This window comes from Malaclemys terrapin, chromosome 12 (assembly GCF_027887155.1).
Source record: "Malaclemys terrapin pileata isolate rMalTer1 chromosome 12, rMalTer1.hap1, whole genome shotgun sequence".
Lineage (NCBI taxonomy): Eukaryota > Metazoa > Chordata > Testudines > Emydidae > Malaclemys > Malaclemys terrapin.
Window position 1 is genome coordinate 41,727,726 of NC_071516.1, and position 72,089 is coordinate 41,799,814.

Consider the following 72,089-nt stretch of genomic DNA (forward strand, 5'->3'; position numbering starts at 1 on the left):
CTGACAAAGTGGGTATTCACCTACAAAAGCTTATGCTCCAAAACATCTGTTAGTCTATAAGGTTCCACAGGACTCTTTGTCGCTTTTTACAGATCCAAACTAACACAGCTATCCCTCTGCTACTTAACACTAATCTTATTTGTATTTCTAGTTCTTCCTTTTTATTCCCCATATCTCTTGCATGAGAAGACATACATCTAAGATGACTGTTAGATTTCCCCTCTATGTTCCCACTTGTGTCTCCATTCCTCATGCTGCGATATCCCATGTTTCCCTGAGATTCCAACCCTCCACCCAGGTCTCCATGTTCTAGACTACCAGTGGGATTTTGTTTCCTTCCCCCTTCAAACGTAATTTAAAGCCAGCCTCATTAGGTTAGCCAGTCTGTAGCCAAAGATACTTTTCCCTTTCTTCAATAGATTGACCCCAACTCTGCTCAGCAGCCCTTCTTCCCATAAGAGCTTCCCATGGCTGAGGAAGCTGAAGCCCTCCTGGCAACACCATCTGCACAGCCAGGCATTCACCCCATGGATGTGTCAGTCTCTGCATGGGCCCCTACCCTCATCCGGGAGTATCGATGAGAACACCACCTGCACCCCCAAACCCTTTACCCTCACTTCCAGAGCCCAGTAGTCACAGCTTATCTTATCAGGGTCATACATCGCAGATACCATTACTTCCCACATGGATGTAGTAGTAGTAGTCAGAGGGACAGATGAGCCTCGAGAATCCTTCCATAATGTCTCAGATACAGGCCTCTGGCAGGCAGTACACCTCCTGGGAAGCCAGGTCAGGCAGGCAGATGGCCAGAGACAATAAAGTGACCCTTCCAGTCAGGGCAGCATGACCTAATGTCCAGAGTCAATGAATTTGCCACACTCTGTGGAATTGTGAGGTCTATTGAACCATTGGGGAATGGAGGCACCACTCAGGGGTGTGTGGTGCCCAGGGTAAGGGGACTCAGGGCCTCTCTTCTTCTCCGAGTCCCAGCCCTGGGCCCTGGAAGTGATCAGGGTACTCACCACCGAGTCAGTGGGCATCCTCCTGAAATACACTGACTGGTTCCCCAGTTCACTCACTGGAGAAAAGTCTAAGTCACCTGGGCTGCTTCCTACCCTTTCTCCCTCAGCAATTCTCTACAGCTCCCTCGGGTCTGTGGGATCCTCAAGTGGTAGCTCCTGCCAGTGCGGACTCTTCTCTGGGCTCCTCAGGCAGTCTGGGGTCAGTCTGGAGCTCTGCGTGCTCTGGATCTGTATCTGGGGCCTGTAGTAGCTCCCTGGAGAGAGCCTGCAGTCTGCATCCTCCTCCTTCAGCAGCCTGCCACACTGAGTTGGGCTGCTTCCTTTTATAGTCTGCCTCCAGACTGACCTTGCCCAGCAGAGTCAGAGAGCCGGGGCTTCCTCAGCCTGCAAAGCACAGTTAAACCTTCAAGGGCTGGTTCAGGGTAGGTACACCCCATCACACCTGGTCAGAAGCCTCACCGGTGAAAGTTTATTACCCAATCAGCCACTTCTACAAAGGAAAGTTGACGTGCACCAGGTTGTGTACACTGAACAGTTCTCCAACCACTTCAAGCAAAACACAGTTTAAGGTAAAACATAAAACAGATTTTTTAACTGCAGAAAGATAGATTTTAAGTGATTATAAGTAATAAACATACAGATCAAAGTTGGTTACCCAATAAATAAAAGCAAAATTACAATCTGAGTTCAATAAACTAGACAGGATTTGACTCAAACAATGTCTCACCATGATGGTATAGTTCCTTCTGACACAGAATGGGATTCCTCTTTTCAGCCTGGGACCACCTCCCCTGTTCAAAGTCTTTGTCCACAAGATGTCTTTCCAGGAGTTGAGTTGTGAGGGGAGTGAGACCAAGTAATGATGTCACTTCTCCCCTTTATAGATTCCTCCAGCGTTCTGGAAAGATCCTTTGCTATGATGTGAGTAAAGCAGCCTCCATTCTCTATGTGCTCCCTATGGAAAACCTTCATTGTATACAGATCCTGTGATAGTCCTTGGTAGTGTGGATTCCCCTTAACGGTCATCAATGCTAGCTGTCTTCTCCATTGTTGTACCTGAAAGGCTGGTTGTAGGTGTTTCCAATCTTACAATATATTTCAGTAACACACACATGCCAAACTTCATAACTTCCAATACACTGATAGCACATACAATGCAACAGGATATTAATGTTTATTGATATTCAGTTTTTTGAAATGATACCTCACAAGGCATATTTTGTACAAAACCTACCATAGTCATATCACCATGGAAAATATGGGGGTGCCAGGGCACTGTTTTGGAGCACAAAGTGTCACAGGGACATGATAGCAGTTTCCAAGTACATAAAATATATTTACAAGGAGGAGGGAGAAAATGTATTCTCCTTAATCTCTGAGGATAGGACAAGAATCAATGGGTTTAAATTGCAGAAAGGGCGGTTTAGCTTGGACAGTAGGGAAAACCTCTTAACTGTCATGGTGGTTAAGCACTGGAATAAATTGCTTAGGGAGGTTATGGAATCTCCATCATTGGAGATTTTTAAGAGCTGGTTAGAGAAACACCGATCTGGGATGGTCTAGATAATACTTAGCCCTGCCATATGTGCAGGGGACTGGACTAGTCCTACGATTCTAAGATTCTATGATAAATATAGAAATAGGGCCCCTGTTGCACTTATATGATGGTCACCGTCTTGGCTGGTACCTTGTGGTTGCACCAGGGACCTTCAGACATAAGGGTGGGAGACCCTGCAGCTTGATCTAAACAGGCAGGCTCCTTGGTAGGGCTGTGACAGACTTATGGGCTCTGGTGATGGGGCGCAGAAGGGATTTGTAAAACACAAAGACCAGTGGGTGGCATTTGTACATGTGACACTGTGCGGATGCTTTATCTGAACTCAATTCACCTGACACATCCTGGATGACAGACGTTCCCACTAATCCCATTTCATTGTTATTGCAGTTTATTTTCAGGTACACACGGTCACTCAGATCCTAACACTCCAGAAAATGCACATAACCCAGACTAACACAGTGTGGCTCCTTTTCCCCCTCTACTGGTCAGAGCTTGTACAGCAGCTTATGAGTCTGCTGTTCTCTCTGTACTAGTTCACTTAGTGCTTGTAGCATAGGTAGTACGAGATCCTGCTTGAAAATCTACAGGCCCTGTGTTCAACACCTACGTAGCTTCTATCAACGTTAGATGTAAATGGATGTATGTCCATTGAAATTAGTAATCCAGATCCCCATAGGCAGGAAATTGGTTAAGCACTATCAAAGTGAATAGAACTACACTGGTTTGCTAAGGATCTAGCCCTAAATGTTAAGGTCTCATTATTTTCTCACATATGCCAATTTTATGCCAGTCTGACTTCTTTAATGCCATGTGGAACAGCCTTCCAAGGCGAGCAGTGGGGGCAAAAAAAGCTAACTGGCTTCAAGACTGAGCTTGATATGCTTATGGAGGGGATGGCATGATGAAACCGCCTACTATGTGTGGGGAAATAGAACAAGGGGGCCTTCTTTTTAATAGCCAAAGCTGTGAATCTGAAGGCCCCGAAATAAACCCTCTAACAGAGGACTGTTATGCTGACTGCCTTTACAAAAAGTAGTACAGGCCTAAGCCTGAGCAAGACTGAACAACATGGTTCTCTGCCAAACTCAGTCAAGGGTAATGGCCAGAGGAGGGGGGGGAGGAAGTAACAGTGGTAAAGGCCTTGGCAACCTAATAACCACAAGTTTATGAAATATAATAACCGCTTGTATGAAGAAATTGCTTTTGCAAATGCCAACTTCTCCTGTGATTCCAGCTATCTGCAAAATTAGCCAATCATAGATCTTCTTTTAGCGTCCCCTGATAAACCCCCCTTAACCCTTCACCGAAAACCCCCGGAAAATAACATGTGCCTTGCCGAGAAATGTACTCAAACTGGTGCCAAGTACCACCCCTGGGGAAAACCACCAAATGCCCCTCTACCCAAATAAACACCCAGCTCTTGGGAAATAATGAGGAGGGTACCGGGTGGAGGGGGGGGGCTGACCCCAACCCCAATTTCTTAACTCATGACGTATTGTTTGTACTTTGCTTGCGGTTTAATGAAATAAAAACCCGCCTGCGAGCGGTCCTCAGTGTGTCAGTCTTCGGACTGCACCCTAGTGCACTGATATGTATGTCAATAAACTGGCCTCAGGCTTGAGTCCTTGAACTAAAATCACTGTGTGGGTGTCTTTGACCACAACATATGGTATGTGGCCCATCGGCAACTACCAGTAGCAAAAATCCCCAAGTTCTGGAGACGGGACACTAGCTGGGGAAGTGTCTGAGTTACTACAGATAATTCTTTTCCAGGTATCTGCCTGGTGGGTCTTGCCAACATGCTCAATGTCTAACTGATCACCATCTTTGGAGTCAGATTGGCAGAGACCCTAGGGGATTTTCAGCTTCCTCTGCAGCATGATATATGAGTCACTTGTAGGTTTAAACTAATGTAAAGGGTTAAATCTCTGTAATTAGAAATGTTTACACCATGATTTGAGGATGTCAGTAATTCAGCTGCAGGCTAAGCGTCTATTACAGGAGTGGGTGGTTCACGTTTTGTGACCTGCAATGTGCAGGAGGTCAGATTAGATGATCATGATGGTCCCTTTGACCTTCATTTATACACACAAGGGAAAGAAGCTCCCATCCTTGCCTTCTACTGTCCATGGAACAGGTGTAAGTGGCAACACAATTTAATAGGCATTGCTTGGGCACAGAATGAAAGGCTGATTCTTCCCTCCAATGAAATGCACAACAGCTTAACTCCAGGATTGGATCAGATCTTCTGCTGATGTAAACCAGCCCAAGTACATTGACATCAGTGGAATTAATCTGGATTTGCACTGGGGGCAACTGACAGCAGAATCTGGCCCACTTCTGCATAAACTGTGTTGTCATGGAAATAAATGGCATGGACTGGGAAACACAAACTCAAAGAGTATTTATTCGAGAAAGACAGAAAAATAATTCTTGGTGAATAACCTCCCCCTACTCAGTCTCCTCAATGAAGATTTGATATCCTTGTTCCTCATGCTGTAGATGACCGGATTCATCATTGGAGGCATTACAGAATAGAAAACAGCCACCACGAGGTCCAGACCTGATGCTGAGCTGGAGGTGGGTTTCAGGTAGGCAAAGATGCCAGTGCAAACAAACAAGGAGACCACAATGAGGTGAGGAAGGCAGGTGGAGAAGGCTTTATGCCGTCCCTGCTCAGAGGGGATTCTCAGCACTGTGTTGAAGATCTGAACATATGACACAATTATAAAAACAAAACAACTTAAGACTATGCATGCACTAAAAATGAGAGCCCCAATTTCACTGAGGTATAAGTCAGAGCAGGCAAGTTTGAGGAGCTGGGGGATTTCACAGAAGAATTGATCCACCATGTTATCTCCACAGAAAGTTCCTGCAAATGTATTCCCGGTGTGCAGTGCAGAGTAAAGAATTCCACCGATCCAGGCACTGACTGCCATTTGGACACAAGCTCTTCTGTTCATCACACTATCGTAGTGCAGTGGTTGGCAGATGGCGACGTATCGGTCGTACGCCATGATGGTGAGAAGGGAAAAATCTGCTCCCATCAAGAAGATAAGGAAAAAGACTTGGGTGACACATCCAGCATAGGAAATTGAGCTGGAGTTGATTAGGGAATTGACCATGGATTTGGGGATGGTGACAGAGATCGAGCCAAGGTCTATAATGGACAGGTTCACCAGAAAGAAGTACATGGGGGTGTGCAGATGGTGATCGAGAGCTACGGCTGTGATGATGAGAAGGTTCCCCATCAGGGCTGCTAGGTAAATCACCAGGAACACCACAAAATGCAAAATCTGCAGCTCCCAAATGTCAGAGAATCCCAGGAGAAGGAACTGGGTCAAGGTGGTGCAGTTGGACATTTTCTTTTTCAGAAAATCATGTGCTGCCTCTGGAGGGAAGGAGAAGTGTAATGGTCAGGATTACATCAGTAAAATAACTCTCCTTTTGTGAAAACCACCTTAATTCACACGAGTCAGACCCTTGGCTTGTGCAGATTGGTGTAATATGGGAAGGGGAGGGCAGGATCCATTGACTCCAGTAGAGTTAGTCCGGATTTACACTGGGCAGAATGAGAGGATACTCAGGGCCATTGACGGAATGAGATCACTGCTGATTTACACCAAGCTGAAGGAAAACAGAGTAAGCACCAACTGCTTTGTAGGGGTTTGTAAACCTTCCACTCAAAGAAGTATAAAGTTAGGTGAATCTTATCTGCATTTCATAGAGGGGAAAATGCAGACCAGAGAGCTAGAATCTGCTGTCAGATACCTCAATGTAAATCTCGGGTAATGTCACTGAAAGCAGTGGAATTACTTTGTGTTTACACTGCTGCAAATGGGATTAGCATCTACCACCGAGGCGAACGAGCTCACTCATGGCTATACAATGACTGAGCTGTAGAATCAGGAACAAAACGCAGGACAAATCCTGAATCCCAGTCAGCTGTTCTAGCCACGACCCAACATTATCTACCCAAAACAGAAGAAAAAGGTCCCAGGCGGCTTTCTCACTTCTATAACCTATAGTACCCCATGACCCCACTGCTCTCCCAGAGGGGGATTTGAACTCAAGAGTCCTGATACTGCCCAGACCCTCCCATAATCATTGGATTATATGCTGAGTCCAGAGCTGGGAATAGAACCAAGAAGTCCTGATTCCAAGCCACCCACCCTAATCACTACACCATATGATTCCACTATTTAAAAATGTAGCAATACTGCACAGTGCTCTTAATAGCAGTAAGATCAGTAGTACATAAGAACAGAAGAATGTCCATACTGGGTCAGACCAAAGGTCCCTCTAGCTCAGTATCCTATCTTCCTACAGTGACCAATGCCAGGTGCCCCAGAGGGAATGAACAGAAAAGGTAATCACCAAGTCTGCTATAGATCACCAGACCAGGTGGATGAGGCATTCTTCCAGCAACTAACATAAGTTACTAGATCACAGGCCCTGGTTCTCATGGGGGACTTCAATCACCCTGAAATCTGCTGGGAGAGCAATAAAGCTGTGCACAGACAATACAGGAAGTTTTTGGAAAGTATAGGAGACAATTTCCTGATGCAAGGGCTGGAGGAACCAACTAGGGGCAGAGCTCTTCTTGACCTGCTGCTCTCAAACAGGGAAGAATTAGTAGGGGAAGCAAAAGTGGATGGGAGCCTAGGAGGCAGTGACCATGAGATGGTCAAGTTCAAGATCCTGACAAAAGGAAGAAAGGAGAGCAGCAGAATATGGACCCTGGACTTCGTTAAGCAGACTTTGACTCCTTCAGGGAACTGATGGACAGGATCAACAGGGAGAACAACATGAGGGGGGAAAGAGTTCAGGACAGCTGGCTGTATTTTAAAGAATCCTTATTGAGGTTCCAGGAACAAACCATCCTGATGTGTAGAAAGAATAGTAAATATGGTAGGCGAACAGCTTGCCTTAACAGTTAAATCCTTACTCATTTTAAAAACAAAAAAGATGCTTAAAAGAAGTGGAAGTTTGGACAAATGACCAGGGAGGAGTTTAAAAATATTGCTCAGGCATGCAGGAGTGAAATCAGAAAGGCCAAATCACAAATGGAGTCACAACTAGCAAGGGATGTTAAGAATAACAAGAAGGGTTTCTAAAGATATGATAGCAATAAGAAGAAGGTCAGGGAAAGTGTGGGCCACTTACTGAATGGGGGAGGCAACCAAGTGACAGAGGATGTGGAAAAAACTAATATATTCAATGCTTTTTTTGCCTCTGTCTTCACAAACAAGGTCAGCTCACAGACTACTGCACTGGGCAGCACCATATGGGGAGGAGGTGATCAGCCCTCTGTTGAGAAAGAAGTGGTTCAGGACTATTTTGAAAAGCAGGACATGCACAAGTCCATGGGGCCGGATGGACTGCATCTGAGGGTGCTAAAGGAGTTGGTGGATGTGATTGCAGAGCCATTGGCCATTATCTTTGAAAACTCATGGTGATCGGGGGAGGTCCCGGATGACTGGAAAAAGGATAATTTAGTGCCCATCTTTAAAAAAGGGAAGAAGGAGAATCTGGGGAACTGCAGGTCAGTCAGCCTCACCTCAGTCCCTGGAAAAATCATGGAGCAGGTCCTTAAGGAATCAATTATGAAACACTAAGAGGAGAGGAAAGTGATCAGGAACAGTCAGCATGGATTCACCAAGGGCAAATCATGCCTGCCTAACCTAATTGCCTTCTATGACGAGATAACTGGATCTGTGGATGAGAGGAAAGCAGTGGACGTGTTATTCCTTGACTTTAGCAAAGCTTTTGATATGGTCTCCCACAATATTCTTGCCAGCAAATTAAAGAAGTTTGGTTTGGATGAATGGATGAATGAAGGTGGACAGAAAGCTGGCTGATCATTGGGCTCAACGAGTAGTGATCAATGGCTCCATGTCTAGTTGGCAGCCGGTATCAAGTGGAGTGCCCCAAGGGTCGGTCCTGGAGATGGTTTTGTTCAATATCTTCATTAATGATCTGGAGGATGGTGTGGATTGCACGCTCAGCAAGTTTGCAGATGACACTAAACTGGGAGGAGTGGTAGATCCTCTGTATCTTATACCTATCCTCCAGTGTGAGTGAGACAAATTAAAGGATTGGGCCAAAAGAAATCTGATGAGGTTCAACAAGGACAAATGCAGAGTTCTGCACTTAGGATGGAAGAATCCCATACACTGCTACAGACTATGGACCGAGTGGCTAGTCAGCAGTTCTGCAGGAAATGACTTAGGGGTTACAGTGGATGAGACACTGAATATGAGTCAACAGTGTGCCCTTGTTGCCAAGAAAGCTAACAGCATTTTGGGCTGTATAAGTAGGAGAATTGCCAGCAGATCCAGGGACATGATCATTCCCCTGTATTTGTCATTGCTGAGGCAACATCTGGAGTACTGTGTCCAGTTTTCGGCCCCACACTACAAGAAAGATGTGGAAAAATTGGGAAGAGTCCAGAGGATGATAAAAAAAAATGATTAGGGGGTTGGAGCACATGACTTATGAGGAGAGGCTGAGGGAACTGGGATTATTTAGTCTGCAGAAGAGAAGAGCAAGGGGGGGGATTTGATAGCGGCTTTCTACTACCTGAAAGGGGGTTCCAAAGAGGATGGATCTAGACTGTTCTCAGTGGTAGCAGATGACAGAACAAGGAGTAATGGTCTCAAGTTGGGGGGAGGTTTAGGTTGGATATTTGGAAAATCTTTTTCACTAGCAGGGCACTGAAGCACTGGAAGGGGTTACCTAAGGAGGTGGTGGAATTTCCTTCCATAGAGGTTTTTAAGATCAGGCATGATAAAGCCCTGGCTGGGATGTTTTAGTTGGGGATTGGTCCTGCTTTGAGCAGAGGGTTGGACTAGATGACCTCCTGAGGTCCCTTCCAACCCTGATATTCTATGATTCTATGATTCTAAGTGATCCATACCTGTCACCCATTCCCCTGCTTCTGGCAAACACAGGCTAGGGACACCATCCGTGCCCCTCCTGGCTAATAGCCATTGATGAACCTATCCTCCAGGAACATATCCAGTTCCTTTTTGAACCCTGTTATAGTCTTCGCCTTCACAACATCCTCCAACAAAGAGTTCCACAGGTTTACTGTGCGTTGTGTGAAAAAATACTTCCTTTTGTCTGTTTTAAACCTGCTGCCTATGAATTTCATTGGGTGATCCCTAGTTCTTGTGATATGAGACAAGGAGTAAATAATACTTCCTCCTTTGCTTTCTCCACAGTAGTCATGATTTTATAGACCTCTATCATATCCCCCCTTAGTCATCTCTTCCAAGCTTAAAAATCCCAGTTTTATTAATCTCTCCTCATGCTGAAGCTGTTCCATACCCTAATCATTTGTGTTGCCCTTTTCTGAAACTTTTCCAGTTCCAATATGTCTTTTTTGAGATGGAGAGACCAAATTTGCATGCAGTATTCAAGATGTGGGTGTGCCATGGATTTATATAGAGACAATATGATATTTTCTGTCTTATTATCTATCTTTTCCCTAAGGATTCCTAACATTCTGTTTGCTTTTTTGACTACCACTGCACATTGAGTGGATGTTTTCAGAGAACTATCCACAATGACTCCAAGATCTCTTTTGATTGGTAACAGCTTATTTAAACCCAATCATTTTATATGTATAATAGCGATTATGTTTTCCAGTGTGCATTACTTTGCGTTTATCAACATTGAATTTCATCTGTCATTTTGTTGTCGAGTCGCCTAGTTTTCCAAAGTTTCTTTGTAACTCTATGTCTAGGTGGTATTCTCTTTGACTCTTCCTGTCAAAGGTAGGGACCCGGGCAGAGACAGATGCATCATGGAGGTGAATGCCTGGCTGCGAAGATGGTGTTGCCAGGAGGGCTTTGGCTTCCTAGAACACAGGATGCTATTCGAAGAAGGACTGCTAGGCAGAGATGGTGTTCACGTTTCGAGGAGAGGAAAGACTCTATTTGGACACAGACTGGCTAACCTAGTGAGGAGGGCTTTAAACTAGGTTCAATGGGGCAGGTGAGCAAAGCCCGCAGGTAAGTGGGGAACATGGAGACCTGGGAGATGGGTCGGAAATGAGAGGGAGTGTGGGCTATATTGGCAGAGAGAAAGGAGTGTCAGGACAAAACTGGGAGGAAAGATCAAACCAGTATCTTAGATGCCTAGATACAAATGCGAGAAGTATGGGTAATAAGCAGGAAGAACTGGAAGTGCTAATAAATAAATACAACAATGACATTGTTGGCATCACTGAAACTTGGTAGGATAATACACATGATTGGAACGTTGGTGTGGATGGATACAGCTTGCTCAGGAAGGATAGACAGGGGGAAAAGGGAGGAGGTGTTGCCTTATATATTAAAAATGTACACACTTGGACTGAGCTAGAGATGGACATAGGAGATGGAAGTGTTGAGAGTCTCTGGGTTAGGCTAAAAGGGGTAAAAAACAAGGGTGATGTCATGCTAGGAGTCTACTACAGACCACCTAACCAGGTGGAAGAGGTGGATGAGGCTTTTTTTAAACAAATAACAAAATCATCCAAAGCCCAAGATTTGGTGGTGATGGGGGACTTCAACTATCCGGATATATGTTGGGAAAATAACACAGCAAGGCACAGACTATCCAACAAATTCTTGGACTGCATTGCAGACTTTTTATTTCAGAAGGTTGAAAAAGCTACTGGGGGGAAGCTGTTCTAGACTTGATTTTAACAAATAGGGAGGAACTCGTTGAGAATATGAAAGTAGAAGGCAGCTTGGGTGAAAGTGATCATGAAATCATAGAGTTTGCAATTCTAAGGAAGAGTAGAAGGGAGAACAGCAAAATAGAGACAATGGATTTCAGGAAGGCAGATTTTGGTAAGGGATAGACTTTACAAAAACTAGACAAGCCATTTACAACACAAACTTTGCTTCTCTACAAAAGAAAAAGGACACTAAACTGTCTAAACTGCTACATGTCACAGGGAGCCACAACAGTAGCTCCCTTGCCCCACCCAACAATATTCTTAATCTTTCCAGCTATTCTCTTAGCCCAGCAGAAGAATCTGTCCTATTTTGGTGCCTTTCCTTTTGTCCTTCCAGACCCACGAACATGATACAGTTCTGCGGTGACCTAGAATCCTACTTTCACCGTCTCCGACTCAAAGAATATTTCCAACACACCTCTGAACAGCATACTAACCCACAGAATCCTTCCTACCAACACTACAAAAAGAAGGATTCTGCATGGACTCCTCCTGAAGGTCAAAACAACAGACTTGACTTCTACCTAGATTACTTCCGTCAACGTGCACAGGCTGAAATTGTGGAAAAGCAGCATCACTTGCCCCATAACCTAAGCTGTGCTAAACACAACGCCATCAACAGCCTCAGGAACAACTCTGACATCATAATCAAAAAGGCTGACAAAGGAGGTGCTGTAGTCATCATGAATATGTTGGAATATGAACAAGAGGCTGCTAGACAGCTCTCTAACTCCACATTCTACAAGCCATTATCCTCTGATCCCACTGATGATTACCAAAAGAAACTACACCATCTACTCAAGAAACTCCCGGAGAAAGCACAGGAATAGATCTGTACAGACACAGGCCTAGAACCCCGACCAGGTGTATTCTATTTGCTACCTAAGATCCATAAACCTGGAAATCCTGGACTCCCCATCATATCAAGCATTGGCACCTTAACAGCAGGATTGTCTGGCTATGTGGACTCTCTCCTCAGGCCCTACACTACCAGCAGTCCCATCTATCTTTGAGACACCACTGACTTCCTGAGGAAACTACAATCCATCGGTGATCTTCCAGAAAACACCTTCCTGGCCACTATGGATGTAGAATCCCTCTACACCAACATTCCACACAAAGATGGACTACAAGCCATCAGGAATAGCATTCCTGATACCATCACGGCAAACCTGGTGACTGAACTTTGTGACTTTGTCCTCACCCACAACTATTTCACATTTGGGGATAATATATACCTTCAAGTCAGCGGCATTTCTATGGGTACCCGCATGGCCCCACAGTGTGCCAACATCTTTATGGCTGACTTAGAACAACACTTCCTTAGCTCTCATTCCCTAACGTCCCTACTCTACTTGGGCTACATTGATGATATCTTCATCATCTGGACCCATGGAAAAGAATCCCTTGATGAATTCCACCATTATTTTAACAATTTCCATCCCACCATCAACCTCAGCCTAGACCAATCCACACAAGCGGTCCATTTCCTAGACACTACTGTGCTAATAAACGATGGTCACATAAACACCACCCTATACCAGAGACCCACTGACTGCTATACTTACCTACATGCCTCCAGCTTCCATCCAGGACACACCACACGATCCATTGTCTACAGCCAAGCTCTAAGATACAACTGCATTTGCTCCAATCCCTCAGACAGAGATAAACACCTACAAGATCTCTATCAAGCATTCTTAAAACTACAATACCCACCTGCTGAAGTGAAAAAACAGATTGATAGAGCCAGAAGAGTACCCAGAAGCCACCTACTACAGGACAGGCCCAACAAAGAAAATAACAGAACTCCACTAGCCGCCGCCTTCAGCCCCCAACTGAAACCTCTCCAGCAAATCATCAAAGATCTACAACCTATTCTGAAAGATGATCCCTCACTCTCACAGATCTTGGGAGACAGACCAGTCCTCGTTTACAGACAGCCTCCCAACCTTAAGCAAATACTCACCAGCAACCGCACACCATACAACAAAAACACTAACCCAGGAACCTATCCTTTCAACAAAGCCCGATGCCAGCTCTGTCCACATACCTATTCAAGTGACACCATCATAAGACCTAACCACATCAGCCACACCATCAGGGGCTCATTCACCTGCACATCTACCAAAGTGATATATGCCATCATGTGCCAGCGATGTCCCTCTGCCATGTACATTGGCCAAACTGGACAGTCTCTACGCAAAAGAATAAATGGACACAAATCTGACATCAGGAATCATAACATTCAAAAACCAGTAGGAGTACACTTCAACCTGTCTAATCACTCAGTGACAGACTTGAAGGTGTCAGTTTTGCAACAAAAAAACTTCAAAAACAGACTCCAAAGAGAGACTGCTGAACTCGAATTCATATGCAAATTAGACACAATTAACTTAGGTCTAAACAGAGACTGGGAATGGTTGGGTCATTACACTAATTGAATTTTTTTCCCCCATGTTAAGTTCTCCTCACACCTTCTATGGGTCATCTCAATTATCACTTCAAAGTTTTTTCTTCTGCTGCTACTGATACCTCATCTCAATTGATTGGCCTCTTACAATTGGTATGTGTACTGCCACCTTTTCATGTTCTCTGTATGTATAAATATCTTTTGTCTGTGTGTTTCATTCTATACATCTGAAGAAGTGAGCTGTAGCCCATGAAAGCTTATGCTGAAATAAATTTGTTAGTCTCTAAGGTGCCACAAGTACTCCTGTTCTTTTTGCGGATACAGACTAACATGGCTGCTACTTTGAAATCTATGTCCACTGGATCCCCTTTGTCTACATGCTTGTTGACCACCCTCAAAGAATTCTTGTAGATTGCTGAGGTATGATCAGCCTTTACAAAAATTATGTTGACTCTTCCCCAACCAATCATGTTGATCTGTGTGTCTGATCATTCTGTTCTTTTCTATAGTTTCAACCAATTTGTTCGGTACTGAAGTTAGGCTTGCCAGCCTGCAATTGTCAATATTGCATCTGAAGCCTTTAAAAAAATAATTGGTAGCACATTAGCTATCCTCCAGTCATTTGGTAGAGAAGCTGATTTAGATGATGGGTTACAGACTACAGTTAGTAGTTCTGCAATTTCACATTTGAGTTCCTTCAGATCTCTTGGGTGAATCCATCTGGTCCTGGTGACTTATTGATGTTTACTTTATCAATTTGTTCCAAAACCTCCTCTGATGACACCTCAATCTGGGACAGTTCCTCAGATTTGTCACCAAAAATAGTAGTAGAATGCCACAGGATCAAGATCTAGTAAAGATCAGGGCACCACCAAGCTGGGCTCTCTTGAATTGTCCTGCATTTTACTTCCTTTGATATCAATGATGGTCTGTCTTCTGTATGAACTGTAGATTTAACAGCATCCTTTCCTTTCTCCCTCTCCCTCTCACCTAATCAATTACAAGTTGCATCGAAAAGGAAGATAAATGAGATTTCAGAAGGACTAATGATTACCCTTTCTGGAACACTCGTATGCAGGGTCACCCAATCCATCCCCCTGTTAAAGTCATTGGGGTACACAAAATATTGTTTGGCATTTGGGTATTGATTGACATTATTCTAGGTGGGGCTGGTAATGCTGCCTCTTATTAATGTTGCCTAACACTTCTCATTATAAAGTCCTGTTTTCTGTTGCTTATAACTTTACCAGACCTTAACCACTGAAATTGCTATTTTCTAGGTCAGGTATCTAGCTCAAAACACTTGAGACATTTCCAAGAACGAAGCCAGGGGAAAATATACTGTTCTGCTCATTTTAAGCTCTAGTGTGACAATGCTTTGGAGGCTGGACTTGACATTTGGCATGAGGAGTCATTTTATAAAATAAAAAAGGTCAGATAAAAATAATCTAAAATAAGATATAAAGTAAAAATAAAATATTGAAAATGGAACAAAATGCTTCAATTTCGCTGAAATGTAATGTTTGAACCGATACCAAAATAAAAAAAAATCATTTCAAGGGAAATTTTGAAATTTGATTACAATTTGGAATGAAAACAAATTTTCAAATCACAGCCTATCCCATGAAATGGACTTGCTGGTTCCTGGCCAGCTCTCTAACAAAGCAATCAGGTGCTGTATTGATGAGCAACATAGAAAATGCCAAGATAAAAATCAATAATTTTGTCTTTGGAGCAAAGTTAGAGCAGTGTGCTGTGAATAAGGCCTGGGGCCACACACTGAAGATGAGGAGAAAACAAAATACTGAAAACCAGCTTACTCAGTGAGTCCTGTCCATCCTGTGCAAACAAGGCAGGGGTCCCGTGCAAAATGTACTACATGGTTGTGTAATTAAAGACTGCATTATAACTTCATTGAAGAGGAACCAAAATTTGTTTGTTGGAAACTATACTTAACTGTTGGACAATATAATAAGCCAATGGGGTAGTCTGACCATAATCCCGTTTTTGGTCCTTAAAAAGATGGGGGGCTCAATTGGGGAACAGACTCTTGGGAGATTCCCAGGGGACAGACTGACAGGCCTTTCCTTCAACTCCAGAGACTCTGTCCTTTGTTCATGAGCCCTTGTATAACCAGACCACAGGTCACCAGTGGATACGCCTGGCCATCAGCGCTGGACCAGTGATGATCACAGACTAATAGATGTGAGCTCCTGCTCTTATTTCCCCTCCATTTCCCTCCCCCACTATCATCCTGTCTGTTGGCTTTTCACCTGATCCTGAGAGCAACTGCACCATACAGCATGAGCACAGTGAGCTGAGATGGCCCATCCAGCTCGGCCCAGGCTGACAAGGATCAGCAAAAATAGAGACCTGACCATACCCACCATGTGACATCCCAGACCAAGGGAGTGAGCCAGAATCCAGAGCAACAGTTGTCCTGGCTGACCTGCCACCAACTGAAAGCATCCATCTGTGATGGGGCAGCCACCAGCTATGCTGAGATGTATTTTTCCCACCTTTATTATCCTATATCTTCTCCTTGCTAGGTGTGAAGGTTGTGGACCTTTCAAGATATCTAGAAAGACTTATGTGCACAGATGAAGAGGAGCTCATGGTACATGTAGGTACCAATGACATAGGGAAAGGAAGGAGACAGGTCCTGGATGCCAAACGTAGGCTGTGGGTAAGAGATTAAAATCCAGGAGTGCCATTGTAGCATTCTCAGAAATGTTTCCAGTTCCACATCCAGGCCAGGGAGAGAGGCAGAACTACAGGATCTCAATATGTGAATGAGATGATACTGTTCAGAGAAGGAATTTAGGTTCATTAGGAACCAGACAACATTTAGAGTAAGGAGGAGCCTATACAGGAACTATGGGCACCACCTAAACCAAAACAGAACCAGACTGTTGAATGTAAAATTAAATAGGTTCTTCAGAAGTTTTTAAACGAAGGGCTGGGGGAAAGCCTACAGGACCAGAGGAGCACAGGGTCTGGAGACACACATCCCATAGGGGAGGATTTATTAATGGGGATTCTCTCTAGTCTCATAAAGAGGAGAGGAGAGAAGTGGATAAAGTTGATAGAAGCTGGGGGGGACAGGTAGATACACTGGAGGATAGGGATAGGGTCCAGAGTGACCTAGACAAATTGGAGGATTGGGCCAAAAGAATTCTGATGAGGTTCAACAAGGACAAGTGCAGAGTCCTGCACTTAGGACAGAAGAATCCCATGCACCACTACAGGTTGGAGATCAACTGGCTAAGCAGCAGTTCTGCAGAAAAGGACCTGGTGATTACAGTGGATGAGAAGCTGGATATGAGTCAGCAGTGTGCCCTTGTTGCCAAGAAGGCTAACAGCATATTGGGCTGCATTTGTAGGAGCATTGCCAGCAGATCGAGGGAAGTGATTATTCCCCTCTATTAGGCACTGGTGAGGCCACATCTGGAGAATTTTGTCCAGCTTTGGGCCCCCCACTACAGAAGGGATGTGGACAAATTGCAGAGAGTCCAGCGAAGGGCAACAAAAATGATCCGGGGACTCGGGCACATGACTTACGAGGAGAGGCTGGGGGAACCGGGCTCGTTTAGGCTGCAGAAGAGAAGACTGAGGGAGGATTTGATAGCAGCCTTCAACTACCTGAACGGGGTTTCCAAAGAGGATGGATCTAGGTTGCTGTCAGTGGTGGCAGATGACAGAACAAGAAGCAATGGTCTCAAATTGCACTGAGAGAGGTCTAGGTTGGATATAAGGAAACGCTATTTCAATAGGAGGGTGGTGAAGAACTGGAACGGGTTACCTAGGGAGGTGGTGGAATCTCCATCCTTATAGGTTTTTAAGGCCCTGCTTGACAAAGCCCTGGCTGGGATGATTTAGTTGGTGTTGGTCCTGCTTTGAGCAGGGGGTTGGACTAGATGACCTCCTGAGGTCTCTTCCAACCCTAATCTTCTATGATTCTAGGATTCTATGACAGGTAGGAACTGAACAGAAACATCCAGGCATAAAAGAGTCCCATTTAATTACATCACATGAAGGCAGACAACTAAATATTGACAAATTTTATAAGTGCTCATATACAAATGCTAGAAGTCTAAACACTAAAATTGGTGAACTTGAATGCCTGGTATTAAAGGAGGATATTGAGATAACTGACATCACAGAAACTTGGTGGAGAAGTGAGAATCAGTGGAACACGGTAACACCAGGGTATAAAATATTCAGGAAGGACAGAGTAGGTCATGCTGGTGGAGGAGTGGCACTACACGTGAAAGAAAGTATAGACTTAAATAGAGTAAAAATCTGAAATGAATCAAACTGTACCATAGAATTTGCATAGATAGCAAATCCATGTTTGAAGGGTATAGCAGTAGGAATACACTACAGACCACCTGACCAGGATGGTGATAGTGACTGTGAAACGCCCAGGGAACTTAGAGAGGCTATAACAGGAGAAAATGCAGTAATGAAGGGGGATTTCAAATTATCCTCATATTGACCGGGTACATGTCACTTCAGGACAGGATGCATAGATAAAGTTTCTAAAGCCCACTAATGACTGCTTTTTAGAGCACCTAGTCCTGGAACCCACAAGGGGAGAGGCAATTCTTGATTTAAGTGGCACTCAGGATCTGGTCCAAGAGATGAATATAGCTGAATTGCTCGGCGATAGTGACCATAATGTAATTAAACTTAATATCCACAGGTTGGTGGGTGGGAACTACCAAAGAAGCCCACCATAGTAGCATTCAACTTCAAAAATGGGAACTACACAAAAATGAGGAATCTAGTTACACTTGAAAATTGCCCTGTCCTGTTCATTCCCTCTGAAGCATCGGCCTCTATCAGAAGACAGGGCACTGGGTTAGGAGGACTATTGGTCTGACCCAGTGTAGCTGATCTTATATTTCCCCACTTTGTGTCTGTCAGTCTTTTCAAAAGCAGGAAAAGTAACCACCATTCACAGGGGTTCACTTGACATTCAGCAGTAAATTGCCTTTCAGAATAAGAGTCTCTAAGGGCTTTCCAACATGGTGCCTAGTCTGCAATAGGGGGGTGTAAATTCTTGTGCGCTCATGTGGATTCTGCTGGCCTGCACTAAAAGTTCTCTAGTGCACATTAACACAGTATAGTTTGAAACAGAACTACATCAGTGTGCCCTAGAGTCCTTTTGGAGTGTGACAAGCTAGTGCACAGTAGAGTATACACCCCTCTCCCGTTGACTACAGCACCATGTAGACAAGCTCTAAATAATACCCTCTCTCTTTAAAAGGAACTTGGGTGAGTTTTAATTATGGTTGTTTTATAGAACCATTCTGTTTCAATTTCCATATGCTTTATGTCTTGCTTTGATTCCTTTCCTTGTGTATCCTAGTCAATACATTTCCAATCTTTGGAAAGGATTTTCCAGGGCATATGCCATGGGATTAAACAGGTTGAGGTCTCTGTACCCAAAATCTGGAAGCACGTTTGACTGTTCAGTGTTGTACAGTGATAGGGAGAATTCAACGCCTTTGACTCTCTGGGACAATTTATGCAAACAAAATGAACATAATATACATCAGACTAATAGTAAGGAAGAGAAGTAACAGCACATAGCTAGCAAGTTAGGTAGAAGTAACAACAAAGTAATAGAAGAAATAAGAATAAAGATAAGTAGAGAGAAAGAAGTAACAACAAATAATTAGATTAATAAATGGATAGATGGATTCTGCATTTGTTTTTCATTAGTCCCTGAGAGACAGTCAGTGAGAGAGAGAGCGAGAGAGAGAGATCTATTTTTTTATCTCTGCCCTGTTTGTCATGTATTGGAATTGTTCCCTCTTTCCCTACCTCTCTGCTCAGTCACTGCTAAATGGACCCCATAATATTTCCCATGAACAATCAAACCGAAGACACCAGTGTGTAATGCTTATGGACAATTTTCTTTCAGTGTTCTTGATCCATTTTTTAAAAATATCTGAGTCATTTTGATTAATTCCCCCACTTTCCATGGGAGGAAACTGAGACACAAACATTCTATCATCACTTTCCTAAAGTAACCCCTGATCTGGGTTGCTTTAGCCTTCAATGGCCAAACTCAAAGTCTGAAAAAAATACATAGGGTCCATTTATGTTTTTCCCCCTTAAAGGGTGACTCTGCAAACCCCACATGTATTTCATTGCAACAGCAAACTTACCGCACCATTGTGTGTGGAATCCTCCCAGCTCTTCTCTCCTCCAACCCCAGCCTCCTTTTGGCTATTTATCTATCAATCTAAATGTCCCTATTACTGTATTAAGACAGACCTTTCTCTGCTGACACGGAGCCTGGCCTGCTGGAAATATACTGAGACCTGTTGCTCTCTGCAGACGAGCTGTGCGTGTCTAACTGTTGGAAGGATATTTATCCATATCTATTCCCCTAAGGGCTTTCAGGCACTCGCTCCCTGGAGCCCTGCACAGCACAGGAGCAGAGGCAAAGTTACTGTAGCGTGTTTTCCTCACAGTTCCCGGAAACTCAAGTGATCACAATTACAGAGAGGCAGTAGGATATAGAACAATGAGTCTGATCCAATTGGTAGGGGCACAGGCCTGGTACTCAGAAGACATGGCATTTATTCCTGGCCCTGACACTGACCTGCTGTGTGACCTGGCCCAAGTTGCGTCACTCTGTGCCTTGGTTTCACTATTTTCCCCAGCATTTAATGTAAAAAAGTGTTTAAATATTGCTAACATACAGTCAACAGTTTTTGATATCGGATTTTAGTGTATGAAAATTTCCAATGTTGATGTCAAATGCAGAAAAAAGGTCTTTCAATAAAAATGCACAAAAATTAGTAGCTTTAACTCAACATTTTCCATCAGAAGCTTCTAATTTTAACTCCCTGTAAGATGAAAACAAAGTGTTGCCAAAATCCTCATGACCTTGAACTTTGTACTATTGAATGTCACCATATTTCTCTCACACAAGAACATGAGAACATAAGAATGACCCTACTGGGTCAGACCAAAGGTCCATCTAGCCCAGTATCCTGTCTTCCAACAGTGGCCAGTGCCAGGTCCCTCACAGGGAATGAACAGAACAGGTAATTATCAAGTGATCCATCCCCTGTCGCTCATTCCCAGCTTCTGGCAAACAGAGGCTAGGGACACCATTCCTGTCCATCCTGGCTAATAGCCATTGATGGACATATCCTTCATGAATTTATCTAGTTCTTTTTTGAACCCTATTATGGTCTTCACAACATCCTCTGGCAAGGAGTTCCACAGGTTGACTGAGTGTCATGTGAAGAAATACTTCCTTTTGTTTTAAACCTGCTGCCCATTAATTTCATTTGGTGACCCCCTAGTTCTTGTTTTATGAGAAGTAGTAAACAACACATCCTTATCTACTTTCTCTACACCAGTCATGATTTTATAGACCTCAATCATATCTCCCCTTAGCTGTCTCTTTTCCAAGCTGAAAAGTCCCAGTCTCATTAATCTCTCCCCATATGGAAGCCGTTCCATACCCCTAATCATTTGTGTTGCCCTTCTCTGAACCTTGAGATGGGGCGACCACATCTGCACACAGTATTCAAGATGTGGGCGTACCATGGATTTATAGAGAGGCAACATGATATGTTCTGTCTCATTATCTATCCCTTTTTATTATTATTCCCAGCATTCTGTTTGCTTTTTTGACTGCCATTGCACATTGAGTGGATGTTTTCAGAGAACTATCCACAATGACTTCAAGATCTCTTTCTTGAGTGGTCACAGCTAATTTAGACCCCATCATTTTATGTGTATAGTTGAGATTATGCTTTCCAATGTGCATTATTTTGCATTTAACAACATTAAATTTCATCTGCCTTTTTGTTGCCCAGTCACCCAGTTTTGAGAGATTCTTTTGTAGCTCTTCACAGTCTGCCTGGGTCTTAATTATCTTTAGTAATTTTGTACCATTGGCAAATTTTGCCACCTCACTGTTTACCCCTTTTTCCAGATCATTTATTAATATATTGAATAGGACTGGGCCCAGTATAGATCCCTGGGGGACACCACTATTTACCTCTTTCCATTCTGAGAACTGACCATTTATACCTACCCTTTTTTCCTATCTTTTAACCAGTTACCAATCCATGAGAGCACCTTCCCTCTTATCCTGTGGCAGATTACTTTGCATAAGAGCCTTTGGTGAGGGACCTTGTCAAAGGCTTTCTGAAAATCTAAGTACACTATATCCACTGGATCCCCTTGGTCCACATGCTTCTGGACCCCCTCAAAGATCTCTAATAGATTGGTGAGCCATGATTTCCCTTTACAAAAACCATGTTGTTTCTTCCCCAACAAATTATGTTAATCTACATGTCTGACAATATTGTTCTTTATTATAGTTTCAACCAGTTTCCCAGTACTGAAGTCAGGCTTACAGGCCTGTAATTGCCTGGATGACCTCTGGAGGCCTTTTTAAAAATTGGTGTCACATTAGCTATCCTCCGGTACAGAAGCTGATTGAAATGATAGGTTACAGACTAAAGTTAGTAGTTCTGCAAGTTCACATTTGAGTTCCTTGGGTGAATACCATCTGGTCCTGGTGACGTATTGCTGTTTAATTTATCAATTTGTTCCAAAACCTTCTCTAATGACACCTCAGTCAGGGACAGTTCCTCAGATCTGTCACCTAAAAAGAATGGGTCAGGTTTGGGAATTTCACTCACATCCTCAGCCATGAAGACCAATGCAAAGAATTCATTTAGGTTCTCCGCAACGGGCTTATCATCCTTGAGTGCTCCTTTAGCACCTCGATCGTCCAGTCTTCAAGTTCATTCAGATTTTCCTGTATAACTTTCTGATCCTCCCTTGCTTTGATGATGCCTCCCAACTCTGTGTCATCAGCAAGCTTCATTAGCACACTCCTACTCTTTGTGCCAAAGTGAATAACAAGAATATTGAATAAGGCTTGTCCAAAGACAAATCCTTGAGGAACCTTGTTACCTCCATCCAGTCCGATAATTCATCTTTCAGCAGAATGCATTGCCTTCTCCCCGTTAGCCAGCTCCTTATCTACTTTACAATGTTTGTACTAATCCCCATCTTCTCTAATTTAACTAATAATTTCCCATGTGGTATTGTATCAAATGCTTTACTGAAGTGAAAGTAGATTAGATCGACTGAACTTCCCTTCTCTAAATAATCAGATAGTTTCTCAAAGAAGGAATTCAGGGTAGTTTGGCATGATCTACCTTGGGTAAATCCATGTTGCATTACATTTCCTTTACCATGTACCTCCATTAATTTAATTATTTCCTCCACTGTTTATTCTAAAACCATGCTTACTATTGAGGTCAGACTAACAGGTCTCTAATCGCCCAGATCGCTTTTTTCTCTTTATTAAATATAGGTGTTAGAGGGCTTTCCCTTCACCCCTCCCCTGTTTCTTGTCACGCAGACAGAAAGCAGAAGACAGAAGTCCGAAGTGCAGGCAATGTAATGTTTATTGGGGTTAGTTCCAAGGAAGCAGATCCATAGCTCTACAAACTGGCAGTCTGTTTCCCCAGTGTTCCATTCCCACCTCCCCATTCCCATTTCCCATTCCTACCTCCTCCTTCTTATCAGGCCCAAATATACCTGCAGTGCACGCCCTTAATCTCACCTCTTACAACTTATGGTCGTGTTCCGTATTGGAGGGTTGTGAGGCTAGGGTCTTCGTCCCACCTTTTTTGTATTCCATTGGAGGGCTAAGGAGTGGGGTTGTGTTCTGGCCAAGGCCAGGCTTTTCTTTGGCTTTTAGTGTTTCTTATGCCTGCCCCCCACCTCCTATTTCCCCTTGCCCCTCCTAACTGGTTGCTTGACCTTGGCTTGAGAGAGGAGCCAGGCAGCCTTCCAGTGTATGCTCAGATATTACACTCCCACAATACCCTGTAACACTTTAGCTCTATCCCTTATCTTTTTGAATTACAATAAAAGCCCCATCTGACAGGACTTCTGGGCTCTATTCATTGTTGCCTTTGAATCTCTGTGTGACCATCTCATTGTGAGAAATGTGTGTGACCATTTGTTTGTGGGAAATGCAACACAGTGTCAAAAAGTCAAACCCAAAATTCTATCTCAGGCTAACAAACAAGACTATATATTAACAATAGGTATGATGTTAGCTATTCCCCAGTCAGCTGGATTTATTTAGACAGATTTTTTTTAAAGTATAGACAGATTGTGATGCTGTCTAAACAGTTTGCCAACTCTGTGATGGAGACAGACCAACAGGGCAATTCACTTGCGTAAGATTATCAAAGAAATAGTAAGTTGGCTAGTAGACATAGCTCCATTCATTTTTCTTGCTTGAACTCAATGGAGATGTTAATTGTATTGTTTTTATCTGCCTGTATCTTGGATTAAATTAGCCTTAGATCAAAGACGTGTAAAGATAAAAATCTATTTGATGTATACAGTGCATGAAACTCATGAACGTTACCTGTAATATTGTCACTCATCTATCCCTATTGTAATGATGGCTGAAAATTACATTAGGTAAATCACTACACCTAAGTTACTCGTATATTCATAGGAGGTAAAATGTTATCTTCAAAGAGTGGGTCGTTGTGTGTTCAACAGTGAAAGCTGACAGACTCGTGCTGGGTTAACACTTGTCAGTTTGTTTTCAACTATAAGAAGCAGCCTTGGGAACCATCTTTTTTCTCTCTGGACCAATGAATTCTAACAGGAGAGAATTCTGAGCAATTGGAGCCATTCTAGGTAACCCTGAGAGAAATATGGAAAACCATCAGATTACTACACCTCTGCTATCATTTGGCTTATTAACTCTTACTCACCTGTAATGTATGTTACCTGCTTTATCCTCTCAATACACTCTTTCTCTCTTTTCTTATATAATAAATCTTTAGTTAGTTTACTATAGGATTGGCTACAGTGTTGTCTTTGATGAGATCCTGAATGTCCCTTGACCTGGGACCAGTGACTGACCCTTTGGAGCTGGAAGTAACCTAATGTGAGGTGATTTTTGGTTTTAATAACCTTTCATCACAGACATCTGGCTTGTCTGGGTGGTATTATAGGCTGGAGTGTCTAAGGCAGGGGTCTCAAACTCAATTTACCTTAGGGCCAGTGCCAGTCCTCAAATCCTCCCAGCGGGCCAATAATGTCACTGAAGATGATGTTCACACCACCTCCCAGCCCATTTCCCACCCTTTCCCCTCACTCCTTTGGCCTCATGCCATCCCAGCTGACTCTGCCCTGTGACTAGTGATGCTGGCTCCATGGCTGACTCTGCCCAGCAACTAGTGATGGTATCTCTGTTCCTCTCCCCCAGGGAAGAGGAGCTGCAGGGGACGGTGCCTGTAGCAGACAGTCAGCAGCGTGGCTGCATGGAACTCTCCTCTGTGGCTCTGCTGGCAACAGCAGAGATAGGGAACCACTTGCAGGGAGCAGAGCTGCCCAAGGTGAATGACACATTCCTGCATGCAACCCCTGGGAGGGTCCCAGGAGCAGCAGGATGGAGCAACATTGGGGGGAGTGGCATGTTAATCTCTCCTCCCGCCCCCTCCCACCCCCCATAGCTGGCAGCCATGAGGGCCGGATGAAAGAACTTTTTAAAAAGTTTCCGGGGGCCACAGTGGGGAGGTTCTTGGACCACAGATGGCCTGCGGACCAGAACTTTGAGACCCCTGGTCTAAAGGGACTGTCTGTGGCTCCATTTTAAGCTAGTATAGTGATCCAGGAGCACACATTTATTGATCATTTGGTTACATCTTATTATAGACTATACCAGCAGTGTTAGGGTTACCATACGTCCTTATTTTCCCGGACATATCCAGCTTTTTAGTTCTTTAATTGCCATCGGGGAGAATTTGTTTAATATCTAAAAACGTCCAGGAAAATATAAATGTATGGCAATACTAAATCCGAAGTCCGGGGCTGACAGCGCTTCCTGTGGCTGCTCCCAGTCCCCGCCCATGGGCAGGAGCCTGCAGTGTGTGGAGGGGGTCTCCATGTGTTGCACCGGCTCCCACCTGCCCAATCAGAGCTGCGGGGGCAGGGCTTGCAGGCACCCACAGCGTGCAGAGAGCCCTCCGCCCCCCCAACCCAACCCAACTCTAGGAGCCAGAGGGACCTGCCGAATGCTTCCTGGGAGCCACCCCAGGTAAGCACCACCAGGATTCCCCAGCTCGCCCCCCAGCAGATCCCTCTGGCTCTTAGGGTTGGGTACGGTCAAGGGGGTGGAGGGCTCTCTGCACGCTGCCGGCACCTGCAAGCCCCACTCTGTGGCTCCGGCAACTCCCATTGGTGCTTTTCCTGGCCAATGGGAGCCACAGAGCTCATGCTTGTGGCGGGCACAGCACGTGGAGACCCCTCGGCTGCCCCTGATCTTAGGAGCCAGTGGGACCTGCGGAAGGAAGGGTGAGTAGGAGAGTGGGGCGGGGTGAATAGGCAAGCGGTGAGCAGCGGGGGTTGAGTAGGTGAGCGGGGGCAGGTGAAAAGGCCAGCGGCGGGCAGAGGGCAGGGGTTTGGAGGGAAGAAGTGGTGAGCCAGTGGCAGGCGGGGGTTCTTGGGATAGGCATGGGGATTTCTGGCAGGGGAGTGAGGAGGTGAGTGGCAGGTGAGAGGAGGTGAGCGGTGGGTGGGGGACTGAGGAGGGATGCAGCAAGCCAGTGTCGGGTCAGGAGGTGAGGAGGGGTGCGGTGGTGGGGCCAAGTGGGGAGGGGGCAGGACTTGGAGCAGAGTCGGGGTGGAGCATGGGAGGAGTGGGGGTGGACTGTGGGCAGGGCCAACACCCCTGTGGAGTGTCCTCTTTTTTGAATATTCAAATATGGTAACCCTAACCAGTGTAGGGGTGTCTGCCCAGTTTTTTGATTGTCTGACCTGAGATTGGCCCTCTCAGCTGTGACCCATACCAGATACCATGACACAGATTTATTAAAAATTGATGGCTACCAGACTAGCAATCTCATGTGCCAGTTCTTTTAGTATTGTGGGATGGAAATGATCCGTTCTGCCCAATTTCTATGCATTAAGCTCTTGATGTTAGTCAAATTAGAGGATTGGGCCAAAAGAAATCTGATGAGGTTCAACAAGGACAAGTGCAGAGTCCTGCACTTAGGATGGAAGAATCTCATGCACTGCTACAGACTAGGGACTGAATGTCTAGGCAACAGTTTGGAAGAAAAGGACCTAGGGGTTACAGTGGATGAGAAGCTGGATAAGAGTCAACAGTGTGCCCTTGTTGCCAAGATGGCTAACAGCATTTTGGGCTGTATAAGTAGGAGTATTGCCAGCAGATCAAGGGACGTGATCGTTCCCCTCTATTCGACATTGGTGAGGTCTCATCTGGAGTACTGTGTCCAGTTTTGGACCCCACACTACAAGAAGGATATGGAAAAATTGGAAAGAGTCCAGCGGAGGGCAACAAAAATGATTAGGGGGCTGGAGCACATGATTTATGAGGAGAGGCTGAGGGGACTGGGATTATTTAGTCTGCAGAAGAGAAGAACGAGGGGAGATTTGATAGCTGCTTTCAACTACCTGAAAGGGGGTTCCAAAGAGGATAGATCTAGACTGTTCTCAGTGGTAGCAATGACAAAAGAAGGAATAATAGTCTCAAGTTGCAGTGGGGGAGGTTTAGGTTGGATATTAGGGAAAACTTTTTCACTAGGAGTGTGGTGAAGCACTGGAATGGGTTACCTAGGGAGGTGGTGGACTCTCCTTCCTTAGAGGTTTTTATGGTCAGGCTTGACAAAGCCCTGGCTGGGATGATTTAGTTGGGGATTGGTCCTGTTTGAGCAAGGGGTTGGACTAGATGACCTCCTGAGGTCCCTTCCAACTCTGATATTCTATGATTCTATGTTTTTCTTCCCCCTCAGATGTATCATTTACATTTCTAGACACTGGTTTCTATTAGCCGTATTGCCTTGATGAACAGTTACCATGTTATCAGCCTTACTGAGAACCTGAGGCAAAGTATTCATTTAGGTTGTGGGACATAGCTAGAATATCTTTAATCTCCTTCCCATCCACACTCCATAGCAGCCCAAACTCAACCTTTCTTATTCTCTTTTTATTTATATAACTCAAAAAAACCTTATTTCTTTTAATTTCCTAACTAGAGGGTCCAGATGGTTAGAGCAGTGTGGACTGGGAGTTATATACCCATCCCTGGGGAGGGGATTGGGATCTACAGGTCTAGCACGGGGATGATGGGAAGCAGGATTCCTGGGCTCCATCCCAGTTCTGGGGTGTATAAGGGCCTAGTGGTTAGAGTGGAGGACTGGGTTCTGTTCCCAGCTCTCAAAGGGGAGTGATCTCCAGTGGTTAGTGTGAGGTGCACTGGGAGTCAGGACTTCCAGGATCTATTCATTGTTGCCTTTAAATACCTGTGTGACCATGAACAAATCACTTCTGTGTCTCTTTATGCCTCAGTTTCCCCATCTATAAAATGGGGGTGGTCAGTGTGATGGGTTGGATCACAGAAACCCCCTTAGGAGCTGCCACCTGATGTGCCAAGACTACTTCTACTCCTCCTTTCCCTCTGCCAGCCTGGGAATCCAGCACCCTCTCTTGCTGATCCAGACACACCCATCTGCTCCAACCCAGACCCAGGGTCTGAATTACTTGCCCCAAAGCTGCAGATTTACCTGAAAGCAGCTAACAGAAGTGTTCCTGTCTTTAACACTCAGATGCCCAACTCCCAATGGGGTCTAAACCCAAATAAATCTGTTTTACCCTGTATAAAGCTTATGCAGGGTAAACTCATAAATTGTTGTCTAATCAAACTGAATACAGATAATCTCACCAGTTCCAACATGCTCCCTTTTACAGACTGTCAAGGCTGCTTCCCCACTCTGAACTTTAGGGTATAAATGTGGGGGCCTGCATGAAAACTTCTAAGCTTAACTACCAGCTTAGATCTGGTCCACTGCCACCACTCCCAAAGTGCTAATTCCCTTCCCTGGGTAGCCTTGAGAGACTCTTCACCAATTCCCTGGTGAATACAGATCCAAACCCCTTGGATCTTACAACAAGGAGAAATTAACCATCCCCCTCCTTTCTCCCACCAACTCCTGGTGGATCAAGATCTAACCCCCTTGGATCTAAAAACAAGGAAAAATCAATCAGGTTCTTAAAAAGAAGATTTTATAGTACTGTACACAGGAGGGTTATTACCCTTCCCATTATAGTTATGACACAGACTAATCTCCTTTTAGCCTGGGTCCAGCAATCACTCGTACCTCTTGCAGTCTCTGCCCTTCGTTCCAGTTTCTTTCAGTATTCTGGGGGTGGGGTGGGGTGGGATGGGGTGGAGAGGCTTTCTCTTTAGCCAGCTGAAGACAAAATGGTGAGGTCTCCCAAGGGTTTAAATAGACTTTCTCTTCTGGGTAAAAAGAACAGGAGTACTTGTGGCACCTTAGAGACTAACAAATTTATTAGAGCATAAGCTTTTGTGGGCTACAGCCCACTTCTTCGGATGCATATAGAATGGAACATATATTGAGGATATATATAAACACACATACAGAGAGCATGAACAGGTGGGAGTTGTCTTACCAACTCTGAGAGGCCAATTAAGTAAGAGAAAAAAAACATCTGAAGTGATAATCAAGATAACCCAGTACAGACAGTTTGAAAAAGTTAAAACTTAGAAAAGTTAGATGCCTGCAAGTCACCAGGGCCTGATGAAATGCATCCTAGAATACTCAAGGAGCTAATAGAGGAGGTATCTGAGCCTCTAGCTTTTATCTTTGGAAAATCATGGGAGACAGGAGAGATTCCAGAAGACTGGAAAAGGGCAAATATAGTGCCCATCTATAAAAAGGGAAATAAAAACAATCCAGGAAACTACAGACCAGTTAGTTTAACTTCTGTGCCAGGGAAGATAATGGAGCAAGTAATTAAGGAAATCATCTGCAAACACTTGGAAGGTGGTAAGGTGATAGGGAACAGCCAGCATGGATGTGTAAAGAACAAATCATGTCAAACCAATCTGATAGCTTTCTTCGATAGGATAACGAGTCTTGTGGATAAGGGAGAAGCTGTGGATGTGGTATACCTAGACTTTAGTAAGGCATTTGATATGGTCTCGCATGATATTCTTATTAATAAACTAGGCAAATACAATTTAGATGGGGCTACTATAAGGTGGGTGCATAACTGGCTGGATAACCATACTCAGAGAGTTGTTATTAATGGTTCCCAATCCTGCTGGAAAGGCATAATGAGTGGGGGTACCGCAGGGGTCTGTTTTGGGACCGGCTCTGTTCAATATCTTCATTAACGACTTAGATATAGACATAGAAAGTACACTTATTAAGTTTGCGGATGATACCAAACTGGGAGGGATTGCAACCGCTTTAGAGGACAGGGTCATAATTCAAAATGATCTGGACAAATTGGAGAAATGGTCTGAGTTAAACAGGTTGAAGTTTAACAAAGACAAATGCAAAGTGCTCCACTTAGGGAAAAAAAATCAGTTTCACACATACAGAATGGGAAGAGACTGTCTAGGAAGGAGTACGGCAGAAAGGGACCTAGGGGTTATAGTGGACCACAAGGTAAATATGAGTCAACAGTGTGATGCTGTTGCAAAAAAAGCAAACATGATTTTGGGATGTATTAACAGGTGTGTTGTGAGCAAAACATGAGAAGTCATTCTTCCGCTCTACTCTGCTCTGGTTAGGCCTCAGCTGGAGTATTGTGTCCAGTTCTGGGCACTGCATTTCAAGAAAGATGTGGAGAAATTGGAAAGGGTCCAGAGAAGAGCAACAAGAATGAATAAAGGCCTAGAGAACATGACCTACGAAGGAAGGCTGAAAGAATTGGGTTTGTTTAGTTTGGAAAAGAGAAGACTGAGAGGGGACATGATAGCAGTTTTCAGGTATCTAAAAGGGTGTCATAAGGAGGCAGGAGAAAACTTGTTCACCTTAGCCTCTAAGGATAGAACAAGAAGCAATGGGCTTAAACTGCAGCAAGGGAGGTCTAGGTTGGACATTAGGAAAAAGTTCCTAACTGTCAGGGTGGCTAAACACTGGAATAAATTGCCTAGGGAGGTTGTGGAATCTCCATCTCTGGAGATATTTAAGAGTAGGTTAGATAAATGTCTATCAGGGATGCTCTAGATAGTATTTGGTCCTTCCATGCGGGCAGGAGACTGGACTTGATGACCTCTCGAGGTCCCTTCCAGTCCTAGAATCTATGAATCTATGACTCTATGAGAAGTGTGAGAATACTTACAAGGTTAGATAGATTCAATGTTTGTAATGGCTCAGCCATTCCCAGTCCTTATTCAATCCTAAATTGATTTTATCTAGTTTGCATATCTGGGTAGACACCCCTCCCTCCCCCTGTGTAGAATCCAGTGACAAAATGGAGATTTGGAATCACATGGGCAAGTCACAAGTCATATGCCCAGTCATGACTCAGGACTTGCAGGTATCAGAGTAACAGCCGTGTTAGTCTGTATCCGCAAAAAGAAGAACAGGAGTACTTGTGGCACCTTAGAGACTAACAAATTTATTAGAGCATAAGCTTTCGTGGACTACAGCCCACTTCTTCGGATGCCATTACCCACACGCTACCTTGAACGTCCTCAGGTAGACTTCTTATGTGGATTGGAGTCTTCCAAGCTCTTTTGTCTGTTAAGTACTTCCTGACCGAGCACTTAACTTGCACATTCCTTTCCCAAGAAGTGACCAAATATCCTAACTAAGGCTACTAAAAAATCAAGCAAGTATACAGCCAATGTTCATACCTTTGAACACACAAATGGTACCTGCATATAACTATGATGAACATAACCAGTAGATGATAACCTTTACGTAGATATGTTACATGGCATATGTAGCAAAATCTTATTTCAGTTATATCATACATACATTTATAAGCACACACCCCCATAAAGCCTTATGGGGTACACTATCACAGTCGGACTCACATCATCCCCCTTTTTTAGAGGTCTTCGGATCTTTGGATTCATACACTGAAGCACTGTGACTGGCATCACACCTGCTGTGAGAGAGATTGTTCTACAGTAACCCCCATAGACTGTCCATCACTGCCCCTTCTCTCCTGCCAAGCGACTGTCTGGCACCTCCCCCAGCTGCTTCCGCACCCCTTAGGGACTGGATCTGTGCTACCTATAACAAAGGCCCTTGACTCTGAGCTAGGCATCTTGTCCCCTGACTCCCCACAATCACATGGACAGCACTCCCAGCACCTCACTAGGAGGTGGCTGAGCAGAGGTGGGCACTTGCTGAGACATCTTCCTTACATCCCTGCTCCTCTGAAGGTGGGTGAGAGGGCCAGAGTCCTGTTTTGCTATGTGCCATGTGTTGGAGTGAACTGAGTGCCGGGAGGCAGATGCCCTTGGTTCATGGCATAGCTGCATTCACATTAACATCAGCCTGGCCCTGCCTGCCAAGGCAGGAAAGGGAGCATATTCACTTCTCAGCTGAGGCTGACAACTGAGGTGGTGCTTTCAGTGTCATGGGGGCAGCTGGGTATTGGATGGAGATGCACCATAACCTCATCATACAGCCACTGCTGGCACAGCTGGGATCCCATCCAGGGACCTCCAGGTAAGTTGCTCTCTGCCCCGCTTGGCCAACCTGTCTGAGCAAAGGAGACAGAAGCTCCTTTACAGGGAGGAAACCCAAGCTCATGTACTCTTCCTTCCTTCCTTCTGTCTGCAGTTAGGTGCTTCCTTTCCACCTTAAATCTTCTTTTCATTTCCCTTCCCTTCCCTTCCCTTCCCTTCCCTCCCCTTTCTTTCTTTCTTTCTTTCTTTCTTTCTTTCTTTCTTTCTTTCTTTCTTTCTTTCTTTCTTGAAATTGTTAACATTGCTGATTTCAATTCCATTTTTGATTTTCTGTCATGAAAATTGAAACAACAAATGTGCTGAATGATACTTTGAAATGGCATGTTTCATTTTGAATCCACATTTTCAGCCAGCAGTTGATTCCAAATGAAATCTCTTGATTTCCATTGATACTCCCTTAAACACACACACAAATCCTTCAACAAATCTGCACGATTGCGTCAACATTTCAACTTTGTATTGTGATAGGAAATGTTGAAATGTTTTGTTTTGACCTTTCTGAATTGAAAACTTTCTGAGCTTTTCCTTTTCAATTTTCATCCCAATTCATGATGGAAGCTATTGTTGACATTTTGGAATTTTCCATGGGATGGAAATCCCATTTTCTGAGCAGCTCTACATCTGGGTTTTTCTTCTGTGTCCTAGACAATCACCAGGCAGCACTAGGGCCTGGCTGAACAGCTGAGAGATAAGAGGAATTTCATTGATTTTAAACACTGGGAACAACAGCTCTGAGCAGAGAGTATTATACTCTTGTCCATCCTGTGCACTGAATAAAGCAGGAAAATATAGTTTGTGATCATGTAATTACAGTGTATCATAATATCAATGCCTAAGAATTGTTTGCAGTATTGTTATAGTTGTATTAGTCCAAGGAGCTGAAGAAGAGCTCTGTGTAGCTTGAAAGCTTGTCTCTTTGAGCAACAGAAGTTAGTCCAATAAAAGTTATCAGCTCACCCACCTTGCCTTTCTAATGCAGAGAGGACAGGACAGAAGGAACCACACTATATTTTTATTACGAAATTAGAAAGATGCAAAATTAACATGACAAATTAAATGATTTAAAAACTGTCTAGGTCTCAAAGGGTATGTCTAAATTGCAATCAGATATCCCAATTGCAGTGTAGCAATACCCAAACTGTATGCAAACGGGGAATCATTATTGAGAGGGTGTGATTCTACACCAGGAGTGTAGTTTGGAGAAGACAGGGGGAGCATTGCCCCCCCCAACTGCAAGCCTTGGGCATACACAGAATCACCCACCCCCGACATGGTCCGATTGGAAATCAAACTACGCCTATGGGTCCCACAGGGATCCGTTTTTGGCCCTACATTTTGGCCCTGGGTTGCTTGGTAAACTGGGCAAAAGCAAACAATACACATTTTAATACAGCTAAATGTAAATGCACACATCTAGGAACAAAGAATGTATGCCATACTCACAGGATGGGGGCCTCTATCCTGGGAAGCAGTGACTTAGAAAAAAAGATTTGGAGGGGTCATGGTGGATAATCAGCTGAACATGAGTTCCCAGTGCAACACTGTGGGGGGGGCGGGGGGGAAGAGCTATTGCTATCCTGAAATGCTTAAACATGGGAACCTAGAGCAGGAGAGGAGAGGTTATATAACCTGTGAATTTGGCAAGGGTGCTACTGCTGCTGGAATCTTGTCTCCAGTTCATGTCCACAATTCAAGGAGGATGTTGCTATATTAAAGAGGATTGAAGGAAGAGCCACGAGAATGATTAAAGGATTAGAAAACCTGCCTTATAGTGATAGATTTAAGGAGCTCAAGCTGTTTAGTTTAATAAAGAGAAGGGCAAGGGAAAACTTGATCTCAGTCTATAAGTACCTACACTGGGAACAAATATTTCACAATTGGCTCTTCAAACGCACAGACAAAGGTATGATAACACAATGCAATGGCTGGAAGTTGAAATTAGACAAATTCAGACTGGAAATAAGGTGTAGGGTTTTTTAACAATTAGGGCAATTAACTATTGGAACAATTTATCAAGGGTCATGGTGGATTTGCCATCTCTGGAAATTTTAAAATCAAGATTGGATTTTTTTTGTTTTTTAGGGTTTCTGAAAGATATGTTCTAGCTCAAAGAGGGACTATTTTGAGGCTATTCTCTGGCCTGTGTTACACAGGAGGTCAGACTAGATGATCAGAATGGTCCCTTTTTGACTTGGAATCTATGAATCAATAAATGAGTAAGAAATGTTACATGAGCAACCTACATTCTGGCATTTCTGAAATTTTAAGTGCTTGGCTTTAAAACACAAAGAATTTTCTTTTAGCAAAGAATGTTATTCTATATAATTGTAAATATATCTTTTAAATGACTAGAGCTGATCAGACTTTTTTCTGTTCTTTTTGTTTGTTTCTTTGTTTTTGTTTGTTTTTGTTTTTGGCGGGGGGTGAAAACTTGAGGTTTTTGTCAAGAAACAAAAGATTTTTTTTTCTTTTTGGCCAATTCAAACACAAACAGTCACTAACAAACCAAAAAACGGCCAAAAACTGCTAAAAAGAACCACAGACAAAAATATCAGAAACTTGAAATATTTTTGGTTTCCAGTTTTCTAGCCTAATTTTAAAAAAAAATATTGGAAAGAAAACCCTTCCCACATTAAAAAAAAAATCAGAAACCCAATTATCTCTCTAAAAAAAAGAGAGATTTGATGACTAATTTTCAACCAGTCTTAAAAGTGACAGATTATGAAACTTAAAAAGTCGCCTACAATGAAATCACCAAAGGTGAATGATTTTGCTAATCTCAAAAATCAGTAATTTTTTTTCTGGAGGGTGCCCCCCCCCCCCCCAAATCCATACACCTTCTACATTTCAAATTTTAGAAGGGGCCAATTTGTAATCACTCAATTTACAATCTGGACTAGAAAATGAGAGAATCTGAAAATTCAGTCTTTATTTATCAATTACATGCTGTGTATTTGGGGAGATTACGCTATATTCTTCACACAGTGCAAAACTCCATGTTTTAAGTTTCAGAGTAACAGCCGTGTTAGTCTGTATCCGCAAAAAGAAGAACAGGAGTACTTGTGGCACCTTAGAGACTAACAAATTTATTAGAGCATAAGCTTTTGTGGACTACAGCCCACTTCTCCGGATGCAAATATAAAGGTGCCACAAGTACTCCTGTTCTTCTTTTCATGTTTTAAGTGAAAATCTGAATGCTACCATGAGTATAGATAGGGTGACCAGATATAGTGATTTTACAGGGACAGTCCCGATTTTGGGGTCTTTTTCTTATATAGGCTCCTATTACCCCCCACCCCCTGTCCCAATTTTTCACACTTGCTGTCTGGTCACCCTAAGTATAGATGTTCTACCACCAACTCCATAAGTCTATTTATACATTCAATGCCAGATCCCCAGCTGGCATCAATTGGCAGTAGCACCATTGAAGTCAATGGGTCAGATTCACCCCTGGTGTGAATTGGCAGCACTCCATTCAGTTAAGTGTGACCATCTATATTGCAGATCTGCATATGGGTAAGCCAGTAGACCTTGCAGCCATGCACCTGCAAGCACAGTCTATCCCTTGGTGTGTAAGTTACCTCAGTGGAGGCTCCATTCTCCTCCCATTCTCAGAATGAAGAGGGGTAACTAGTGGTGTTCCCCAAGGGTCTGTCCTAGGACCAATCCTATTCAACTTATTCATAAATGATCTGGAGAAAGGGGTAAAAAGTGAGGTGGTGACGTTTGCAGATGATATTAAACTGCTCAAGATAGTTAGAACCAAAGCAGACTGTGAAGAACTTCAAAAAGATCTCACAAAATTAAGTGATTGGGCAACAAAATGGCAAATGAAATGTAATGTGGATAAATGTGAAGTAATGCACATTGGAAAAAATAACCCCAACTATACATACAATATGATGGGGGCAAATTTAGCTACAACAAATCAGGAAAAAGATCTTGGAGTCATCATGGATAGTTCTCTGAAGACGTCCACGCAGTGTGCAGCGGCAGTCAAAAAAGCAAACAGGATGTTAGGAATCATTAAAAAGGGGATAAAGAATAAGACTGAGAATATATTATTGCCCTTATATAAATTGATGGTACGCCCACATCTTGAATACTGCATACAGATGTGGTCTCCTCATCTCAAAAAAGATATACTGGCACTAGAAAAGGTTCAGAGAAGGGCAACTAAAATGATTACTCATATGGAACGGGTCCCATATGAGGAGAGATTAAAGATGCTAGGACTTTTCAGCTTGGAAAAGAGGAGACTAAGGGAGAATATGATAAAGGAATATAAAGTCACGAGTGGTGTGGAAAAAGTGGATAAGGAAAAGTTATTTACTTATTCCCATAATACAAGAACTAGGGGCCACCAAATGAAATTAATGGGCAGCAGGTTTAAAACAAATAAAGGGAAGTTCTTCTTCACACAGCGCACAGTCAACTTGTGGAACTCCTTGCCTGAGGAGGTTGTGAAGGCTAGGACTATAACAGAGTTTAAAAGAGAACTGAATAAATTCATGGAGGTTAAGTCCATTAATGGCTATTAGACAGGCTGGATAAGGAATGGTGTCCCTAGCCTCTGTTTGGAGCTGGATGGCAGGAGAGAGATCACTTAATCTGTTAGGTTCACTCCCTCTGGGGCAGCTGGCATTGGCCACTGTAGGGAGACAGGATACTGGGCTAGATGGATCTTTGGTCTGACCCAGTACGGCTGTTCTTATGTTCTTATGTTCTAATGTTCCTTCCCCATAATGAGGCTCCTCCTTGCCTGGCCCAAATGTCTCGGCTCAGCGCACTGTGCTATTGCATGCTCATTCACAGTGGCCGCTATAATCTCCTCCTCTCTCTCCATCCTGTGTGTGCTACAGGGATCCACACTGATGGGATGGAGCATGGGAATCTCACACGGGTGACGGAATTCATGCTGCTGGGGCTACCCCAGGCCCACAAGCTCCAGCTCTTTCTCTTCTTCCTCTTTCTGCTCTTCTACATAGTCATCCTCCCAGGCAATGTCCTCATCATCCTCACCATCCGGAGTGACCCCCACCTGGGCTCCCCCATGTACTTCCTGCTGGCCAACCTGGCCTTCCTGGACATTTGCTACTGCTCTGTTACCCCCCCAAAGATGCTAGTTGACTTCTTCTCCCGCCACAAGGCCATATCCTACAGGGGCTGCATGGCCCAGATCTTCTTCATCCACTTCCTGGGGGCAGCTGAGATCTTCCTGCTGATGATTATGGCCTATGATCGTTATGTGGCCATCTGTAAACCTCTGCACTATGCCAGCATTGTGAGCAGGGGGGTCTGCTGTGCCCTGGTGGGGGCTGCCTGGATGGGGGGCTTCATGCACTCCATAGTCCAGGTGGCTCTGACCATCAGGTTGCCCTTCTGCGGCCCCAATGAGCTGGATAACTTCTTCTGCGATGTGCCCCAGGTGATCAAGCTGGCCTGCACCGACACCTACGTGATGGAGATGCTGATGTTCTCCAACAGCGGCTTGGTCACCTTGGTGTGCTTTGTCCTCCTCCTCATCTCCTACACCATTCTGCTGGTCAAGCTCAGGATTCAGTCCCTCTGCAAGAAGAACAAAGCGGCCTCCACCTGTGTCACCCACATCATCGTGGTCATCATCATGTTCGTCCCAGCCCTCTACATCTATGCCCGCCCCTTCCGCAGCTTCCCCCAGGACAAGGTGGTGTCCGTGTTCCACACCGTGGTCTTCCCACTACTGAACCCCATGATCTACACACTCAGGAACAAGGAGATCATCTGCTCCATGAAGAGACTGATGATCAGATACAGCTATTGGGGTGGGAAGTAAATGGAAGCCAGAATAAAGAAGTTTCAAACTGTGATATACATTTCTATGTGCGGGGCTCCATTTTGCTTTTAGATACACTGGAGAAACTCTGTAGTTATGCTGTAGTATCTATTGAGCAACTTGAATCTGTTAAATAACTTTATAGTAAATCTGTAGTATCTATGGAATATGTCTGTAGTATATATTGAAATCCCTGTACAGTTTGTTGAGTAATTAGTAAATCTGTAGCATCTATATAGTAACTGGCATGAGTAGGTCTACAGTAGCTGTGGAGGGAGCCTGTGGTTAAATGCAGTCACTCTATAGAGTGTATGGATTTACTCCGTACTTTCTATGGACTAACTATATCATGAATGTATAATATCAATAGAGGATCTGTGGAATATCTATGGAGTAACTCCGGAGTTTACACTGCTATAACTGAGAGAATAAATTAGCTCATTCTATTTTATATCTGAATATGGTGCCAGTCCTGGTTAATAATACTTAATACTCAGGAGATGATCATCACTTGTATTAGTTGTGTTAAAACATGGAAGGAATTTTGGTCATGGGTCAATTGTCTAGAGCTAAATTCATGCCACTTAAAGCCTGCAGGGTTAATTATTGTCTTTATTTATATTTCACAAAAACAGTGAGGAGTCCGGTGGCACCTTAAAGACTAACAGATTTATTTGAGCATAAGCTTTTGTGGGTAAAAAACCCACTTCTTCAGGTGCACGGAGTGAAAATTACAGATACAGGCAAAAATGTATATTGGCACATGAAGAAAAGGGGTGTTACCTTACAAGTAGAGAACCAATGTTGAAGGCCAATTTAGTCAGAGTGGATGTTGTCCACTCCCAATAATTGATGAGGAGGTGTCAATACCAAGAGAGGGAAAATTGCTTTTGTAGTGAGCCAGCCACTCCCAGTCCCTATTCAAGCCCAAATTGATGGTGTTAAGTTTGCAAAAGGATTGTAGCTCAGCAGTTTCTCCTTGAAGTCTGTTTTTGAAGTTATTTTGTTGAAGAATGGCTACTTTTAAATCTGTTGTTGAGTGGCCAGGAAGATTGAAGTGTTCTCCTACTGACATTTGTAGGTTACCATTCCTGATGTCTGATTTGTGTCCATTTATCCTTTTACATTTATCCTTTTACATACATTTGGCCAATGTACATGGCAGAGGGGCATTGCTGGCACATGATGACATATATCACATTAGTAGATATGCAGGTGAATGAGCCCCTGATGATGTGGCTGGTGTGGTTGGGTCCTATGATGGTGTCGCTAGAGTAGATATAGGGACAGAGAAGGCAATGGGTTTTGTTACAGGATTGGTTCCTGGGTTAGTGTTTCAGTGGCGTGGTGTGTAGTTGCTGGTGAGTATTTGCTTCAGGTTGGGCGGCTGTCTGTAAGCGAGGATTGGCCTGCCTCCCAAGGCCTGTAAGATTGAGGGATCATTTTCCAGGATAGGTTGTAGATCGTTGATGATGTGCTGGAGAGGTTTTAGCTTGGGGCTGTAAGTGATGGCCAGTGGTGTTCTGTTATTTTCCTTGTTGGGCCTATCCTGTAGTAGGTGACTTCTGGGTGTCATCAGACGGCCACCAGTGTGGTGCTCTGCTCTGTTCAATGTTGATATCAGTCAGCTGCCTGCGTGTGTTCCCTCTATGTGCTACCCTGGCTCTGCAGGTCGTTGGCACAGCAGACCTTGAGAGAACCCCCAATAACCACAGACTCCGATGAAGTACGAAGGCACCCGGGCCAGGTTTATTGTCAAAGAGAAACACAGTCTCTAGCTCCCCGGATTAGATATCCAAGGTTCTGCTAACTAGTACATATGTGCTCCCTGGCAATGGACCGGCTCAGTCAGTGGCGGGACTTTCCACTGCCCCTAGGCCAGACAAAGACACCGCCCCAGGGATGAATTCTTATACACAGGTACAAACAAGTTACACATCACTCCTGACGTATTGAGGTGCAACCCTTCTACGTAGCAAGGTCCAACCCCTCTATGCAATAAGGTGCTGCCTCTCATCTTGTACATGTTGGTTCGAACAAAACAACTCTATCCATCATATTACCCTTTGGACCCTGTCTTTAGGATGGGTCAGCCTTTTCCTTGTTATCAGTGTGGAATGTGCAAGTATCAGAGTGTTCTGGTACCATATGTTTATATCTCTAGTAACCAATACATTGTAGGTATATGTTTATGCAACATCAGCCCTTTCCTTGCAAGCTTCTGTAAACAGGACCTGCCTCTGGCTCACAGCTTAACTTTGCTTTATGTTAGCAAAGTCTTGACCACTACTTTAGTTCAGGCATTAGGCCTCATACCGGGCCTCTGATACCAAGGTTTACATCTCAGGGCCTCATTCCGGGCCTCCTCTTACTGCATTCCCCCACTTTTTGTCTTTTTATGGGGAGGATGTTTACCCATCATCCCGGAAAAGCATAATGTATGGACTAAAGATAACACAGTGGACTAAACACTGTTTTGTGGTTATCTTATTTTACCATTCATTCACTCATGCCCCATCTGTCTTTTTAGTCTGCACATTCCCACGTATGATTGATAGACAGATTTTATTTTCCAATTATTTTTTTAGTCCCTTATGATGGGCCTGGGAATGTTAGTCCCAGGACCTTAAGTAGGGGTGCGGGGTCTGTGAACGGTATGAGATGGCCTGTCTTTTTATTTCACTGAGGGCTTCATAAGGATAAAATAAATATCCCAAATATCTAAATATCTGAATATATGGATATAAGTAAGGTAATATATATATATGATATATATGTGATATAAGTAAGGGCACATATGTAAGCTATACATCTGACTGTTTGTTGGTTATGGAAGGGATGTATATATGTTGTATCACAGTGCGGGTTATTAAGGGATGAATATGCATTTTGACACACACATGCCTCAACTCCTCACTCCCTAAAATGATTATTTGGGTGCACCACAGCAGTGTTGATCACCATTTCCATCCCCTTATTCACTCAACGTTGTAGCTTAGCTTTCCTCGTTTGACGGGCCATATAATAGCACATTCCTAGTAGAACAACAACTGTTAGTGCCTGGATTCCCGTTAGAATTATGCTTATGGTGCGGACCACTGGATGTAAAGTCACATCCTCTGGAATCGCCCACCACGGTGTTTCCACCTCTCTTTGCACATTCTCTATTTCATTTATTTGCTGTTGGATCAATTGGGTTATTGGTATTAGGGATTCTTTAGTTCTTGTCACCAATTCATGTATATCTAGCTGCAAGAGTTTCACTGAAGGGAAACAATTCAATTAATAAATCCTGTAAGCGTTCATGTGGAATGATCATTTCAGTGAGAGCATTACCCTTGCTTGTTGGCCAGAAGGCATGGGCCCCTATTTGAATGGTGTCGGTAACAGGCACACAGAACCCAGCCTCACTTGTGGGGCAGATGTTGCCATTTATGGAAAAAATATGATAACCTATAGCACAGGCCATGTCGTGAATGCGTACTACCTCATAAACCAATTCCTTTTGCACCAGTCACGCCCAGACTTTTCTCATGTCATTAATGTCAGTTGTGGCATACCACTCACACAGCCACCATCCATTATGTTTTGTGCAACAGACTTGATTAATTTCCAAGCCAGTTTCAGTTACCAGGTGAACAGTGGGGTAATGCTGTACATATGTCTTGTTTAAAAGCGTTCCCACACTATTTGTGTAATATACCTTGACTGGCTCTTGCACCCATCTGGGACCGTCATCATGAGGTACATGCTTTTACCGTCCTCTTGGTCCAGTCGCGGAATCCTATCCAATTTAGCAATTATAAAAAGATAGGCACCATATGGTTTATGCCCTGTTGTTGTATCTGGTTTAAGATGGCTGTGTAGTCTAGTATCCATGGCCAATTCTGTAATTGCAACTGCAGCAAACTTTGCTGTACTATCATAATTACCCTATTGCCAAAGGCCATGGAAGCATCTGCCAATGAAATGTCATTGTTTTGTATGCTGTTGATGAGGGACAAAATGGTAGCATTCAGGTGGCTAAACCCTTGAGCGATTACATGCATATTATCAATAGTGATCGCATGCTGATCCAGTAATAGACTGCTAATACCTCCTCCTGTTTTAACTGCCTTGCCTATTCCATTCACCACGATATTTATTTTTGAATTAAGATTCTCAATATATGCTGAGTTCCATAGGGACATGCCAAGGCTGGAGCCTCCCCATGCTGTTCCTAACAAATCCCTTCTATCTCTATCATATTCTGGGGTAATTTGAGAACCATTCAAAAATTGTAATTGCTTTTACACTTCTGCATTAAACCAATCTTTATAGTGTTCAGGGCACTGATGTGGTATGGTCATACTGGCAAACTCAAGTTTTAGTGGCACATAGATCCATCCTACATTTTCTACCATATATTCTGCAGTAGGGTGTAGGAAGATTCCTGAGGTAGGCCATGGTTGTATGATGGGACACTCACTCCTTGGGATAGTGTCAGTGTGTGGAGGGATGGGAGGAGGTGGTGTTGGGGCTGTTGTTGTTGTTGGACAGGCATCTGTACAGACCTGCACATGGTAGATACATTTCCTGGTGCTCGGATTATAGACCAAGTCCCCATGTATATTTCTGTATACTTTAGTTGGACGTTTCAAATGCGAATAGGTGCACTCCATTTATCCTGCAAGTCAGTAAACTCCACCCTGTTTGTCCAATCTCCATATGTCTTTATACTACTTTCTATGTAACTAATTACTGTGTCTACTGCTCGAAACCAGTCCAAGTATACTGTATCAGTCTTGAGCTTGTGTGCTTGGACGATGCATGCCACAGTGAGATCCTCCCCCACCACTACTGTGAGATATCGCTCCATTATTTGTTTTGGTGCCACCAGAGCACCTCCATTTCCGGAGTGGCTCGTTTCCTTTCCTTACTTTGTATATGTTCCTGTTCCTGTGGCACGCTCCCGTCAAGAGTGTTCCTGGAGTCTGCGTGAGGAATAGCAGTAATGACAATAGTGTGATCACAGTTAACAATAATATCAACATTCCAACAGCATGTATACTATGACAGTGTACCCCATAAGGCTTTGGGGGGCGCTTATGAATGTATATATGATGTAAATGGAATAGGGTTTTGCTATATATGCCATGTAACATATCTATGTAAAGGTTATGATCTACTGGTTATGTTCATCCTAGTTGTATGCAGGTACCATTTGTATGTTCAAAGTTATGAACATTGGCTGTATACTCGCTTGATTTCTAAGGCCTGGTCTACACTAGCAGGTTATGTCGAATTTAGCAGCGCTAAATCGAATTAACTCTGCACCTGTCCACACAACAAAGCTATTTAGTTCGACATAGAGGTCTCCTAAATTCGACTTCTGTACTCCTCCCCAATGAGGGGAGTAGCGCTAAATTGGACATGGCCATGTCAAATTAGGGTAGGTGTGGATGGAAATCGACACTAATAGCTCCTGGAGCTATCCCACAGTGCACCACTCTGTTGACGCTCTGGACAGCAGGCCGAGCTCGGATGCTCTGACCAGACACACAGGAAAAGCCCCGGGAAAATTTGAATTCCTTTTCCTGTCTGGGCAGTTTGAATCTCATTTCCTGTTTGGACATCGTGGCGAGCTCAGCAGCACTGGCAACGATGCAGAGCTCTCCAGCAGAGATGGCCATGCAATCTCAGAATAGAAAGAGGGCCCCAGCATGGACTGATCGGGAAGTCTTGGATCTAATCGCTGTGTGGGGCGATGAGTCCGTGCTTTCGGAGCTGCGATCGAAAAGACGGAATGCAAAGATCTACGAGAAGATCTCCAAAGCCATGACAGAGAGAGGATACAGCCGGGATGCAACGCAGTGCCACATGAAAATCAAGGAGCTGAGACAAGGCTACCAGAAGACCAAAGAGGCAAACGGATGCTCCGGATTCCAGCCGCAGACATGCCGTTTCTACGAGGCACTGCATTCCATCCTAGGTGCGGCCGCCACCACTACTCCACCACTGACCGTGGACTCTGAGGATGGGATATTGTCCACGCCCGCTTCCTCTGAGATGGTAGTGGATGGGGAAGATAGGAAGGAGATGAGGAGGACGAGGCAGTCGACAGCGCTTACAATGCTGATTTCCCAGACAGCCAGGATCTCTTCATCACCCTCACAGAGATCCCATACCAACCGTCCCCAGGCGTTAGCCCGGACCCAGAATCAGGGGAAGGATTAGCTGGTAAGTGGTCTAAACATGTAAACATTTATTTTGAAAAGAATATTAATATTAACTGTGGCTTTTTCATGATTAGATTGTCCTAGGCACTTAAAGTTCTAGTCTTTGGCAGTGCAACTGCTGCAAAAAAATCTAACAATGTCCGGTATATCTTGATTGGTTTGCCCTAGGCGCTCTACTGTTTAGCCCTTGCCAGTGCAGCTACAGTAAAATTCGGTCAATATGTCCAGGGATAGAGCAGAAATCCTCAGGGGACATCTCCATGAAGCTCTCCTGGAGGTAATTGGAAAACCTTTGTACGAGGTTCCTTGGGAGAGCGGCCTTGTTGTGTCCTCCGTAGTATGAAACGTTTCCGCGCCAGGCTACCATCAAGTACTCCAGTATCATTTCCTTGCACAGCATGGCGGCATACGGCCCTGGTCTTTGCAGGCTTTCCCGAAGCATGCGTTCTTTGTCGCTGTCTGAAATACGCATCAGAGTGATGTCGCTCATGGTGACCTGCTTTGAATTAGGGGAATGTTAGTATTGGGACTGCTTCCCTGTTCCTTTACAGAACTGTAACCGCTGGTTTACAGCCATGCGGTGGAGGCGGGAGAGGGGCAGCATAGAGGGATCTTTCCGGGGGACAACCGCGAGGGGGTGGGACAAGGGCAGAGTTCATGCTTGCCGGATTGCTGGCAGCAGGAACTGGCCAATGCTAGGAGCATTGTTTTGAACGTGAAAGTAGGGCAGTGCTATTATTAAAGTTTTAAGCTGCCACAAGTCTACGGCTTACCATGTCAGCCCACTACCCAAATTCCTCTGTGCTGTTCCAATTCTGTGATCTGCACTGCAAGACCCCAGGGACTGAATGCGAAGGCCGAAAATTCGACCTTGTCCTGAGTGCGCATGTGGTAGGTGCTGTGAATGGTCTTTTTCACAGAGAAAGACTATTTTCTTTGTTCACCCAAAAATTTATCTTTCTGAGGAATTCACTCCCTTTTTCCCATCCCACAGCTGTGGCTGTCCCATGACCTACCCTGTCATCAGACTCCCAGAGGCTGTCGCAGATTAGGCATAGAAAGAAAAGGACACGGGACGACATGTTCTCAGAACTTATGGGCTGCTCCTGAGCCGAGGCAACCCTGCAGAGTCAGTGGAGGGAGAACATGTCCCAATACCAGCGAGCACACAGCGAACGGGAGGAGAGGTGGGGGCAGGAAGACCAGCAGGCGACTCAAACACTGCTTGGACTAATGAGGGAGCAAACGGACACACTCTGGCGCCTTGTGGATGTTCTGCAGGACCGGAGGCAGGAGGACAGAGCCCCGCTGCAGTCTATCTGTAACCACCGTCCCCTGCCACAAAGTCCCATACCCCCCTCACCGAAAGTACCAAGAAGGAGGGGCTGCAGAGCCCGTGAAAACTGTCACTCTACCCCTGCAGACTGCTCAAGTGGCAGAAGGCTGTCATTCCCCAAAATTTGATAAGTCCTTTCCTTCCCGCCTCACCCAAGCCCCCATCCCAGTTTCATCCCCTAACTGTCCATTTGCTAATAAAAAATAAGTTTCTGTTAATTGCTGTTTCCATCATGTTTTTTTTAGAGGACAGTCTGTTTTAAGGGGGGGAAAGGTGGTTGGTACAGACACGGGGGCAGGTTCAGCAGCAGGTCACACACACAGTGCATTCATTAGGCACCCTGGTCAGTCTGGGAGGTGGTTTTCATTGTCTGTGGGAGGGGGCTATGTGACTTTGTGGCGAGGGAGGGCGGTTACAGATCTTATGCAGCGGTTCTTATCCAGGACGGTCCTTATCCTGGATCACAGAGCCACACAGCAGGGAATCTGTAACCGTCCTCCCCCTGCCACAAAGTCACATAGCCCCCACACACAAAGTCCCGAACAGGAGGGGTGGCAGGCTCCATTCAAACAATCAGTCCACCAGTGCGGACCACTGTAGAAGCAGGAGCCTGGCATTCCTCGAGTTTAGAAGCGTCCTTTGCATCAGTACACTACACCCGCTCCCCACTACAGTCTGCATCCCAGTTTCAACACTTTACCGCGAAAACAGTAATAAAGAAAACGTTGTTCATTAACAAATTTTCAGTGATTTTATTTTTAAATGTGGGTTGGAAGGGGGTGAACGGGGTGAATGGGGTATGAAACTGGAGAGGATAGTGAATAGTCACTGGGTAAAGAAACGGGGGTAGGTTCAGCTTCTCTGTAAACCAACAAAATTGTCACAGGTTACCCTGCTCACTCAGGAACCTAGCTTTCAAAGCCTCCCGGATGCACAGCGCATCCCGCTGGGCTCTTCTAATCACACGGCTGTCTGGCTGGGCGTAATCAGCAGCCAGGCGACTTGCCTCAACCTCCCACCCCACCATAAAGGTCTCCCCCTTGCTCTCACAGAGATTGTGGAGCACACAGCAAGCTGCAATAACAATGGGGATATTGGTTTTGCTGAGATCGGAGCGAGTTAATAAGCTTCTCCATCTCCCCTTGAGACGTCCAAAAGCACACTCCACCACCATTCTGCACTTGCTCAGACGGTAGTTGAAGAGTTCCTTTTCACTGTCCAGGGTGCCTGTATAGGGCTTCATGAGCCATAGCATTAGCGGGTAGGCTGGGTCCCCGAGGATCACTATAGGCATCTCCACATCCCCAACAGTTATTTTGTGGTCCGGGAAGTAAGTATCTTCCTGCAGCCGTCTAAACAGACCAGAGTTCCTGAAAACACGAGCGTCATGAACCTTGCCCGGCCATCCGACGTAGACGTTGGTAAAACGTCCCCTGTGGTCCACCAGTGCTTGCAGCACCATGGAAAAGTAGCCCTTTCGATTAATGTACTGGCTGGCCTGGTGGTCCGGTCCCAGGATAGGGATGTGAGTTCCATCTATAGCCCCACCGCAGTTTGGGAATCCCATCGCTGCGAAGCCATCTATGATCACCTCCACGTTTCCCAGGGTCACTACCTTTGACAGCAGTACATCAACGATTGCCTTGGCTACTTGCATCACAACAACTCCCACGATAGATTTGCCCATGCCAAAGTGGTTCGCGACTGACCGGTAGCTGTCTGGCATGGCAAGTTTCCAGAGGGCTATGGCCACTCGCTTCTGGACAGTCAGAGCTGCTCACATCCGGGTGTCCTTGCGCTTCAGGGCAGGGGACAGCAACTCACAAAGTTCAAGGAAAGTTCCCTTACACATCCGAAAGTTTCTCAGCCACTGGGATTCATCCCAGACCTGCAGCACTATGTTGTCCCACCAGTCAGTGCTTGTTTCACGTGCCCAGAATCGCCGTTCCACGGCATCAACATGACCCAGTGCCACCATGATGTCCACGGCGCGGGGTCCCATGCTTTGTGACAGGTCTGTGCCACTCTCAGACTTCATGTCCTCATCGCGCTGCCGTAGCCTCCTCGCCCGATTTCTCACCATCTGCCTCTGGAAAAAGTGGCTGATAAGGTGCGAGGTGTTGACAACGGCCATAACTGCAGCGATGGTCGCAGCGGGCTCCATGCTCGCAGTGCTGTGGCGTCCGCGCTGTCACTCAGCAGAAAAGTGCGCGAACTGATTGCCCACTGGCGCTTTCAGGGAGGGAGGGCGGGAGTGACGGTTGGATGACGACAGTTACCTAAAACCACCCTCGACACATTTTTTTCCCCAGCAGGCATTAGGGGCTCGTCCCAGAATTTCAATGGGCAGCGGGGACTGTGGGAACTGTGGGATAGCTGCCCACAGTGCACCGCTTCCAATGTCGACACTTGCCCCGTTAGTGTGGACTCACACAGTCGAATTACTGTCCTTAGTGTGGAAACACACGTTCGACTTTGTAATATCGATTCCACGTATTCGATTTAAGTGACATCGAAGTACTCTTGTAGTGTAGACATACCCTAAGAAGCCTTAGTTAGAAATGTGGACACTTCTTGGGAAAGGAATGTGCAAGTTAAGTGCTAAGCACTTAACAGACAAAAGAGCTTGGAAGACTCCAATCCACATAAGAAGTCTACTTGAGGACATTCAAGGAAGCATGTCGGTAATGACTGCTACCTGCAAGTCCTGAGTCATGTATGGGCATGTGACTTGCCCATGTAATTTTGAATCTCCATTTTGTGCCTGGATTCTACACAGGGGGAGGGAGGGGTGTCTATCCAGAAGAGAAAGACCTGGGAGATTCCTCCATTTTGTCTTCAGCTGGCTAAAGAGAGAGAACCTCTCCATCCTCCACCCCCACCCCCACCCCAGGATACTGAAAGAAACTGGGACGAAGGACAGAGACTGCAAGAGATGTGAGTAATTGCTGGACCCAGGCTAAAAGGAGATTAGTCTGTAATAGGGAGCATTTTGGAACTGGTGAGATTATCTGTATTCAGTTTCATTAGACGTAGATTTGCGCATTTTATTTTATTTTGCTTGGTGACTTACTTTGTCCTGTCTAAAGAAGAACAGGAGTACTTGTGGCACCTTAGAGACTAACAAATTTATTAGAGCATAAGCTTTCGTGGACTACAGCCCACTTCTTCGGATGCATATATGCATATATGCATCCGAAGAAGTGGGCTGTAGTCCACGAAAGCTTATGCTCTAATAAATTTGTTAGTCTCTAAGGTGCCACAAGTACTCCTGTTCTTCTTTTTGCGGATACAGACTAACACGGCTGTTACTCTGAAATTTGTTCTGTCTGTTACTACTTTGAACCATTTAAATCCTACTTTCTGTATTTAATAAAATCACTTTTTACTTATTAATTAACTCAGAGTATGTATTCATACCTGGGGAGGCAAACAGCTGTGCATATCTCTCTATCAGTGTTATAGAGGGTGAACAATTTATGAGTTTACCCTGCATAAGCTTTATACAGGTTAAAACAGATTTATTTGGGTTTAGACCCCACTGGGAGTTGGGCATCTGAGCGTTAGAGACAAGCACACTTCTGTTAGCTGCTTTCAGGTAAACCAGCAGCTTTGGGGCAAGTAATTCAGACCCTGGGTCTTTGTTGGAGCAGATGGGAGTGTCTGGCTCAGCAAGACAGGGTGCTGGGTTCCCGAGCTGGCAGGGAAAGCAGGGGTAGATGTAGTCTTGGCACATCAGGTGGCAGTTCCCAAGGGGGTTTCTGTGATCCAACCCATCACAGTGGCATAGTGAAGCAGGATCTGTGCACAGCTGATTGCTTTGAGATATTGGTAGTGATTTTAAGTGAGTTTTAAGTGTGGTTGCTGGAGAACAGACAAAGTGGTTACTGGTTTGTTATTTTCTGTCTGCTTATTTCGGGTAAGGGAAGTAGGGACAGAAAAAGGAAGCAAAATAAATAAGATTGAAGACCAGAAGATGCTAGAACTATACAAGTTGCAAATTGACCAGAAAGGCTGAACACTGGTTACTGGGGAAGTTTCTGTTAACTTAGAATCCCCTGAGCTGAGTGCATCCTAGTTTCAGTGAACTGCAGAGGGGGTGTGGCCCAGCACAAGAAAGCAGGAAAATGACTACCAGTGAAGCAGCAACTAAACTAGAGCTGGCTAGACTGGAAGCAAAAGAGAAAGAAAATGAACATAAAAGATTGATGGAGAGGGAGGTGGCTGCCCACAAGAGAGCTATGGAGGTAGAAAAAGCCATGGTGGAGGCAGAGGAAACTGCCCACAAGAGAGCTGTGGAGGCAGAGGAAACTACCCACAAGAAAGCTATGGAGGCCTATAGGGAGGCCCAGAAGCATTAACTGGCTGTAATGGAGTCGAAGAGACAAAACCCTCCACCTACTGGCTCCACTTCCCCAAAAACCCATAATTGGGAGCGACTGTGTTCACAGTATGAGGAATCCAGCTATATTGCTGAATATTTCATCACCTTCAAGAGACTGTGCACCCTCCATGCCATCCCTGAAGATCAAAAGATGACCACATTGATAGCAAAATTGACTGTCAGAGCTCTGGACATATTCAACAAGATGCCTATTGATGATGCTTCAAACTATGGTAAATTTAAGGAACTGGTTTTGAAACAGTTTCAGATTACACCTGAAGCCTACAGGGTTAAATTCAGGAGTCTTAAGAGGGGATCTGGATTGAGTAATGTGGCTTATGTAAATGAAATGAGAGATTTGGTAGATACGTGGGTGAGGGGAAAAGGCATTACAAGCTTTGAAGGGATGTGTGATCTGGTTACTCAGGAACACTTCCTGAATATGTGCAGTGATTATGTAAAACAGTATTTGTGGGACAAAAAGGTAAATGCAATGGGTGAATTAGCTGGGTATGCAGACTCTTATGAGCAAGCACAAGCTGCATAAGACATAAACCACTGGCAGAGGGGTACAGGGTTTGGGGAAAGGAGAATCACCATTTTACCCCGGGAAAAAGGAGGCTGGGCGGTCACCTCCCCATTCCCCTGGTACCCATCCCAAATTTCCTGTGCAAGCAGAGGAGCCAAAGAGGTGCTATCATTGTAAGTCCACTGAGCACATGAGGAATAAGTGTCCCTTCCTGAGTGAAAACAGGCAACAAGTAACACATGAAGCTGTGGCTTCTTAGAGCGAGGCTGCGGCCTCATTCCACACAGGATTTGTAAAGCTTGCTTCCACACAACCAAGCAATGAGCATATGCATGCTGTTAAAATTAATGGTGAAGTGCTCCTTGGATTGAGGGACACGGATGCTGAGATTTTTTCTGGTCAGGAGGGACCTGATTCAGGAGAAGGATTTGTTGCCAGGTAAAATGGAAGAATTAGAGTTGGTAGGGGGTTACAATTTCCTTGCACCTTTAGCTAAAGGACACATGCAAACTAAGTATTTGCAGGCTGAACTGACTGTTGCCGCGGTGGCACACAATTTTGCACCATTTCTGCTGGAGAATGATTTATTTAAGGTGGCAGAATCTGTCCCAGGGTTAGCTAGCAATGAGAAGGAATCTTGTGCTAAAAGCCCGGGGGTGGTGAAGTCACATGGACTGCTGGGGGAATAGGAGGGTGTCTCTTAGGCTGGCTCTACACTACCCGCCTGAATCGGCGGGTAGAAATCGACCTCTCTGGGATCGATTTATCGCATCCCGTCAGGACGCGACAATCGATCCCCGAATCGACGCTCTTACTCCACCAGCGGAGGTGGGAGTAAGCACCGTCGACGGGAAACTGCAGAGGTCGATTTTGCCACCGTCCCTACAGTTGGGTAAGTCGGCTGCGATACATCAATCTATGGGGGGGGTCGATTTAAGATACGCAAATTCAGCTACGCAAATAACGTAGCTGAATTCGACGTATCACAGCCGACTTACCCCACTGTAGGGACGGCAGCAAAATCGACCTCTGCGGCTTCCCGTCGACGGCGCTTACTCCTGTCAAGGCTGTATCCCCACTTTGAACTTTAGGGTACAAATGTAGGGGCCTGCATGAAAACTTCTAAGCTTAACTACCAGCTTAGCCCTGGTCCGCTGCCACCATTTCCAATGGATTCCCTCCATGGGAAGCCTTGAAAAACCTTCACCAATTCACTGGTGAATACAGATCCAAACCCCTTGGATCTTAAAACAAGGAGAAATTAACCATCCCCCCCTCCTTCCTCCCACCAAATCCTGGTGAATACAGTTCCAACCCCCCTGGGATCTAAAACAAGGAGAAATTAACCATCCCCGCTCCTTCCTCCCACCAACTCCTGGTGAATACAGTTCCAACCCCCCTGGGATCTAAAACAAGGAAAAAAATCAATCAGGTTCTTAAAAAGAAGGCTTTTAATTAAAGAAAAAGGTAAAAATCATCTCTGTAAAATCAGTATGGAAATTAACCTTACAGGGTAATCAAACTTAAAGAGCTCAGAGGACTCCCCTCTAGTCTTAGGTTCAAAGTACAGCAAACAAAGATAAACACTCTAGTAAAAGGTACATTTACAAGTTGAGAAAACAAAGGAAAACTAAGACGCCTTGCCTGGCTATTTACTTACAAGTTTGAAATAGGAGAGACTTGTTTAGTAAGATGTGGAGAACCTGGATTGATGTCTGGTCCCTCTCAGTCCCGAGAGCGAACGCCTCCCAAACACAGAACACAAACAAAACCCTCCCCCCCCGCCAAGATTTGAAAGTATCTTGTCCCCTTATTGGTCTTTAGGTCAGATGCCAGCCAGGTTACCTGAGCTTCTTAACCCTTTACAGGGAAAAGGATTTTGCAGTCTCTGGCCAGGAGGGATTTTATAGTACTGTACACAGGACAGCTGTTACCCTTCCCTTTATAGTTATGACACGCCCCCCAAATCACAGATAGTGTTGGACGTTCGGTTCCACACTGGCTGTGATTTCTTCCTGGAGTTCTAGGAGAAAACAGAGTTAACAAGACACATGTACCTTTAGACATACTACTGATTATATAAAAACTAACAATATGTTTTATTCCAACAACAATTGTTAACCAGTTAACTCTGGGAAACTTTCCCGGGACAGTGCATCAGCCACTTTGTTAGAAGCTCCCGAAATGTGTTGTATTTCAAAATCAAAATCTTGGAGAGCTAAACTCCACCGAAGAAGTTTTTTGTTATTTCCCTTGGCGGTATGAAGCCACTGTAGCGCAGCATGGTCTGTTTGTAGTTGGAAATGCCATCCCCAAACATATGGGCGTAGCTTTTCCAGCGCGTACACAATGGCGTAGCATTCCTTTTCGCTGATTGACCAGTGGCTTTCCCTCTCAGACAGTTTCTTGCTGAGAAACACGACAGGATGGAATTCTTGATCCGGTCCTTCCTGCATTAAAACTGCTCCCACGCCTCGCTCGGACGCATCTGTGGTTACTTGGAACGGTTTGTCAAAGTCTGGGGTCCTTAGCACAGGGTCAGACATGAGTGTTGCCTTAAGCTGGTTAAAGGCTATTCGACACTCATCAGTCCACTGAACTGCATTTGGCTGTTTCTTTCTGGTTAGGTCTGTCAGCGGGGCGGCGATTTGGCTGTAGTGGGGTACAAATCGCCTATAATATCCAGCCAAGCCTAAGAAGGATTGGACCTGTTTCTTAGACTTTGGAACCAGCCACTTTTGGATAGCATCCACTTTGGCCTGTAGGGGATTTATAGTTCCTCGACACACCTGGTATCCCAGGTAAGTCACTCTGTTTTGGCCTATTTGACACTTTTTAGCCTTAACAGTTAGTCCTGCCTGCTGGATGCGCTCGAAAACTTTTTCCAGGTGCTCCAGGTGCTCTGCCCATGAATCAGAAAAAATGGCCACATCATCGAGGTAGGCAACTGCAGATTCTCCCAATCCCACTAGGAGACCATCTACAAGTCTTTGGAAGGTGGCGGGTGCATTTCGCAACTCGAAAGGGAGTACATTGAATTCATACACCCCTGCCTGGGTGACGAAGGCTAACCTTTCCTTAGCGGGTTCATATAGTGGTACTTGCCAGTACCCCTTGGTTAAGTCTAAAGTAGAGATGAATTGGGCATGTCCCAATTTCTCCAATAGCTCATCTGTGCGTGGCATTGGATAGTTGTCAGGACGAGTTACAGCATTCAGCTTACGGTAGTCCACGCAAAAGCGTATTTCCCCATCTGCTTTGGGAACTAGAACCACTGCAGATGCCCATGCACTATTAGAGGGGCGGATTATACCCATCTGTAGCATGTCCTGGATCTCCCTTTGTATAGCAGTTTTGGCATGAGGTGACTCCAAGTAGGGTGGGGTCCTAATCGGGTGAACATTACCTGTGTCAATGGAGTGGTATGCCCGTCCAGTCCGTCCTGGAGTGGCTGAGAAAATTGGTGCAAAGCTTGTGCACAGCTCCTTGATCTGCTGTCGCTGCAGCCGTCCAAGGGTCATGGAGAGGTTCACCTCTTCCTCGCCACCATCCTTTTTTCCTTCATAGTAGACACCTTCAGGCCACTCCGCATCATCTGTTTCCTGGGCTGTAAACTGGCAAACGTTTAATTCTCTGGAATAAAAGGGCTTAAGAGAATTAACATGGTATACCTTAGGCTTTATGTTGGAGGTGGGGGAGGCTATGAGATAGTTAACAGCTCCTTGGCGCTCCTGGACCGAGAATGGTCCTTCCCACGACGCTTCCATTTTATGGGCCTGGAGCGCCTTTAAGACCATGACTTGGTCTCCTACTTTGAAGGACCGTTCTCTGGAATGTTTATCATACCAGGCCTTTTGCTCTTCCTGAGCATCCTTTAGGTTTTCTTTAGCAAGGGCTAAAGAGTGTCGGAGGGTGTTTTGTAGGTTGCTTACAAAGTCTAGAATGTTAGTTCCTGGAGAAGGCGTAAACCCCTCCCATTGCTGCTTCACCAACTGTAATGGCCCCTTAACCTCGCGGCCATACAGAAGTTCAAATGGTGAAAACCCTAAACTGGGATGTGGTACAGCCCTGTAGGCGAAAAGCAACTGCTGCAACACTAGGTCCCAATCATTGGAGTGTTCATTTACGAATTTACGTATCATGGCCCCCAAAGTTCCATTAAACCTCTCCACCAGGCCATTGGTTTCATGGTGGTAAGGGGTGGCAACCAAGTGATTCACCCCATGAGCTTCCCACAGGTTTTCCATGGTCCCTGCCAGGAAATTAGTTCCCGAATCTGTAAGGATGTTGGAGGGCCAACCCACCCTGGCAAAAATGTCTGCTAATGCCTTGCACACACTTTTAGCCCTGGTGTTGCTTAAGGGTACTGCTTCTGGCCATCGGGTAGCAAAAACCATGAAAGTTAGCACGTACTGCTTTCCTCTGGGTGTCTTCTTTGGGAAAGGACCCAGAATATCCACAGCTACTTGCTGAAATGGGACTTCAATTATGGGTAGTGGCTGGAGAGGGGCTTTAACCTGGTCTTGGAGCTTTCCCACTCCTCACAAGACCGGACATAATTAGCAACGTCCTTGCCCATTCCGTCCCAGTGGAAGGACTCCCCCATCCGGTCTTTGGTTCTGTTCACCCCAGAATGGCCACTGGGATGATCATGGGCTAAGCTCAAGAGCTTTACCCGATACTTAGTGGGAACTACCAACTGTCTTTGAGGATGACAATCTTCCTGGTGCCCACCAGAAAGAGTCTTCTTGTATAAAAGTCCTTGTTTTACAACAAACCGGGATCGGTTAGAAGAGCTGAGAGGCCGTGGGGTGCTCCGTGCTGCCGCCCAAGCTTTCTGAAGGCTGTCATCTGCTTCCTGCTCGGCCTGGAACTGTTCCCTTGATGCTGGAGACATCAGTTCCTCCTTGGACTGTGGACTGGGGCTTGGTCCCTCTGAAAGCAATGCAGGTGCTGGGGCTGTTTCCATTGACTGTGAACCGCTCTCCGCTGGTGCCCTATGTCGTATCTCAGGCTCTGGCTGAGCCTCTTGTGTAGGGTTATCTGCTGCTTCCACCAGGTCAGGCTCGCTGATGCCCTCTGGCGTTGAAGTTGTAGATGGGTTTGCAAGCCCTGGACTCAGTGCTGGCAATGGTTCTGGTGCTGGTTGTGTTGCCGGTTCTGGGACTGGCTTTGGCTGGGTGTCTGGGATTGGATCCACTGCGGCTGTTGCAGTTGTTGGCAGGGGATCCGGTTCCACCATCTTTGTTTGGGTCTCTGGTAACACAGACGGGGCCCTGGTGGATGGCTCAGGAACAGGGATGGGGGTGAAAGCTTGCTTAGCCTGGCTGCGGGTGACTATTTCCACCCTCTTGGCTAGCTTCACATTGTTGCCCAAGTCTTCCCCCAGCAGCATGGGAATGGGATAATTGTCATTGACTGCAAAAGTTCACATTCCTGCCCAGCCTTTGTACTGGACATGCAACTTGGCTGTAGGCAAGGTTACAGACTGTGACATGAAGGGTTCAATTGTCACTGTAGCCTACGGGTTGATGAGTTTGGGGTCCACTAGGGATTGGTGGATAGTTGACACTTGTGCCCCAGTGTCCCTCCAAGCGATAACCTTCTTTCCGCCCACTCTCAAGGTTTCCCTTCGCTCCGAGGGTATGAGAGAGGCATCTGGGTCTGGGGATCTTTGGTGTGATCGTGGTGTAGTGAACTGTAATCGGTTGGGGTTTTTGGGGCAGTGAGCCTTTATATGTCCCAGTTTATTGCATTTAAAACATTGCCCTGCTAAGGTATCACCGGGGCGATGTTGGTTGGTGGAGACTGGTGTGGTGAGGTGAGAAGGTGTTTGGGGTTTTCCTTGGGATGTGGGTGGGGCCTTGGGTTGTCCCCGGTGGTAAGGTTCTGTTTCGGCTTGTCCCTTCTGGTATTCGCTCCAACTGCTACTAGTTTTTTTTCTTTTCTGCCACTTCCACCCATTTGGCTCCAATCTCCCCCGCCTCAGTTACAGTTTGGGCTTCCTATCTAGGATGTACCTTTCTATTTCCTCAGGAACACCCTCTAAAAACTGCTCCAGTTTTACTAGGGAAACCAGATCTTCCAGGGATTTAACATTTGCTCCTGATACCCAGGCATCACAATTTTTGTCAATGTGGTAGGCATGCCGGGTAAATGACACATCCGGTTTCCACCTTAGGGCTCTGAACCGCCGACGGGCATGCTCGGGTGTTAGCCCCATTCTGAGTCTGGCCTTGTTTTTAAAAAGTTCATAACTGTTCATGTGCTCCTTAGGCATTTCAGCCGCCACCTTTGCTAAGGGTCCACTGAGCTGCGGCGTCAGCTCTACCATGTACTGGTCTATAGGGATTCTGTATCCAAGGCAGGCCCTTTCAAAATTTTCTAAGAAGGCCTCAGTATCATCCATGTAGGTGGGGAATTTTCTGGGATGGGAAGGGGTACCTGGAGAGGAGTTGCTAGCATGGGCTGGTGCATCCTGCCTAGCCCTTGCTACTTCCAGTTCATGCTTCCTTTCTTTTTCTCTCTCCTCCATCTCTTTTTCTCTCACCTCCTCTTTGGCTTTTTCCAGCTCCATCTCTTTTTCATGGACCTCCTTTTTGGCTTTCTCTTCTCTTTCTCTCTGCTCTGTCTCGAGTTTTGTTAATTGAAGCAGTCTCTCATGTTTTCTTTCATTTTTTTCTGCTTCTAGTTTGGCCAGTTCTATTTTTTTAGCTAATTCTTTGGTAGTTATTTTCCTGTCTTCTTGTGCTGGGTCACCCCCTTTGCAGTTGACTGAAACTGGGATGTACTCAGCTCTGGCTGCTGCTGAGTTAACAGAGACTTTCTAACTAGCTACTCCCGAGGATGTAAAACGAAAAAAAAATTTAGCTTGTAAATTCCTTTTACCAGTCGTTTGCTCATTAATTGAACCCTTCTCTTAACAAAGGAGCTTGTTAAAAAAAAAAACTTAACACCTCTGCCTTCAGGCAACGAGAGATAAGATATGCATCTACCTTCAGCTCTGCTTTCCAAGCAGCTAGAATGAAAAAAAAATCTCACTGGCTTTTGGGTTTATAATGAATCCCACCTCTGCCACCATGTCAAGGCTGTATCCCCACTTTGAACTTTAGGGTACAAATGTAGGGGCCTGCATGAAAACTTCTAAGCTTAACTACCAGCTTAGCTCTGGTCCGCTGCCACCATCCCAAGGCTAGTTCCCTTCCCTGGGTAGCCTTGAGAGACCTTCACCAATTCCCTGGTGAATACAGATCCAAACTCCTTTGGATCTTAAAACAAGGAGGAATTAACTATTCCCCCTCCTCCCTTCTCCCACCAACTCCTGGTGAATACAGATCCAACCCCCTTGGATCTAAAAACAAGGAAAAATCAATCACGTTCTTAAAAAGAAGGCTTTTAATTAAAGAAAAAGGTAAAAATCATCTCTGTAAAATCAGTATGGAAAATAACGTTACAGGGTAATTAAACTTAAAGAGCTCAGAGGACTCCCCTCTAGTCTAGGTTCAAAGTACAGCAAACAAAGATAAACACTCTAGTAAAAGGTACATTTACAAGTTGAGAAAACAAAGGAAAACTAAGACGTCTTGCCTGGCTATTTACTTACAAGTTGGAAATAGGAGAGACTTGTTCAGAAAGATGTGGAGAACCTGGATTGATGTCTGGTCCCTCTCAGTCCCAAGAGCGAACGAACTCCCAAACAAAGAGCACAAACAAAAGCCTTCCCCCCTCCAAGATTTGAAAGTATCTTGTCCCCTTATTGGTCCTTTGGGTCAGATGCCAGCCAGGTTACCTGAGCTTCTTAACCCTTTACAGGGAAAAGGATTTTGGAGTCTCTGGCCAGGAGGGATTTTACAGTACTGTACACAGGACAGCAGTTACCCTTCCCTTTATTGTTATGACAGGAGTAATAGCAATGTAGTACTTCTGTAATATCTGTTCATTAACTCAGGTTTATCTATGGAATAACAATGTACTGTTTTGTTAGTATCTGTGGGGCATCTCTGGTGTATCACCTCAGTATCTTGCAGGTAACACAATTGTTTACACCAGGTTTAACAAAGAACACAGATTCTTTTTCTTTTATTTATTTGTACTGACTGTGCAATGCTCATTTTCATTCACATAAGTATTATTAGACCAAACATTGTGAGGAGGTTTGTGTTATTAGCGTTTATTATGTTAAAACACAGAAGGAGATATATATCAGGCAAGATGCTTGTGTAAGAGAAAGTTGATGCATTAGATGATCTGCATGAGAACTGTGTGTGCTGAGAAAGGTTTAAAAAGAACTATGAACAGTGACCTATTTTAAAGCAAATAAAGAAAAATAATCCCTTAAAATGTAACCTTTACTCTTCCTCTTGTGCCAATTGCTAGCAAGTTTTCAAAATTCTGCAGATTGAAGCTGTTTCTTTTTCTGTTTTTCCTTCTGAAATCTTCCTACTTGAAAACCTAGGAAAATCGATCACACAATTATGCATTCAGAAAACACAAAGGATACACAATAATGGACTCATTTTGGGACAATGTTGCACCCACCACCTTAGCTCTGCCCCCTTGTGTTTACAGACTCAGATTTTCAAAGTCATTTAGGGATTTGTCTACCCAGCTCCCAGAAATATTAATGAGATTGGGGCATCTGTCTGCTTTAGAGGGCTTTGAATAGCCTACCCATGAAAAATATTGTTACAGGACCAGATCCTTAGCTAGAGTAAACTGTCCTAGCTCCAATTAAACCATTATTTGTATTATAGGTAGGGCCCTACCAAATTCACTGTCCATTTTGGTCAATTTTACGGTCATGGGATTTTAAAAATTGTATATTTCATTTTTTCAGCTATTTAAATCTGAAATTTCACAGTGTTGTGATTGTAGGGATCCTGACCCAAAAAGGAGTTGTGTGTGTGGGGGGGTCACAAGGTTATTGTGTGTGGGGTGAGGGGGGGTTGTGGTACTGCTACCTGTTGGGATAATGTAGGGTTAAGTATAACGATAAGCTGCTAATGTGCTGACATGGTATTAGGTGACAAAGGCATATCTAGGCAATATTTTTGTGATGAATAAATAAGTTGCAAATTCATTAGTATTTCTTTGTCTAAAATATAAGTTGCCAGATTCTTCCTTATCTGTTGCTTATAAAGATTGATAAGGATGCAACTGCAGAAGCTTCAGGAGAAATGCCCTTTGTTTAAAAGAAGGTAAAAGGAATGTTATTGTCCGCTCCCTCCCTTTCCCAGCTACTTAAACCAGCCTTTCCTGCGCCCTCCCCTGAGAACTGTTCACAGCCCCTTCCTCCCTCCCCTGACAACTGCTAATAATGAAGATTTAAGGCAACAAATTGTTGAAAAGAAATATATCTTCAAGGTAGAAGTAATGTGTAATGCTATGAGTAATAGACAGAGGTGGGTTCACTAACCATGAGTGTTTCTATTACTTAATAAAGGTCTTGGGGGTGTTGTAGTGGATGTAGGCGTGTACATACTGTGACAGGGTCGGGCCAGATAGCTACAGGAGAATGATCCTTTTGAAAACTGTGATGTGGGTGAGCACCAGGAACTTGCTGGAACCAATTAAGGCAGTCAAGCTAATTAGGACACCTTGAGTCAATTAAGAAGCTGCTAGAATCAATTAAGACAGGCAGGCTAATCAGGGCACCTAGTTTAAAAAGGACCTCAGCTCAGTCAGTGAGGGGCTTGCAAGGAGCTGAGAGTGAGAGGGTGTGTTGCTGGAGAACTGAGGAGTACAATGCTATCTGGAATCAGGAAGAAGGTCCTGTGGTGAGGAAAAAAAGGTGTTGGGAGAAGACCATGGGGAAGTATCCCAGGGAGTTGTAGCTGTCACACAACTGTTACAAGAAACACTGTAGACAGCTGGCTGTGATTCACACTGCCCTGGGCTGGAACCTGGAGTAGAGGGTGGGCCTGGGTTTCCCCCATTCCCTCAACTCCCTGTTGGATACAGGAATAGTTGTCCTGGACTGTGGGTCCCACCAAAGGGTTGGACTATAACAGCATTTAAAAGAGAACTGGATAAATTCATGGAGGTTAAGAAGTAATGTGTAAAGTTAAGGCCATTAATGGCTATTAGCCAGGATGTGATAAGGAATGGTGTCCCTATCCTCTGTTTGTCAGAGGGTGGAGATGGATGGAAGGAGAGAGATCACTTGACCATTACCTGTAGGTTCACTCCCTCTGGTGCACCTGGCATTAGCCAGTGTCAGTAGACAGAATATTGGGCTAGTTGGACCGTTGGTCCGACCCAGTACGGCTGTTCTTATGTTTTTATGATCCATTTCCTGTCGCCCATTCCTAGCTTCTGGCAAACAGAGGCTAGGGACACCATCCCTGTCCATCCTTTATCAATCAGACTTGTCATCTCATCATAAAAAGATATCAAGTTAGTTTGAGAGGATCGGTCCTCCATAAACCTGTGTTGATTGGCATTAAATATGTTACACTCCTTTAATTCTTTGTTAATTGAATCATGGATCAGCAACTGTATTATCTTGCCTGGGATCAAAGTCAGACTGATAGACTTGAAATTACTGCATCATTTTTAAACATTGACACAACATTGTCAACATTTGCTTTCTTCCAATCTTCTGGAACTTCCTCGGCGTTCCAAAACTTACTGAAAATCAACATTAAATATCCCCTTTTTACCGCTATGATGTTCCACACAGGGAATTGAATTAAATCTCAGGACCAGGCCTACACTCCCTCCCAGTGGGTGTTACTTGTCACTACTGTTAAAAAAATGGCAAATTGTTCCAGCTGCATAATTTGGTCCCACATTTCAAACAGCCTACAATCCCAGGACATTTAGATGTGAGATTTTGAGTCAGCCCAATGTGAATTCTTGGAGGCAGTTTCTGGTACACTGGCAGTGTGCATGTTGTAAGAAAAGGTACTGCCACCTAGTGGTGAATGTGCAGACGGGCCAAAGGGCTTGCTAGTAGTGGCCGTTCCTAGCAGTGTCTTTTAATGCAGGTGGGAGGCTCCTGCTCTGTTTTGGAGATGAAAGACCAGGGTTCTAATCCTGGCTCCCCCAGAAGGTGCCTGGAGCTAACAGAGGAGCTTTCCTTTTCCAGGCAGCACATAACTTTGTTATCCACTATAATGTTCAGAGCTGGGTTACGATCTTGAACCTGCCAAATTCAGAGGGTATATGGATATAGAGCTCAGCATGGGGCACTTCACTGGGAGTGGTGGGACCTTGGGCAGGTCATTTTGGACCAGATTAATAGAGGTATTTGGGTGCCTAAAGATGCAGATAGATGCCTAGTGGGTTTCTAAAGCTCCCGCCACTTAACTCCCATTGACATTAATTTAGACACCTAAATCCCTTTGAGAATCTGGGCCCGGGGAACTTTTGTAAATCGTTCTGGGCATCTATCTGCATGTTTAGGCACCAAAATCACTTTTGAAAATCTGGCCATTTGTTTCCGCATATCTCAGTTGCCCATCTGTACACAGCACTTCCCTATCTCACAGGGGCATGGGTGAGGATAAATACATTAGAGATTGGGAGGTGCTCCAATCCTATGGCAATAGAGGGCCTTATATGACCGTAGATAGGAAGGTGTGCTGCATGCCCAAAATTGATACACCAGAGGTCTGATTTTGATAGGTAATGAGCACCTAGGTGATGAGCCCATTGGCTTGAACTGGAGTTGAGGGCACTCAACACCTATGAAAATCTGGCCTCTAAGTTATGTGAATTTGGGCCCCCAGAAATGTAGACACCACTGGTGCCAAAAGTACCAATGGGAGTTAGGCGCCTAAGTCTCTTTGAGAGTGTCCCAGGCTTTGGAGTTTCCTGGACACTAAATCACAACTATTACACCGACACATCAGTTTCTAAAGAGGCTGGTCTCTCTTGTTTTCACATCAGTTTCCATAATTTCACCAGTCCACCATAAATGATCCCCTCAGGTTGGCCTTACACTCTATTCCATCTGACCACGCCAAGTGTGAATTCCCCCTTGACTCAGAGTCACAAGAAGTCCTTTCTTTTTGTCACACAATCCTGATCAATTATTATTATTATTTATTTGTATTACAGTAGCAACTAGGAGCCCCATTCATGGACCAGGACACCCTGGTGTTAGGCACTGTACAAACACAAAACAAAAGAATGATCCCTGTCCCAGAGAGCTTACAGTCTAAATATAAGACAAGAGAGAACAGAGGGATACAGATGGGAGAAGGCAAGACAACTATGAGGCAGTATTGGTCAACATGACAGGCAGTGATTTCAGCAAACCAGTGGCCTAACCGTTCTCATGTTTTTTATAGGCATGACGGGAAAGGAGAGCTTCAAGGAGGATTTTGAAAGATGATAATGAGGTAGTTTCTGGCAGTTTACCAGGAGCTTCTCCCAAGCATGAGTGGCAACACAAGAGACAGCACAAAGGGTCTCATTTGAAGATGTAACAAGCAGGTGATGGAGGCAGACATCCTGGGCCAGTTGAAGGTGGGAGTCAACATCTCAACAGCAAATTAAAGATAACAGGTCAGGCCATGAAAGTGAAGATAAGTAGCTTGCCCTAACACTGTATCTATGATTCAGAACGCTAACGTGTCTGTTCTGTGTTGAGTATCTCTGCCACTGGCTGATCATTCTTCGAAGTAGCAGCTGCCTGGGAGTCTGTTGGAGGACTTATTGCATCAACACCTGAGTTCATATATTTAGGGCTTGAACCTTCAATTCTAGAGGCCCCAAACTTGATCCTATGTTCACATTGTGGGGCTTCATGTAGGGCTACATTTTGGCTGCTGGTGAGGAAGTATCTAACTTGAGTGCCTAGCACTAAATGCTGATTTGGCCAGGTATATACTGATTTTCAGAAGTGCTGAGCACCCAACGCTCCCATTGAATGAAATGGCCCTCTGAAAATCAGGCCCATATTTAGGGATTTAAATTTAGGCCCCTAACTGGAAAATGTCAGACCTAATTTTGAAAGATGGTGAACATGCATAACATAGCTACAGTGCAACAGTTTTGGCACCCAAAAAAAGAAGGTAACCAAAATCAGACGACAATTTAAAGCATTCTAACTAGTCTGTGCATGACCTGGAATCATAGGCACTGACTCCATGGAGTGCCGATGGGAAAAAATATCACAACTAATCGGTGGTGCAGCAGAGAGCTGATCGATGCTGCTGCCAAACAGCTGTTTGGTGGATTGAGGGGAAGGTGGACAGCAGCGAGCAATGGGCAGGCAGGAGCCTTGGGGGAAGGGGTGGAGTAGGGGTAGGGCCTCAGGGCAGAGTGGGGTGGAGCACCCCCAGGGAAAAATAAGTCAGCGCCTATGCCTGGCATTTCCATTTTGTGTGAAGTCCGGTGATTTTGAAATCTGCTTTTGTTTCCCATCGAATTTTGATGTTTCCTGCCAAATGAAATTTTTGAAATAACTTTGTTTCAGGTCAATGGAACACAGAGGCAAATTTAGAATATAAAATAAAACAAATTGCAAAATGTTTGCGTTTGTTTTTTTTAATAAATGTTTATCAGAATTGACACTGCTGCGGATTACAGTTAAATGCCCAGCCGAAATTTTTCAACCAGCTCGAATTTTGACATGTGCTTGTGAAGGACATCTCCTTCTAAGGCCATTGGAGAAATAATCAAGTGCAGCAGCAATTTCTACATCTACAGTGGAAGATCAGCTTGGCCTGTACGGGCCTTTCCTACCACTGTTGTGAATATGCCGGACTGGGGGAGTCCTACCTATACCTCCTGCACACCTAAACATGCTCCTTTTGGGGTATGAAGCACCTCATAATGGATGCATGAGCAGGGGATTACAGTAGGTTCCCGCTTGGATGCACTATGAATGGGAATGCTGCTCTGTTCACCCTCTCCCCATCCGAGTGGAAGAAATTCAACTGCTTCCAGCTGGCAGCCAGATTTTGGAAGGGAGCAATGGATCTAGTGAACTTAGTGGCTCTGGTGCTACAAACATAGTCTGGTAGAAGCAATCAGAGCCCAGCAGAGGCCAGAAGATCACAGCTCTGGACAATAGAGAGAAGCAGGGGCCAGCACAGTCCAGCAACGGCTGGTAGAACCCAGGGCTGAGCAGTGGGACTGGCAGGGGCTGATAGAACCCAACTGTAGCCAAAAGAGAGCAGAAGGGGTGGAGGGAGATCAGCAGGCCAAAAGACTCCAACAGAGAGCAGTAGAGACCATCAGAGATTATTACAGTCACACAAGGTCAGTAAGGCCCACAGATTGATGATCAGGGAGCAGTGGAATGAGAATAATGCAGCCCATTAGAATTCCCAGTAGTGGTGTCCCCAAGTCTCTCTCATGCAGTAGCAGCTATTGGGTGGGCCATAAGCTGGAGACCGGCCGGTGACATAATGCTCCCTCCCCCTGATGAAACCATCCTGGCAACTCTCCCACAGGCCTTGCTCACCTCCTGGTTCCTCAGGCTGTAGACGAGGGGATTGAGGAGTGGGGTGAGCACTGTGTAGAGCAGGGAGAGCTCCTTTCTGGGGTTCAGCCCAGTGCCATCCCTGGGGGACACCAGTGTTCCATAGAACAGCATCATCACAGTGAGGTGGGACGAGCAGATAGAGAAGGCTTTGTGCCTCCCTGAGACAGAGGGGACCCTCAGCACAGCACAGGTGATGCAAATGTAAGAAGTGACTGTCAGGAGGAATGGGGAGGCTGGGATGAAAGACAGGAAGAATGTGACCATCTGGACCATGGGGGTGTTGGTGCAGGAGAGCTCCAGGAGGGGCTGGAAATCACAGAAGTAGTGGTCTATCTCACAGGGCCCGCAGAAGCTCAAGGCTATAAGCGACAGTGACACAATCCCCATGAACAGGAACCCGCCCACCCAGGACCCAACCACCAGCTGTCCGCAGTGGAGTGGGTGGCACATGGCCAAATACCGGTCATAAGACATGGCTGCCAACAGGAAGCACTCCACAGTGGCCAGGGCGCCGAAGAGATAGAGCTGCGCAAGGCAGCCGCCCAGAGATATCGTCACATTGCCTGCCTGGAGACCAGCAAGAATCACAGGGGAGATGTTGGAGGTGGAGACCATCTCCAGGCAGGAGAGGCTGGAGAGGAAGAAATACATAGGGGTCTGGAGATGTGGATCCAGCACCAGCACCACCAGGAGGAGGTTGGCAGCCATGGATATGATATAGACAGCTAGAAAGCCAGTAAAGAACAGGATCCACAGTTCCTTGAGGTCCCCAAATCCCAGGAGGAGGATGTGGGAGATGGTGGTGAGGATTCCACTGTCTGTGTCCTTCATAGTGAGAGTCTGAGGGAAAGAGAGTCAGATAATTATGAGAAAATGAAAAAAAACTATCCATAAAACCTGCAGCTGTGTGTCGTTGTGGGAAGTAGTGCTGTCTAGTGATTACAGCAGTGAAGGAGGGGAGTTGGGTCTAGTGATTAGAGCAATGGAGGCCCAGACTCCTGGGTTGTATCTTAGCTCTGAGAAAGGAGCTTATTAATGAGTGCAAATGGCCAGGACTTCATTTTACATCCATCAAAAAGATACATCCAGCAGTACAGCACCCCTACTAACTGTAGTTACTCTTACTGCACTGCTGTGAGCTGGGTGAAAACTTGTTACAGGTTGAGTGAAACCTCATTCAAATGGATGTGTCAATGGGCCCTTCATTTAAGATAGTTGTAAGAGACAAGAGGCCAACAAGCTGTGCCCAGAAAGTAGCACCATGTGGACATTCAGTATTCTATGGGTATTGTGACCGGGTCTGTGAGAGAACACACAGCAAATGAGACCAGACAAGAAGACGACAGAGAGAAGCAGAGGCAACAAAGCCAAGCAGTAGCCTGTGAACACAGTGAAACTCTGACAAAATCTGAGGAGAGCTTGTGGATCCATTGGATAGAGAGGCTTGGGGCCATGAGCTGAGGAACTGCTCCTTTTGTTCCTAGCTCCTCCTGTGTTTGGAAAAGGAGGACTTGGTACATCCCTTGTAAATAAACAAGAGTGCATCTGAGCGAACACGATCCTCAATTGGCATCTGCTTCCAGCTGGGAACTCCCCCAGGGTCCTGAACTATGACTAGCTGCTCAGGTCGGAAAGAGGCAACAATATTGTTGTTGCCATAGTGCACAGAGGCCCTGTCATGGACTAGGGAACTGCAAAAGGCAGAACAAAAGGACAGTCATGCCACAAGTGCTGACAACATGGGTAGCGGGTGAAGCCCAACCCTCTCAGGGAAAAGCCAAAGCATCTGTTAGAAAATGCTGTTGATACACCCTATGCAGGTTCTGGGGCGGCTGAGGAGGTGGTATGTGGTATGTGCCTCCTCAGCCGCCCCAGAACCTGCATGAGGCATAAAAAAACAAAAACGTTGCCAACAAACCCAGGAACTGGGGTCTGGTGGGTATGGCTGCGGCAGCACCAAGGTTGGCAGAGCCTATTATACCCACTGCCCATGGCTGACTATCTAAGCAACCCACCACGGTGATGACACAGTACTAAGTGAAGTCTTGGGTACAGAGCCACAAAGGTATTTAGGCACCTAAACCCCAGCTTTCAGCACTTAAGGCCCAGTTTTAGGCTCCACCATGATCCTAAAAACCCCTGCTTGGCTGCTGTCTCACTCTGTAGGCGCCTAAGTGTTCAGGGTAAAAGTTCCCTTGGCATCTGAGCAGTTTATATCCCAGTTCCACAAAGTACTCGAGGACATGCTTAACTTTAAGCACAAGAGAATTCTCAGAGTTCCATGGGACAACAAACATCCTTAAAAACTAGACACATATTTAGATACCTTGCTGAATTGGGGCCATAAAGAACAGGCCATGAAAGCAAATTCATGATGGTGTGAGGTGGAGTAAGGCCTGGGTTCAATCCAACCATAGGGCCACCAACTCAGCAAAGTACTTATGATACCACTGGCTCAGTGGTCTGCCAACGTTGTCCCCACAGCAGATTCCAATACTCTCTGGAAGTAGGCAACCTCCATAGCTCTGTGGGTTCAGGAGCAACCTTCCAGCCTAAGGGCTGCTCCCTCGATCCTGCCTTAATTCAGTCCTGGTTACAGAACTATATACAATAGACTATTGTGGGACCTTTTCCTGAGCAAGGACTCAACAAGAGAAGTGATGCATTCTTCATATCTTAGAGTCTTGGAATCTAAATTAGTTAGGCAACCCAATCCCCCAGGAATTTTCAAAATCCCAGCCTATCCAAAGAACAAATGCCTTTCTGAATGATACATTCAAATTGAACTATAATTTGCTGAGCTAGATGCAGGAAACACTGAGTGGATTCTCTGCCAGGAATTCAGACCAGATGACCATAGTGGTCCCTCCTGCCTTTAAAATCTATTAATCTATGGATTTTGAAGATTACTATTAATAGGACAATAGAACAGACTGCCTCAGGAAGTTGTGGAAGCTCCTTCACTGGAGGTTTTCAAAAGGAGGCTGAATAGCCATCTGTCTTGGATGGTTTAGACACAACAAATCCTGCATCTTGGAAGGGGTTGTGGTCCCTTCTAACCCTAAGGTTCTATGATTGGCTCCAATGGTACAACTCACATGATAAAAGTAAGGATGAAGAAAGTACGAGGGTCCTAAGTAACAACACAGGAATTTTGTGCTAAAGGTCTGATTCTACCAAAAGTTGGACCCTGCAGATGCTGGGTCTTTGCAAGCCAAATTTTGTTAAATAGCCACTAACTTTGGGTGCCTCAATTTAACGCCAACCAATCTGGGCTTTCTCTCCAAAATTGCTGCACACCTACAACCTCAACAGAAATCCATGCAAGCTCAGAGTGCTCAGCAGATCAGAAAACCCAGGTCTCCGTTCTCACAAACTGGGCACCAAAAATGGAGGCACCCCAAATTAGTGGACAGGCTGCACAATTTTGGCCATCGGGCTTGAATTATTTTTGGAACTTCTGAGAAGCTGCAGCTCCCATTGGCTTTAGTATGATCTGGGATGGTCAGCAATGCTGGAATTTAGGCCCAAAGCTAGAAACCACTTTTGGAAATAATCGCCTAAGATTTTAGTTGTTCCTGCTTTTTTCATAGATTAATAGATTTGCTGGTCAGAAAGACCAATTAGATCAGCTAGCCTGACCTCTTGAATAGCAAAGGATGTATACTTTCACCTGGTTACCCCGTACTGATCACAATAGTTTGTTTGAAAGGCAGCCAATCTGGATCGGAAGATTTTAAAGACTGAGAATGCACTGTTTCCCAAGTGCTGGCACTCACAGTCCATGGGAACTTGACCATTTGGATACAAAAGTCTTGCATGAATCACACCGTTTTCAAACTATTTAATGTGGCCCTTTGTGGGTGACAAACTGGCACAGTGCAGAGCTCCAGATTACATTAATTCAGGGGGTAGTTTATGCATAGACTCAACACAAGCTTTGTTCACCCATTCCTGAGAGGTGCTGAGCACACACAGCTCCTGCTGGCTTCAGATCCAGGGTTCGGCTCCAAATTCATTCTGTGTAATTGACCTGGGCCCGTTTCTGCACTCTGTGGGCCTGATCCTGCCACCCTTACATGAGTAACCATGAGTAACCTAGTAATCTAGTGACAATGCTGACTTTGCTATGAGCACTTGCATGAGTAGCTACTAGCTGTGTGTGTAAGGGCTTCAGGAGGCATCCACTTTTGCAAGCAAAACTCTGTGGATGACCCGGTGGATTGAAGAAGACCCTTAGGGCTAGGTCTACACTGCAGGTGGATGTGAGCCCCCCAGCCTGAGCACACAGACTTGCACTAGCCACAGGTGAGGGAAAACTAGCAGTGTAGACATTGCATCTCAGCCAGCAGATCTGGCTCTCAAACACAGCTGATTCCCTGCATCTCTGCAATGTCCACACTGCTAGTTTTAGTGTCCTAGTTGGAACCAAGCTAACTCCCATCTACGATATAGACATTCCCTTAAGGACCAAATCCTGCAATGCTTATTCTTTTGAGCAATGTGTTTGTCCTTGCTGAAGTGGGCAGGAGAACTCTGGGACTAACTGCTAGAGGAAGAGTTACTCACTTGAGTGCTGATATATTAGCTGGTTATGTTAAGCTTCACGAATCCTCACTATTCACACTGGTGTTCAAGGTGGACAATGCCCTGGGGAGGCTGCAGTTGTTTGTGGAGATCAGTGAGACCACACATAGGGTCTCGTATCCCTAGACATGTTCTTTGGCTCATACTTATAGCTGCCTGATGAGCCACTGAAGAAATGACCCTTTGTTCTAAAGGCAGGTGAGAGACTTCCTTGATTTTTATTAGAGAACTAATAATGATATTGTCTCACGTTTTTCTTTAAGACATGTATTGAGAGCTAGGTGGGGTGCACGGTGCCTTACAATGGAAGTAAATACATGGTCCTTGCTCCTAAGAGCCTATTGACTCAGCTGATCATGGCAAGTCAACATGCTGGGGCGATAACAACAGGCAATGGATGGATGGAGTGTGACAGAATGCACACAACTGGGCAATGAGCATTGCTTGGCTAGTAGCACAGGAATCCTAGTTTCTTTCTTTCTTTCTTGACTGGAAGTACTACTTGGGGGATTCTAGAATAAGGCATTGTTCCGAAGACTGAAATGAAGGAGGAGAGAGATGTTTGTGCAGAACTGGTTCAGGGAAAGCAGCTCATGGCTTTGGATACCATTCCAGTGAAGTATAATGGGAATGAGGTGCCCAAACTGTCAGGCAGCTTTGAAAATCTCAGCCTGGGAGAAGGTGCAAAGGTGCTAGTGAGAGAAGGGAATAAACGGGGCTTGGAATTAATGGTGTAGGGATCTGATGAGGGGTCATGTGGTGTGGCCGTGTAGATGTGGGTCCATCCAGGCGTTCGAAGAAAGGAATAGGAGATATTGACAGGCTGGGAATATTTTATGTTTTCCCATAAAGCTAGCGTTTGTTAGCTAGTGAAAGACCTGGTGTATCTGGGAGGGGTTGCAAAGGAAAAGGGTGAGGGAGATGCAGACTTCTTCCTATCTTTACCCATTGTTACTGAACTTTTCTTTTCTTTTCTTGTCCACCTGTTTCATCGTGCCCATAAGTTATCTGTGGCAGGTGCTGTCTCTTTAATACATGTGTGTATAACACCCAGCACAACCGGGAACTGGTTGGTGATTGAGGCCTCTATATGCTACAGTGCTAGCACTATTACTTTTTGTGCTGTGAATAACCGAGAAGGGGGCCAGGACCTTTGGGTAAACATATATATTGTAACCCACTCTTCCTTGGGAATGTTTTTGATCTGGCTCCAGATAAATGAACAGAAAATGCTACCTATTGCTGATATGGCTTGTTTAATTTGAAATGGAGGATGGCTCTGTGTGCAGACTGTTATAAAGTTGATAGGAGAGCAGGTCAAATCTTGGAATTTCTATTCCACAGGAAATTCTACATTTTGAAACTTTCATTCATCCAGAACTGGAAGAAAAACTCATATTTCTGAAATTTCCCATGAAACCAACATGCCAAAAATCCCCTCAGTTTGGAAATATTGAAACAACCTTACCAAGACATTTTATTTCAATCAGGTCAATATGTTTAATTTTTTAAAGTTTGAAGCCCTTTATTCTGACTTTATCATTTCAATGATTATATTATATTATATTATATTATATTAAACATTTTGATAATTTTCAGTCAAAATACAATAACATTGATACATTTTCTTTTTTATTTAATTGAATCATCCTTTTTTGATGGAAAATTGTTATGTTGGAAAACTTTCGCCCAGCTCTAGTCAACAGACTAGAGAGATTCCAGAGACTGCTGTGGTCATGATACATATAAACATCAATAACATAGGAAAGGTGCAAAGAAGACATGGAAAGCTAAAGATACAGTATTAGGAATTAAGGTTAAATACTTTGTTAATAGCAGTAGCCAAAAGTATTTCAGTATCCCTATTATAGGCTGCCGTGTTTTGGATAATTACTGTAAAATTATTTAAAAGGATGAAAATTATAATATTTGTTTGGTTTTTATTTTCAGTACAAAAAAATTAGGAGAAAAAGCATGAAAAAGAAAATTCCCTAAGACATAATGACTATCTAGCGGTCTAGTTAATCATTAATCATTACATTAAAAACATGGGCAAACTCTATGTGTTTGATTGCTGTAATTGTTAATCTATTGCTATCAATTCAGTAAAAGCTTGGTATTTTTTTCCATTTCTTTTATATATAAAGGTAAAATTTTCCGTTGTTGATATTTGCCAAAGTTTTCTGTGGTAAATAAAATTATTATCGTTGTGAGGGACATGGAAGATGTCTATATTATTTTATGAATATTCACTGTTCATCTATTTGTTTGCTTGTATTGGTGTTGGTTGCTATATTGTTACAAAGATGTTAACTTTCACACAAGTGGACAGCAGGTAGGCAGGAAGAAAGGTATAATTTTCAGTTTGCGTCATTCACCAATACTTATCAGGACAATTTAGGTGTCAATTCCTTTGATGTTTTCCTGTGACTGAGTCCGAACCTCCATCTTGATATCAGGGTAGGGGGAGAGATTCAAGTGGGAAAAC

The 72,089-nt window shown here is 44.8% G+C and overlaps 3 protein-coding genes and 1 pseudogene across 3 annotated transcripts; 2 read left to right on the forward strand and 2 right to left on the reverse strand.

The window, feature by feature from the left end:
* Nucleotides 1–4,985: 4,985 nt before the first annotated feature.
* On the reverse strand, nt 4,986–5,942 carry LOC128846044 (olfactory receptor 14A16-like). The gene has a single exon (XM_054045127.1). It carries the CDS (start codon nt 5,940–5,942, stop codon nt 4,986–4,988), a length of 957 nt encoding a protein of 318 aa, XP_053901102.1.
* A 31,229-nt stretch (nt 5,943–37,171) lies between these two features.
* Nucleotides 37,172–38,107, forward strand: LOC128845894 (olfactory receptor 4N2-like). Its single transcript, XM_054044957.1, has one exon. It carries the CDS (start codon nt 37,172–37,174, stop codon nt 38,105–38,107), a length of 936 nt encoding a protein of 311 aa, XP_053900932.1.
* A 26,775-nt stretch (nt 38,108–64,882) lies between these two features.
* On the reverse strand, nt 64,883–65,845 carry LOC128846045 (olfactory receptor 11A1-like). The gene has a single exon (XM_054045128.1). It carries the CDS (start codon nt 65,843–65,845, stop codon nt 64,883–64,885), a length of 963 nt encoding a protein of 320 aa, XP_053901103.1.
* A 4,298-nt stretch (nt 65,846–70,143) lies between these two features.
* Nucleotides 70,144–72,089, forward strand: part of LOC128846046 (olfactory receptor 10A7-like) — a 6,257-nt pseudogene continuing 4,311 nt past the window's right edge.

Bases quoted from the DNA above. Each gene is read 5' to 3' on its own strand.
- LOC128846044 (XM_054045127.1), bottom strand. From the start codon at position 5,942: ATGTCCAACTGCACCACCTTGACCCAGTTCCTTCTCCTGGGATTCTCT.
- LOC128846045 (XM_054045128.1), bottom strand. From the start codon at position 65,845: ATGAAGGACACAGACAGTGGAATCCTCACCACCATCTCCCACATCCTC.
- LOC128845894 (XM_054044957.1), top strand. From the start codon at position 37,172: ATGGAGCATGGGAATCTCACACGGGTGACGGAATTCATGCTGCTGGGG.